Below are 68246 nucleotides of genomic sequence, written 5' to 3' on the forward strand. Positions count from 1 at the left end.
GAATCATATAGCTACCCTCCATTTTTTACTGGTTACCCCAATATCTGTTTACAAAGGATTATTACAACCCGAATTTAGTAAATTACATCAATGAGAAGTTAACTTATACTATAGAGAGCCTAAAGCAGGCCCAAAATAAACTTGGGAGTACCAGGCCTTCCGAGTAGTCTCAAATGCCCAGAAATCTCATAGCCAACAAGTGTCCAGGTGTGTCAGAGTTCCCTAAGGACCTCAAGGATCCCGGGCAGTGCTCACACCAAGACCTTTCTCAAATAGGGACTGGTTATGTGCAGTATGGAAGGGCCAGCTCTAGTATGCCAGAGTTCAGAGAGATCTCAAGGATCCCTAAGCAGTACATATACCTGAGGGGTAGAACTTAATAATCTAAGAGTAAAGTAAGAGTGCTTGACATAGTTTGAAAGATTTAGTGAAAACAGTATAGAGATGGCTCTAATAGTGAAAAGATTTTCTGAAATAGAAACTAGTTTGGTAGTAAAAAAACAGTTTGAGAAGAGTACCAAAACACTTTTGAAAACAGCAAACAATCAATTGGTCATAAAACATCCAGATTAAGAAACACTTAACAAACAGATCTCACATCAGGGTAAAGGAATTGGGGACACATAGAATTTACATTTTTAAAGAGAACACATGACAGGGCTCAGGGAGGCATATAGGCAACAAAATGCATAGAACACTTAGAAGCTTACAGAATTAACAGGTTAGTCATGATGGTAGGTAATAGAGCCATGTTGAAAGCAAAGAAACACTGGACAGAATCAAACACACAACTAGAGTCAGTCGAATGCCTTAAAGATTAGGTAACTAACATGATTTCCTCAGGGAAGGAGAATAGACAAGGGCGAATAGACATGCTGGACAAACATCAAATGGACAACAATAGTTTGTACATGCTAATTACATATTGAACAAAGCAGGATGAGACATGCTAAGTAAGGCAATAAACAAGAACTGGAATTAAATCTATAACTAATGAACTAGCACTGAGATGAAACACATAGAGTTTAGGTTTCAAAATTTAACTGAGACATACTAGCCAAATAAGAGAAATGCAGAATATGAAAGAAAAAGGTGCAATTCCACTATCTAGCCTTGGCTTTCAGCCAGCTAGACCCACAATAGCACAAGTAGCAAAGAAGGAGAAGAGTTTTAATGTATGTGTGTGTTATGAACTGATGTTCGTGTGTTAAGAAGATAAATAAGAGAGTTTATATAGTAGTTCAAGAGTAGAGCAAATAAGGTAACAGAATCAACTTCAGTTAATCAAGGGAAGATCACAGAATCAATTACAAAAAAAATCAGCATAGTCTTCCCTTAAGTAAGGGTAATTAACCAATGGTAAGGGCAGGAAATATTTAAGGAAAGAAATTCAAATCAGACTTAGGCAAAGAGTGAATAACTAGGAATCTAATTAAGGAAATAATCGTGCAAGGAATCAGTAGATACTACAGGAAATTTAAATAAGGCAAGAAGACTAACTAAAGTCATAAACAAGGAAATAATCAAGAATCATGCACATGAAATTTTAACAGATCAAATCACTCAACAATTCTGGAAAGAATATATGAATTTCCATAAACAAAACAGGTTGATTAGAACTTTAGGGACACAGAGAAATTAGGCGGAAAACAATTCAAAAACCCTAATAGAGATTAATTAGGATAAAAATTGCAAAACAAGGAATTTGACTAATGGGAAAGCGTGTAAATCAAAATACAGAATGAACCAATACGACTAGTAACTTTGAAAAGCTCAAAATCGGAGCAAAACACCAGACAGTGAGAGTTTTAATCATGAATCAACTAGGGCTTATGCAACTTTAGCATAAATCAGTCAAGAACACTTAAGAACAAACGATTAAGCATTCGAAAATCAGAAAACCCTTTAAGAAGATGACTTAGGGTAAACCCTAGTTTAGAAAAAACGGGAAATCAGTCGAAAACCAGAAAATTTTCAAGGAAAACATGTGAGATATGTTCGATTCGTCTCAGATCTATACAGATTTGAGAAGATCGGAGATAAAAAATTAGGGTTCTTTAGAAAGCATGACAGAGACGAGAACATGGGCCTAGGAAATCATGGATCCATAGCAAAATAAGAGAGGTTTCCTTACTCATGGTCAAGCAAACGGCCTGAAACAGGCAAAGAAATCGAAGGTGAAAACCAGACCGCCTAGGTCCCTTGAGATCTTCTCAAGGATCTAAGAAACTGATGAACCATAGCAAGTAGGAGGCTAGTATAGGCCTGAGACGACAAAGAAACATCATAGAACGGAGGGCTAAGCCGGTGACGGCGCCTGGATTAGGGTTTCGATAGAGAGCATTTGAGAGAGAGGGAAAGGATGACTGCGGGGTATGGTGGAAATGAATTAGGTTAGGAGGGGGGCGTTAGGTTAATTATGGTAAGAACAAATACGGGCCGTTGATCTCAGAGATCAACAGCCAGGATTTAGGGAGGCCTGGGTCAGGTTTTAGATTAATTGGGGTTGGGTTTGACCGATTTGGGCTTGGTCTTAGTGGGTTAGGGGTTGAAATTGGGCTGTTCAATTAGGCTAAATCCGAAATAAGGGGGCTATTTGTTAAATACCCAGGTATTTGAATAAAAATTATTTTATAAAATAATTAACAATGAGAAAAAATAATTTTCATGCACGGAGATGCTTTAAAAAAAATTATTCAATATTTTAAAAATATAATGGGCTATAATTGCAAAATTATTGCAATTGTAACCAAAAGATGTAAATCTGGCTATTTGTGAGATAATTGGAACTTAATAGGACCATAAATGGTAATATTAAATCAAGAGATGTTTTAAAATCATCTATAATGCAATTTTGTATTTATTTATATAAATAAATTATTGAGATAAATTAATTTAAAAATATAAAAAATTACGGAAAAATACCAACTGATGCTAATGCATAGCTTTAAAGGTATATATGCATTTCAAAAATATTGTAGGGAAAATTGGGTATCAACAACATATATACATGTATACGAGTGACGCTTTTCCCGAGGGCTTGTTTTATGAAATCATTGTGTTCACTCATCTTTATACTGAGCCTCTATTGAAAATGTTAAACAGATGTTTTGACAACTTTCATTGAAACTGGAATTTTAACGAGATATTTGGAACTAAATTACTGATTCGGTTTTGTTATTTACACTGAGATTTTCATGTTAGGTGATGTAAATGAATGATCAAAGGGTCTGCCAGAAGGGCTGTTTATGATTTATTCTGCCCGAGGTGCCGATTACGATTCTCATCACTTTCACTATAAACTACATCGAACCTCTGTTGAAACCGTTAGAAAGTTATTTTTCAAAGGATTTTACTGAAATTAGAGTTAAACGAGATGATTTGATTTGTATCCTGTTTTGGAGACCTAATGTGCCCGATGTTGTGCTATGACGTGGATTACGTGATTTCTTACTGCTCAGTCTTTATTTATTTTTATTACTTACTGAGTTGGCGTACTCACATTACTCCCTGCACCTTGTGTGCAGATTCAGGTATTTCTGAGCTTTCAGTAGCTTCTATGTATTTTCCGGAGTTAGCAAAGTAGTCGCACGGCGTTCGCGGCCCTGCCCTTCTCCTTCCTATCCTTATACTTTATATTTTATAACTAATTTGTATTAAGCAGACAGTGTTGAGTTGTACTTAGTGGCTCATGACTAGTGACACTAGATTCGGGCTGTGTTGATTGTATTTTTGTATTTGTTTCTGCGTATTTCTCTTGATATTTTAAGAATGAAAGAATTGAGACTTAATCCGTTTAGAAAAAGAGTAAATTTTACAAAAGATCTTCCATATGGTTCGTGTTGTTTCGGCTGGCCAAGTATTGTGATAGGCGCCATCACGACCGGGGTATTCGGGGTCATGACAAGTTGGTATCAGAGCCTAGGTCACATAGGTCTCACGAGTCATGAGCAGGTTTAGTAGAGTCTCGCGGATCGGTATGGAGATGTCTATACTTATCCTCGGGAGGCTGCAGAACCTTTAGGAAACCCCATATTCTTGAATTCTTATCGTGCGTCATTGATTCAGCCTGAAATGTAACTCTTTGAATTCCTTCCACGCATTCGTATGCGCACATGAGTGCTCGGTATCAGTTTTGCATTGACGGCTTGTGATTTCCCTGATTGAGAGGCGAGATGTGATTTCTATGTGTTGATGTTGGCCCGTCTGGAGGACTTGAGGCCGGGCTCTGCTTGTAGCTCGAGCACTGAGGTGTTGATTGTGTGAGCACGTGCTTCTGGAGTTATACGTTTAGTAGTGTCCCTATTAGTGGAAGTGATGACTGAAGGGCTATGTGATGAGTATGATGTGACTGCGAGATGTGTTCATATGATTTGAATGTGATGAGAAGGGGTCTGCTTGAGGGTAGAGAGAGCTATTTGGTGCTTTATTTCCATCTTAATCTGATGTGTAGCCCCGAGTTATGGGCGTATTGAAGGGTCTGTTCATGTTGTCTAGTTGGGCAGTGAAGTAAATTTCATGTTGTGATATGAGTTCAGACTCAGGAAGATTAAGTGATCGCGTGATGTTTATGACGGTGGAAGGGTATAAAGAGTTGTTAGTTTGAGGCTAAGCAGGTGGGCTATCTCCTGCAGGGTGTCTTGAGGGTGTGTGATCCCTATGTGGTTGGTTGGAAGTCCTCCTTTACCAGTGAATTATATGTGTTGCGGATTGAGTTTGGGTCGCTTATGAGAGTGGGTATGACTGTTACCAGGGTGAACGCGAGAATTTGCAGAAAATTTGAAGTACTAGATGGTCTGTGTTGCACGAGCTTATGAGGGATTGAGTTTAATCTCACTATGGTATCATGGCAGTAATAGAGTATATGCATTATGAGTTATTGTGTGTTTTGACCTATGGCTTTGAGCCAAGTGGGGGAGTCTACTATTGATCAGTTGACCGCACAGTTATGTGTTGTGTTGGTTCCAATTTGAGGTATACTAGTGAATCAGCTAGAACTTACAGAGGTTGAGAACGAGGATGACTTGAGTACAGGAAATATCAGATAAAGGTTGGGTTATGTTGTATGGGTATATGAGAAATATTGAATGATCTAGTTGTTGTTTGTATGGCTTAGAAGAATGGGATTACTTCCTGGGGTGTTGGAGTTCTAATGGAGCACAGGTCGTTCGGTTCATTTGATCGGTCTAATTGAAATCGGAGTAGAGTAGATGACTCCCGAGAATGTTTTAGAAGTTTTTAAGATTTACATGTAGTAATTGGGAATCTTCAGGATGTGTGTTGGCTAGAAACTGAGATTTATATGGGAGGATGTCAGGACTTGTGGCATTTCTGTATCATTATGAATTCTATATACCAGTAACAGGAAGGCGAAGGTAATGGCTTTATTCGTAGAAGGTCTTCTCAGAGCGGGTATCTCGACTATGGTATTTTTGGGGGTGCTTTTGAAGAATATGATGGTTTATGAGCCTTAGGGCATTGTAGTTTTATGTTAAATTTTGTGGGGCAAGTTTTAGTTAAGGATAGTGGTGTACTAGCAAGGAAACGTATCAATTTGAAGGTAATTCGGAAGGAACTCAGAGAATTAGGACAGCTTGATAGTAGGTTGGATCGGCATGGTAATGGATATGATTGGTTCTTGGGTGCTTATGATGCAGTGGGTTTCTACAGGCGTTTCGTGGCAATGCTCTTAGGTTTTGATGGCCTGCGTAGCTTGGTTGAGTTAGAGGAATTCAGTTCTGACTGTTTGGTCTTGTCAAATGGAATTCGGAGAGTTCTTGATGGTTTCTACAATGGTTAGAGATGTATATTTTCTACTGGCATGAGGAGCATGATATGTATAGTGATTTTCTCCTAGATGGGATCAAATGGAAAGTTCTTGGCTAGTTGAGTACATGGTAGCTTGTGGCTCGGAATGGATTATGAAGTCCTCATATTTGACATAAGATGGCATGGTATATACGGTATGTTGTGTAGGGTTGAGATTGCATATGTAAGGTTACGGTTCAGTTTTGGAGGGAAGGTTATAAACTCTTAGGCGGCATGGACAGTTTCAGATGACTAGACAAATGAGATCACTGATCGGTGTGGCTTGATGAGGGTATACATTTCAAAAAGGGCGATGTGTTTGAGTTATGGATACTTCATTGGTATGGCGGCACTCTCTCGTTAGATCGACTGCTGATATTCAAGTTTGCTTAGTAGCACAAAAGAATTATGGGAGTATCCTCGTGGAATGATCGAGTATCAGATGTGTGTTAGATGTTCGGGCAGTGTAGCTGGGATCGGATATGGTGATTTGTGCGCCTTATGGACTGGGAGGCTGAGAGTTTTCGTGAGTAGATGGTTTTGTGGTTATGGACTGTGAGAAAATAGCTAAGGTTAGTTAGAGGGTGGTATGTGCTATGATTCAGTCATTGTCAACCTTCAAAGAGTTATTTACCGGTTGTGGGTGACCAGAGTTGATTTAGGGTCATTGGTAGGCCCAACATGGATGTGTGTTCTGCACCGGGTTGGATTTGTTGATTCCGAGTTGCAATTGCTAAGGGATGTGCCATTCGATTGTCATTGAGCTTATTCGTGTTCTGGAGTGATCTATGAGTTACCCTTCTGTGTTACGAGGAGTTGTGAGTCATTGATTATATACACATATGGTGCGGTTCAATTTGAGCGAGACGGGTGTTTGGGTGTTGCATGATTTGTTGCGCATTGGATATGTTCTTTCGGACTGGTATGTCATTGCATCATTTGCTTCTCCATGGTTATGGTGATTCACTTTTGGGTGCTAGGCATCAAATTGCACTTGGTTGATGATTTTGAGCATGGTGACTTGGGGTGACTCATGTGAACCAGTGTTTGGATAGGGTCGCGCATTGCGGCGAAGTTATGTCGAGCTATGATCCTGCGGGTTAGATTCGTGTGTTCTGGTTCTACGATGTGTGATGGGTTCTCAGCATTGTGTTGTGGTGGTACTGGTGAGCCTGCGGTACAGCTCTCTCATTTGATTCACTTTCCATGATTTGAGTACACTTGGGTTGTTGCTTATTGGTGCACGGGTTGCACGGGGTTCGGCTTTATATTATATCGATATGTCATGTCACTAGAGTGGTCGTGTTGGATGAGATGAGGTCATTGGGATCTAGAATAAATACTATCGGATTCGATTTAGCATGTTGGAAGGATAATATTGGGATTCGGCTTAGAAATTACTAAAGTCCTTGCCAAAGGAGAGGGAGCTTCATGAATGGTTGATCTGAGGAATGGTTGTGACTTTCTGCGTGTTTCATTCATCATTGGCAGTATACGGAAGTGTTGGAATGAGGCTTTATTTGATAAGAGGTTTATTATCGATATTCGGTTGTTTTGAGCAACTGCTGTGATTAGAATTATCGTTACGAGTGTTTGACTTATGTGGTATATCATGTAATTGCATCTGAGGTTGCAGGTATGGTTTGTTACAGCTGGTTCGAACTTATTCAGTGTATAGATGTGAGATTCTGATATTATAGATAAGTACGGAACTGGAAATTTGGTTCTAAGGTTCATGGGCTTGGTTGGATTGCGAAATTTCAGTTATGTTACGTTATCAGACCTATATGGGATAGGGTGATGTGGGATCACCCCCAGGTACCTGCATCGAAAGGTTATACAGCGATTTGTTGGCGTTTGGAACAACTCTGGGCACATTCGAGGACGAACGTATGTTTAAGTGGGGGAGGATGTAACGACCCAAACGGCCGTTTTGAGCATTTGCACTTCGCTCGCTAGTTCTCGGGCATGACTAGCCCTGTATGGTGTATTATGACTTATGTGAATCGTCGGTTTTGATTTTCAGGATAACCGAAACAGATTTGGAATAACAATTCTCAGTTTGAAGCTATAAATTTGAGAGGTTTGACCGAGTTTTGACTTGTTAGTATATGATCTCGGATTTGGATTTTTATGATTTGGTTATCTCCGTTAGGTGATTTGGGACTTAGGAGCGTGATCGGAATGTATTTTGGAGGTCCGTGGAAGGTTTAGGCTTGAATTGGCGAATTGAAAATTTGGCATTTTCCGGTTGGTAGTGGAAATTTTGATATCGGGGTCGGAATGGAATTTCAGAAATTGGAGTAGGTCCGTTGTGTCATATGTGACGTGTGTGCAAAATTTCAGGTCATTCGGACGAGGTTTGATGTTTTGATGTTGTTTCGAGCGTTCCGAAGGTTGGAACGAGTTTGAACGATGTTATGGGACTTGTCGGTATGTTTGGACGGGGTCCCGAGGGGCTCGGGCGTGTTTCATATTGATTTCGGGCTATTTTTCCCTATGATTTCAGTGCTGGTATGATTCTGCATCTGGTGTCTTTTCTCTTCATCGCAATCGCATAGAGATGAATGCGGTCGCGTAAGGGAAAGACCTGAGGCTGTTTATTTCTTCATCGCATTCGCGAACATGGGTCCGCGTTCGCGTAGCTTGTGGCAGATGGAGCATTGCGTTCGCAATGGTGAGCACGCATTCGCGTAGTATTGGGTCTGAGCTGAGGCAGCATGGTTACCTCTTCGCATTCACGAAGTCAGTTCCGTGAAAGCGTAGTTCAGTCAGTGGAGCTTAACGCGATCGCGAAGTGTATTATGCGATCGCGTAGGGTTATTTTTTGAGCCAGCAAAGTTTGTTCTTCGCGATCGCGATGGTCTTCCCGCGATCGCGATTAAGGAAGATTACCTAGGCAAAATATTTAAATTGAGGTCTTCGCGAATTTTAGCCATTTTCCTCCATTATTGAGCGGTTTTGAAGTTTTTTGAGAGGGATTGAAGAGGGATTCGAAGGGAAACACTTGGAGGTAAGGTTTTTGAACCTAAAAACTCAATTCTATGTTGATTTTCAATTGTTTAAGCATGAAATTTATGGGATTAAAGGTGAGAAATTGGGAAATTAGGGCTTGGAATTGGAGAGTTTAAATTAGGGATTTGAGGGGCCATTTGAGGTCCGATTTTGATGTTCTTGGTATGTATGGACTCGTGGGAGGATGAGGATTTTATTGATGCAATTTTTATCGGATTCCAAGACGTGGGCCCGGGGGTCGGGTTTGACCAATTTCGGGATTTTTGATGTAATTTGATAATTTTTGCATGGGCTTTGTCCCTTTGGCATGTATTGATGATATGATTCTGATTTTTGGAAAGATTCGAGGTGATTTGAGGCCCAGTCGAGAGGCAAGGTCATCGCGGTGTAGAATTTTGTCTGGTATTTGAGGTACGTAATGATTGTAAATGTTGTCCTCAGGGTATGAAACCTCGGATTTCGCATCGTTGTGCTACGTTGAGGTGACACACACGCTAGATGACGAGCGTAGGGTCGTGCACTGTTGGGGATTGTAACTTGGTCCGTCCCGTGCGACTGTTAAGTCGCGTATTTGATTGAAAATTGTATGATATCATTGTATTTTGGAAAATATTTCTATGTTTTGGGCTGAATGTAATATTTGGTCCTTGTGCCAACTGTTTGGACCCATAGGGGCTTTTTACTACTGTTTCCTCACTGTTTTGGTTTAATATCTACACTTAGTCATGCTACGTTTTACTTATTTCATAACTCAGTCTCTATTACTCTATTTTTTTTATGCATAAAATGAGATTTTGGGCTGAGCACCCTGTTTTATAGATAGCCCGAGTGGCTTGTGAGGCTGATGACTGAGAGGGACCGAGTGTCTGATTGTGAGGTTGATGACTAATAGAGGCCGAGGGCCTGATGGTGAGGATTATATATATATTTATGGACCAGGCTGCACACCGCAGCGATATTATATATATTTAGGGACCGAGCTGCACGCCGTAACGATATTATATAGATATACGGATCGGAGTGCACGCCACAGCAATATTGGATCGGGCTGCACACTGCAGTGATATAGCGCTTGGGCTGTAGGAGCCCCTTCGGATTCTGCACACCCCCAGTGAGCCCAGTCGACTATATATATGGATCGGGCTGCACGCCACAGCGATATATGGATCGGCTGCACGCCGCAGCGGTTATTATATGGTACCTATTGAGCGTGAGTGTCGAGTGTGAGCGCTGACTGATGAGAGTTGAGTCATGAGTGACTGAGAGGCTTGCCCGAGGGGCTACATATATTCATGTATACGAGTGATCCTTTGCCTGAGGGGCTTGTTTTATGAAATCATTGTTTTCACTCATCTTTATACTGAGCCTCTATAGAAAATGTTAAACAGATGTTTTGAACAACTTTCATTGAAACTGGAATTTTTACGAGATATTTGGAATTAAATTACTATTTCGGTTTTGTTATTTACACTGAGATTTTCAAGTTATGTGATGTATATGAATGACCGAGGGGTCTGCCATAAGGGCTGTTTATGATTTATTCTGCCCGAGGGGCCGATTACGATTTTCGTCACTTTTACTATAAACTACATCGAACCTCTGTTGAAACCGTTAGAAAGTTATTTTTCGAAGGATTTTACTGAAATTGGAGTTAAACAAGATGATTTGATTTGTATCCTGTTTTGGAGACCTACTGTGCCCGTTGTGGTTCTATGACGTGGATTACGTAATTTCTTACTGCTCAGTCTTTATTTACTTTTATTACTTACTGAGTTTGCGTACTCACATTACTCCCTGCACCTTGTGCGCGGATTCAGGTATTTCTGAGCTTTCAGCAGCTTATGTGTATTTTCCGGAGTTAGCAAGGTAGCTGCACGGCGTTTGCGGCCCTGCCCTTCTCCTTCATATCCTAATACTTTATATTTCAGACCTAATTTGTATTAAGCAGACAGTGTTGAGTTGTACTTAGTGGTTCATGACTAGTGACACCAGATTCGGGCTGTGTTGATTGTATTTTCGTACTTGTTTCCGCGTATTTCTCTTGATATTTTAAAAATGAAAGAATTGAGACTTAATTTGTTTAGAAAAAGAGTAAATTTTACAAAAGATCTTCCATGTGGTTCGTGTTGTTTCGGCTGGCCTAGTACTGTGATAGGCGCCATCACGACCGGGGTATTTGGGGTCGTGACATTCATATAACTAAAACCAAAAGCACCAACTTGCGGTGAAATGAGCAAGTTTTAATTTCTCTCTTTCTCTCTCTTCTTTTTTCTTCTAATGGCTTCGTCTTTATATTCCTATAATCTGATTAAGTGTCATATTTTGCTTTGTAAGGTCAAGTTAGACCATATTGAATCAGTCTCCTGTTTTATGGATAAAAATTAAAAGATATAAAATACCCTTTAAATATTCATCAGTGAGATACCCAGTTTTTCATATTACGAATAATGAGTTCCTTAAATTTACTAACACTTACAATTAGTAGAAAGAAATTTATGCTTGTTTAATAAAAACTAAAAAATAGCAAAAAAGTTAAATTAATAAAAAACTTATTAGAGTAACATGAGTCTTGTGAGTTGTGATTCAATAGAATTACTTTAATCTTTTTGTGAGGCGGACCTATTATTTTTGTTCATTACCGTTCTTTGATTTTTGTTTTAATAGAAATGTCAGCAGCTTCTTAATTATAAATTTTTATACAAAATAGTCTATACACGTTGGATAGATAAGATTAAGGTAAAGAATAATATGTGTACACTTTTATACATCATACAACTATCTATACATGTTGGATAGATAAAAGTGCTCGGGATACAAAATAGACTGTCACTATACAAAATAGACTGTCACTATATAAAAAAATATACAATAGACTGTCACTATACAAATATATACAATAGACTATCACTAAATATATATAAAATAGACTGTCACTATACAATTTATATACAAAATAGACTGTCACTACACAAAATACATACAAAATAGACTGTCACTATACAAAATATATACAAAATAGAATGTCACTATACAAACAATATAGTCACTATACAAAAAATCTACAAAATAGATATTTCGGGCTATTAAATGTAATATGTTTGGGCCGGAGGGACATTGTCACAACCCAAAATCCAACAAAGGTCGTGATAGCGCCGGTTACCGCTGTCAGGCAAGCCAACAATAAATAATTAACTTGGTTCTCATTTTAGTATTCTTGAAATCATAATTTCCTTAAGTTGAATAATAATTGATGAACTTCACATAGAAAATAATAATGTTTTTTGCAAATTTCAGTACTGAATAATCTCATAATCATCCCAGAACCCGGTGTCACAAGTGCATGAGCATTTACTAGGAATTAAAATAAAAATACAATATATGTCCAGAATATAAATTTGGATAGAAAAGAAAATACAAGTACTCTGAAGGAAACACTGGTGGCAGCGGATCGTCTCACAAGATGCAGCTCACCTAAGTCCCCATATCAACCATGTCGTTGTGCCCACAAGACTACTAGACGTACATGTGCCTGTACAACAAAATGTACAAAAAGTGTAGTATGAGTACGAAAACAATGCATACCCAGTAAGTATCCAGTCTAATCTCGAAGAAGTAGTGACGAGAGGTTGACCCCAACACTTACTATGGCCATTTTTAATATTTTTAGTCGTGGATTTTATTAAAAACGGCAGTAAACTCAAGGAAATCATGAAGCAAGTAAACAATCCTCTTGGTAATAAGAGATTTCCAAATTTATTTTTCATCATTTATCAATTTATCTCAGATCAGGGAGGCAATTTCATTATTTATAAATTTTCAAGCAAGCAATACAAGCATGTGCAAATCGTACCGAGGTCGTACGGCCCGATCCAACATAATATTTAAATGGTGCACTGCCAAAGAGTCGAACGGCGCGAACCATAGATGCATATATTTAATCTACCGAGGCGTTCGGCCCGTTGCACAAAAGATAAACACCAAACAGTCAATCAAGAATTCATCAAGGGGCAGTTATCCAAGGAAAAGGCAATTTCTCCTTTAAAAGTCAAGAAAATGATGTTTAGCCTTTTAGAAATTTATTTACCAATTTCGATATGGTTTAAGCATTTTAAATTGACAATAAGGCTGCAAATATTGCAAGTAAAGCATGTTTTTGGGTCCTAGACTACCCGGACTTAAGCATAATAGTAGCTACGCACGGACTCTCGTCACCTCTTGCGTACGTAGTCCCCGCAAATAGGAGCCTATATTGATTTAGTTCACCTATGGGGAAAATTCCCACTTACAAGATAAGAAAGGAGACTTACCTCGTCTCAAGGCCTACTTTTCGGTCCAAGAATGATCTCAAACCCCCAAATCGGTGCCGAAAAATTCAAAACTATTCAAATGGTGTATAAACAAATCAATATACGCTCAAAAATTCATATTCCAACTATTAAGGTGATTACCTAACCCTAAATGCATGATTCCTAAAATTTACTCCAGGGCCCACGTGCCCGGATTCCGAAAATTTTCGAAGAAAGTAGTTACCGATAACCTTATGAAGTCAAATATATGATTTTTACCAAATTTCGTAACCATTTTCGTGGTCAAATCTCATTTTTATCCAAAAGCTAGGTTTTCATCTAAACCCTTGATTTTACTAATTTTTACATGTTAATCTATCCATAATCCATGTATTAAACTCATGTTGTGTAGAAATTATTTACCTCAATGTGCTAGGTGAAAATCCTCTTCCAAAAGCTCCAAAAATCGCCCAAGAGATGAAAGGAAATGAGCTAAATGGTCTAAGTCTCGAAATTAATAGCTGTGCACGGGCCTCAGATGTTGCATTTGCGACACTTGGTAAGCAAATGCGAAGGTCGCAAATGCGACACAATCATCGCAAATGTGAACCCTGGGCTTTTACTGCCTAGGTCGCAAATGCGACCCAGAACTCGCAAAACTGAACCCTGTGAGGCTTGCAAATGCGACTGCCTTTCTCGCAAATGCGATCCAAGCCCAGGCTAGGCTTCTTCGCAATTGCGAAGTTTACTCGCAAATGCGAACCAATACTCGCATTTGCGATACCTGCAATACCATCAAAAGAACACCAGAAAACTGAAGCTTCCAAACACCCAAACTTGGTCCGAAACCATCCTGAAACACACACGAGGCCCTCGGAACCTCAACTAATTATATCAGCGCATCCCAAAACACGTTACTAACTTAGTTGAGCCTTCAAATCACCTTAAACAATGCCGAAATCATGAATCATACCCCAATTCGCACTTTATGAACTCTAAAACTACAAACTTCTACATTCGATGCCGAAACCTATCAAATCACGTCCGATTGACCTCAAATTTTGCACACAAGTCACATTTGAAATTACGGACCTACTCCAACTTCAAATCGGATTCCGATCCCGATATCAAAAAGTTCACTTCCGGTAAAACTTCTGAAAAACCTTCAAATTCCTAACTTTAGCCAAATGACTCCAAAATGACCTACGGACCTCCGAATCCACTTTCGGAAGCGCTCCCAATACCAGAATCACCATACGGAGCTATTCCAGGCTCGAAGTCCCAAACGGATATCGATAACATAAAAATACACCTCCGCCCCAAGTTTATGAAATTCTTCAAAAATGCTAACTTCCACTATAGGCGTCGAAACGCTTGGCACACCTCCTTTTTCTACCCCGGAAGGGGTATAAGTGAGTTTTTTCCAATTAAAGTGACAATTGAAACGGGATTATTTATTTAAGATCAGAGTCCCCACTTGGGATAATTTATGGTGTCCCAAGTCACCGATTTTAAATCCCGAATCGAGGAAAGATTGACTCTGTTTACAGTCCGCGAACACAGAAATCCGGGTAAGGAATTCTGTTAACACGGGAGAAGGTGTTAGGCATTCCTGGGTTCCGTGGTTTTAGCACGGTCGCTTAACTGTTACTATTGGCCTATTTATTTGATTTTAAAACATATTTGAAATCTATGTGCATTTTATTCTTTTTAAACCGCCTTTAATAAATTAGTGTTACATATTGCGAATCATGTCACGGGAACCGTACCCACGATCTACAACATGTTTATTTTATTAACAAGATTAAATTGTGGTCGGGTGACATAAATGTACCCCCGGATTTAGAAATTAGGCATCACAACTACGTCACAGGAACCGTACCCGTAGCCATGACAATTATTCAATTAACGCGCCTAAAGCAAAGCTACGAGAGTTCAAGGCATTTTCTACACTAGTTATGAATGTTCCGAGCGGACAAAATAAAGCTAGAACTAACATAAGAACATATACAACAATACTTAGATCCATTTAATTATATCTAAAGCCTAAATCACAGTCTTGTTTCAAGATAATGTCTGTTTTAATTCTAATTTGTATAACCAAACCCAACAACTCAAAACCAATTCATATTCCATGTTCCAAATTAAAGAATCAGTAATTCTAACATAGCAACTACTCTACTAAGAATACACTAACACACAAACGATAATTTCAATCATGGGAACGCTTCATGAAGTCCTTCGTTAAACGACAAATTTAGGAGTCATATAATTTATATAATTATAGCACTACAAAAAAACAAAACCAAAATAAAAAGACACTAATCACATACTTTACTGCATGCAATGTAACTATAGAATCCAAGCAATTATTTATGAATGACAACACACACGATTTCAAAAACGTAAATGAAAAGAAAAAAAAAAAGAGATTCCGAGAATAAAACTTTAACCGAAAACAATGTTTATACAGCAACAACGTTAATCAAAGATGAACTAGAAACCGAATCTGATAATAGCACCTCGATTGCGTATCAAATCTGGACCGAAATCGGCGACCCGAACTGATTCAACTCGACTGGATTTGGGTAGCGATTTCGAGCTGATTTCCACGCGGATTTGGTGTAGTTTCAGGGAGTTTTGGAGCTGAGTTTACCGCTGGGTTCGAACTCAGTTTCCCCGGACTCAATGGAGGGTCATCGGAGTTACAAGATGAAGAAACCGTTGGAAATTTTCGATCCCTCCCGTTTCTAGCTGCTCAGGTCTTTTGCTTTTGGATAAGAGGAAGATGATGTAGCCCTAGGGAGTTCTATTGTTTTGGCTGCAGAAGAAGATCCAATCCGCTGGGTGGGGGAACTTGTGTGTCTATTGCAGCTGATTTTTCAGCCCTTTGGTCCCTATCGGCGCTAGCTCTAGGCTTTTTCTGAAGAAGATGAAAAATGGTGTGGGTCGGTTCTTTTCCTTGGTGTAACGGCGGATTTGGTCTATTAGGCGCCTAGGTCTCTAAGTCTATTTTTTGTTCTTGTGTATTTTCAGCTCTTTTGCCTGAGGTCCCTTTTCAGATTTTAGGCGTTAGGTGTTAGCCTCTTTTTTATAGGTTTAGGGTTTTAGGGTTATATTTAGGTTAAGGGGTATGGGCCTAGGAATTATGGGCTTGGGAATTATGGGCTAGGTCCAAAAATTAGGCCTAAAAATGGGTTGCTTGAGCCCAAATTTTATTCTTTCTCCGTGAACAAGACTAAAAATACGATCTCATTTATTAATTAATCCTACTTAAGTAAAATAACTATTAAAATAAGACTGACCGTTAAAACAAAACTATTTTTGGTATTTTTCAAGATTGAAAATGGCTACAAAACATTAATGAAACTATTGTTTTTGTAATTTTTATTTTCTTGTAATAAAATAAAGTAAAAGAGTCTAAATTAGTTGAAATAACGATATTAGGCCTAAATTAAATATTTACATGCGAAAATACAAAAGATCTTGGGGAGGGTCAAAAATCACATGTCTACAGCTGCCCCTCTTTGACTGGAAACGCGAAGAGTTTTCAGACAAAGAACGACTAGACAGGTTTTTTGACCCGACCATTATTTAAGGAGACCAAAAACTAAGAGGAAGGAGAATGTGACCGAGCCCTGGTATCTGAGCTGCATACATATCCTTGGCTATAAAGGAATTAGGTCACGTGTAGTTCAGAAGTGAATGAGGGGATGGAGTATACCGAGGTGGAGAGCCGATCGAGGTGCCGTTCTGTCGAGGTCCCGATCCGCGGTCCTGTTATTACATCAAAAATCAAAAAAATGAAAAAGACTAGCTAAGCCTGTCAACTACGAGTTACAAGATTCCTTTCTATAAGTCTTCTGAAGCTTGATTTTGAGTCTTGAATGGTTCTTCATGCCGACTTTGGATTTGAACCTTGACGCTTGCTAGTTGCAGGTGCTAGTTCATTCTTCTTCAGCTTTTCGGATCAGAACCGGACATACCATGCTTGTGACTTCAGTCATGTCTTCAGCAGCCCACATCTTTCATCGACTTTTGCATTTGGATTCACTTCTTGCCTTTCTTTTTTTTTATTTTAGATTGTGACTAACTTTCGTTGATCATCTCGGACTGTTGACTCGCATTCTTGCTGCGAGTTTCTTTTGTTGCTGACTTGAATTCCATTCTGAAGTGAATTCCCTTATTCTCCAGGTAGGTGCCTGATTGCCAATACTCGAACTGTCTTCCTTCGAAACTTGGACTGCCTTCTCCTTGTTCTCCAGGTGGGCGCCTGATTGCCAATACTTGCACTATTTATCCTCAAAACTTGAACTGTCTTCCCTTGTTCTCCAGGTGGGCGCCTGATTGCTGAACTTGAACTGTCTTCCTTTGAAACTACTTTCCTTTGAAACTTGAACTGTTCTCCCTTGTTCTCCAGGTGGGCGCCTAATTGCTTGAACTTCGAACTGTCTTCCTTTGAACATTGCTGCTTTCCCTTTGTTCTCCAGGTGGGCGCCTGATTACCAACATTTGAATTGTCTTCCTTTCCTTTGAAACTTGAATTGTTTTCCCTTTATTTTCCAGGTGGGTGCCTGATTGCAACAAAACAGACAAAACAAAAGAAATTTTTTTGCCCCAGTTTGATATTGGGAACATCTGTGAGTGTTAATCGAATCATGGTACCCAAAAGCTCTAAGAATTGAAAGGCTAAATCTCATTATCCAGGAGGGTCCTGAAAATTTAAAATTAAATCTCATACTTCCTAAAGGTAAAACTTACGCTAAATCTTATTACCTATGAAGGTCTTAAAAACTTAAAACTAGATCCTATTATCCAGGAGGGTGTTGAGAACCCCTTCTTTCTTTTTAAATTAAATCCCATTATCCAGGAGGGCCCTGAAAATTTTAAATTAAGTCGCATTATCCAAGAGGGTCCTGAGATTTTTTAAATTAAATTCCATTATCCAGGAGGGTCCTGAAAAGCCGAGAATGAACTTACCTGAGCCATGCTTTCTTCCTGGAGGATCTCTGCAGAACGAACGAAATTCCTTGCCCCTGAACCATGCTTTTCCTCATGGAGGGTTCCTGCAGATCGAACAAATTTTCCTTTCCCTTTCTCAAACCGCCTTTGTGCTGACAAAATTTAGGCACGACACTTGAAAAAATTCAAACTCCCAAGCTTTGATTTGGACACAATTTTCGTCCCTGTTTCAAATAAAGAAAACTTGTGAGTTTATAAATATGGTGGTTGGTTTGTGGCCTTGACTTTGAGGGCGATTACTCCTTCACTTCCCATGATAACTTCGATTTCAACTCGAAAGTCCTTGCCTGTTTATTGACTGACCACTTTCTCTATCACCCTTATCACGGAGAATACCTCTGATCCGTTCAAACCCAATACCATTCATCTGTTGCATTGTGCTCATGCATTGACATATACTGAACCTTTGTGTTTCACATAAATCCCAAAGCACGTCAATTGCCACCCACTCAGTGCGCATGCTGTTCTTTCCTGGCTTAAACCACTGGCCTTGGCCTTGAGGTCTATTGCTCTTTCACTTGCCATGATAACTTTGATTTCCGCTTGGAAGACCTTGCTTGTCACTGGTTAACCACTTTCTTTGTCAATCTTATCACAGAAAATACCTTTGATCCGTTCACCCACCACCCTCCATCTGTTGCATTGTTCATGAATTGACATATACCAAACCTTTGTATTTCACATGAATCCCAAAGCACGTTGATTGTTACCAACTCAGTGCGCACGCTGTTCTTTCCTGACTTATGCCACTCTGATGTGCTAACCAGATCCCGTTTTGTGCAATTGGAAGGTTGGTGGAAAATTTTGAAGTCATTTCTCACTTGTTTTGCCCAAACAGACTCAGGAAGAGGAAGTAAACAGGACAAAAGGAACGGAGTAAGGGACAATGGAAAGAGATGATTCCTAACAAGAAAACTACAAAGTAGAAACTTATCAGATGAGGATACCAACTCTAATGACCATGACATGCACCTTTGGATTAAGTGGCCTAATCTGTCAAGCAAGTCTGATGTTCAACTCTTGTTATACCCCTAAATCGTGAAACTGGGCTTCAATGCTTCGAGTATCCAATCTGATTGACAATCCTTATTTGACTTGTAGTGCCCGAAGGGTTTTCACCATCAAGCCTCTCTCATTTTGTTCTTTTTCTCAACTCACCATCGCCTTATGGTGCCTGTGAAGGTTTTCATCAATAAGACTCTCTCATTTTGTTCTTTTCTTCTTATTTCCTCTGATTCTGCAGATGACAAGGCATTAACCATGGTAAAAATATTATATGCCCCTGGCATGTCTAACTCGGCACTCTCAAAGATTATCCGGGAGGTCTTTTTTTGGACTGTGATGTNATAAAGGCTCAAAGTAACTATGACAACGAGGTTAATTTATTTACAACTTTTGGAATCCATTCTAAAAACTTTGCCCCAATTTCTAAAGCAAGGGAATTTGATTCTTTTCTTTTTGAGATGGAATTTCTGCTCACTCTCAACTTCGTGGATCATGAAATATTTTATTTGGTGCGACCGAACCGTGAGGCTGCCTACTTATCTTGTGGTGACAAGAATCAGGTCGAACGTAGTTCACAACGATACGTTTTGTTGTTGCTATTTTTCTTTTCTTTTGTTTCTTTTTTTTCTTTTCCTCTTGTTTTTTTTTTTTTTTTGCTTTTTTTTCTTCTTTTTTCTTATTTTTTTCTTTATCTCTATTTTCTCTCTCTCTTTTTTTTTTTGAATTTTCCTTTTGGAATGAACTTTCTAAAACAAACCTATGAAGACATGAACTCTTCTTTTTATTTCGTATGACTCTAACTTGATTCCAAAAGAGGGGAGGTCAAAGAAATCAGTACAGACTCAAAGGGGTATCAAATGGTATAAGTGTTTGGGTAGCTGAAAGAGGGCCTCCCAATCCCTGAAAATGCCAAGTACAACACATGCAGCTTGAAATGAAAATTGAAGATCATGCACAATATTTCTTTTGCGGCTTCGGCATTGGTATCACTGATATGCCTTCCACTTTTCTTTAGCGCCTACAGAATCCTCGTTGGGTGATTCTCTCTTCACAATGGATATCCTTCGTTAATTCGGAGAAAACTTCCTTGACTTTATCTTGTAACTTGAGATGCACTTGAACTCAAAGTCGCTTGCTTCAAATCGTCCGGGGTGCACTTTCCCTTAACGAATTCTTGTCACCCTATTAACTTTCCAGATTATCTGCCCCAGTTTCACACAATTCAGGATTTAAGTGGTCTCAAAATCCCTTTACTTACTTCCCACAAATGTCCCAATCATCTTCAAAATTGTTTCATTGCTTCATGACTAGGCTAACTTTTAAGACCAGGCCTAGAATTATGCGTGCATGTCATGTCACTGGAGCCAACATGAAAAGAACTATAAAAGGAGAAGAGAACTAAACAAAAAATGACTAGAGATAACAGAAAGCAGAAAATTGTATTAGACAGACGGTGAAAGGGTTTGAACAACGAGACAAACAAAACAAACTGGGGTTACGACCCTGGAAAAACCTAAATAACACTAAAAGGGGTACTACGACTAAATGAACTAGGAAGAATAAAAGGATAGAAGGGTTTGAGTCACAAGACAATATCCGGATTACAACCCTGAAAATAACCCGGACAACAGAAATTACAACAAAATAAACAACCAAGACTCCTCCCCGGCTAGCCAAGAGATGGAGCGTCTTTCCAATTACCAAGCTCGACATCTTAGCCACTGAGTTCCACATCAATATCACTGGGACCTTCACCAACTTCAATCACATTGTCTTCACCAAGTGGCTCATTGACTCCTTTGACCAACCCTTCGTCATTGCCAACCACCCCAACAATCTGTGTGTTGTCGTGTGACACATGGGGTATTACTGCCTTGGACCACAATTATTCCTTCTTGAATCATTCTTTCTATTTCCCTTTTCAAAGCACGACAATCTTCAATGATATGCCCTTGGACATTAGAGTGGTACATGCACCGTACAGTAGGATCAAATCCTTTTGCATATGGGTCCGGAGTATAGCCGAGGAGTGTCTTAATCAGGCCAGAATGTTTTAACTTCTCAAACAAGCTTGTGTAGGACCCCCCCGATTAGCGTGAAACTATTTCTTTGCCTTTGTTCCCCTGTCTGCCCATGTTTTCTAGGGTTGTTGGATGCTCAAAAATGCTGTGAAGGCACACGAGAATTTTGGGATACTGGTGCTCGCCCTAGGGAGTGACCTAGTGGTTGGACAGATGGTCGGACTTTGTTCGGAGGATAATACTGGGGTGGATTATGTGGAGCTCGGGGAGGTTCATGGGATCGGTATTGAGGCTGAAAGCATTTAGCAAGAATGCCCACTGGATCCTGTCGTTGGCGGTGCTCAGCAACATCTTTTCTATCAATGGGAGGACTGTCCCTAGCAACTTGTTCGTTCCATCTGAACCAAAATTCCCTAAAACTTTCTTTGGGTTTCTTTTCCATCTGAGATAGGGAGGAGCGGTCTGGGACAATGTCTATATTATACTGAAAGTTTCGCACAAAATCTTGAGCCATATCATCCCATGTATGTCACCTACCGACACCTTGACGAGTATGCCATTCCAAAGCTGCCCCACTCAGGCTCTCACTGAAATATGCCATCAGCAACTCATCTTTCCCGCCAACACTTATCATTTCACTGTAATAACCCCTCAGATGGGCTACCGGATCTCCACGCCCATCATACAAGTTAAACTTTGGCATTCTAAACCCCGCGGGCAGGCGAACGTCAGGGAACATACACAATTCATTGTAAGACATGTTAACCTGGTCTCCCATCCCTTGCATGTTCTTTAAGGACTATTCTATGCTTTTCACCTTCCTGGATATCTCATCTCGCCCTTCTTTTCCTGTGGCCTTTTCATTTTCAGCATGAGGCTCATTCCGAGGGCTTTGCTTGTATGAGTCAGGAACCTTATGGGCAACCTCTGAGGGGTAATATTGGGCATCATGAGCTTTGAGTGGGTATTCATTGTTGGGGATAGTGGATATGATAGGAGGGCAATTTTGGGGAAAGGTAATTGGAGGACGAGTGATGGAGCTACTAGGGTGGTTGGGAAAGCTGTGATAAGCGGGTGGATCTGGAGAGTATGGGGGGTCATCTGGCACTATGACCGGAGTTTGGGTAAGGGTAGCATCTAAGAAGCTAGGTGGTGGCGGGGGTGGTGCCTTCCCATTCATCCAAGCCTGGTACATGTCCGCCATGTGTTGTCTTAACATCCTTACCTCTTCAACCAACCCATTGCCATGTTCAACCAATTGCTTTTGGGTTGTCATACTTTGTGCCCCAGGATCTCCATAACCCAATTTCTTTGCCCAATCACTGACCTTGTTCGGTCTGCGGTGGCCTGAAGGGTTTTCACCGATAGACCTCTCTCATTTGTTCATCTCTCAACTCACCGTCACCTTACGGTGCCCGTGAGGGTTTTCACCAATAAGACTCTCTCATTTTTTCATTTTTCCTACTTAAACCGGAGTGTTGCCCCTGATATGAATCACCTCTACTTGCTTGACTTGGCATCTCTCGAAGACTGATCGGAAGGTCTTTCTTTGGACCGTAATGTGGGCTTTTGGATAAGGTTACAAAGAAATGATATCAAAAGGCTCAAAACAACTCAAATGGGTTCAAAATTACAACTCTTGGAATCAGATTTCTTACAACAACCACAACTTCCTGCCCCAGTTTCTTTGCTTGGGGGCTTTTGGATTTTTATTTTGATGGGATCGAACCATGAGGTTGCGTACGTATCCTTAAAAGGAATCAGGTCGAACGTAGTTCATGCTATAGGAATTGCTTTGTTCTTGTTACTATTCTCTTTTCTCTTTCTTTTTGTTTTTTTTCTTTTTTTTTTCTTTTAAATAAAAAAATGATTCGATCGAACTCTATGTGGGTTGCCTATGTATCACGACGCCGCATGAATCAGATCTTTGCGTAGTTCTGGAAAATCGAAATTAAAGTAAACAAACTAACGTTCTCTTTTTCTTTTCTTTTTCTTTTTACTTTAATGACTACTCTGATGAGAAAAGAGAAACAAAAGAAGCAAATCTCTTTTTTTTTTAGCTTAACGAGCATGTATTTTTTTTTTCTTTTCGAAACAAATACTCTGTGAGAAATTATTAAGGAAAAACCCCTAAAAGAGAAAAATATTTTTTGTTCTTTATTTTTTAGAAAGGAAATCTAAAGATTTAACCAAAGAAAATTATTTTGAATTTTCGTGTGATATCCTGAAAGAAAGATTTCGAACTAAAAAATGTTTTTGGATTTCAGTTTGATTACCTAAGGGAGAAACTCTGAAAATAACCCAAAGATAAAGTATGTTGCTTTTTCTCTTTTATGTACAATGTCCTAAAGTTCTAGTGAAAATAAGAAGAATATAATTTTTTTTCATTTTTCATTAATTTCCCAAAGAAAAACCTCAAAAGAAAATCTTTTTTGAATTTTGGAATTAACATCGTAAAAGAAAACTTTTAAAGAGGTACATATAAAAAGAATTCTTTTTTTTTTTGGATTTTTGAGTTACACCACACTTTTTCAAATACAAATTAGAATATATAATAACAAAAAACTCGACGTTACTGTACAAAACTAGAAAGTAAAAGACGACAAAAAAACATATTCAAAACAGAAAAAATAAATAATAAAAAAAATCTCCTAAAGCAACTCCTGAACGAGCGATCTTGACTGGATGGTCCTAAGGCGTCTGCCATGCCCAAACTCTGGTAAGTAGATCCACACCTGTATGAAAAAAAAAATTAAGACCAAATAAAGTTAAAGACCTAGAACGCTACGTGAGACAATAACCCTTCCTGTTGGACACATGCAAGACATGATTGAGGCTATTTTTGCAAAATGGCTTATTTGGCCAAAAGGTGGCTAGAAGTGCCAAATTTGACTAAGACCCCGCAAAGCCAAGAACCTAAGATTTACTCGGAAGACCGGACCATATGTGGGTTGCCTACGTATCACGCCCCGAAAGACAAGAATCAGGTATGCGTAGTTCGGGCAGATTGGATACGGGCGAGAATTTAAAAAAAATAACTAATTTAGAGAAAAAATGTTTTTTTTTTAATCTTTTCTGAAAAATGATGAAACATGTAAACTCTTTTTGGATTTTCTTTTCTCTTTTTTTTTGAATTTTTTTTTTAAAAAATGACGGGGAAAATGCAAACACTTTTTTTGGATTTTTCATTTTCATTTTTTTTTGTTTTTTTTTTTAAAAAAGTGTGAAAGAAAATTATAACTGGGCCCACTTGCTTCATTTTCACACTTCACCCTCTCTTTTTTTCTTTTTTTTCCTTTTTTTTTATTTTCCCTCAACTATTATTGGTCGGCCAAATGACCCTTTTACCCTTGAAGATTGCAACATGTAGTACATAGGATGCATCAGGATGGTCTTTTATTTTGGGTACACCCTGTCCTAGACGGACCCAACCCCTGTGTTGAGTCCCCTATGTCAAATGCACGTGATGCAACAAACGTTCCTATTAGGGATCCGGCATGAGGCTGAGTTATTCTAAGTTCAAAACCTAGGTATGTTGTTTAGACTTGTGCACCCGAGCGGACAACTCGAGCCGAGGGGGGGCTACGTACCGGGAACCGAAAGGCCATCCGGCTTTGTAACTTGTCCGAGCCTCTTCCTAATTTAAGGTATGACACTAACAGAAGAGGAGTCACACCAGCGTGCACATCCCCGAAGGTGAGAAGAGAAGGGTTTCGTAGCAGTTTATATATAGTTCAGATAATATCAAAGCGGTAAAAAGCGGTATTTAGCACATCAGGCTCAAACATGTAATAAAGACAGATAATAAATAAAGCAAAATATAACAATTATTCTAAGCTCGAATTCTTGAACCCTGAACCAGAGATTATGGATTTTTCTCCCCAACAGAATCGCCAGAGCTGTCACACCTCCTTTTTCTACCCCCGGAAGGGTTATAAGGGAGTTTTTTCCAATTAAAGTGACAATCGAAACGGGATTAATTATTTAAGATCAGAGTCGCCACTTGGGATAATTTATGGTGTCCCAAGTCACCGATTTTAAATCCCGAATCGAGGAAAGATTGACTCTGTTTATAGTCCGCGAACACAGAAATCCGGGTAAGGAATTCTGTTAACCCGGGAGAAGGTGTTAGGCATTCCCGGGTTCCGTGATTTTAGCACGGTCGCTTAACTGTTATTATTGGCCTATTTATTTGATTTTAAAACATATTTGAAATCTATGTGCATTTTATTCTTTTTAAACCGCTTTTAATAAATTAGTGTTACATATTGCGAATCATGTCACGGGAACCGTACCCACGATCTACAACATGTTTATTTTATTAAGAAGATTAAATTGTAGCCGGGTGACATAAATGTACCCCCGGATTTAGAAATTAGGCATCATAGCTACGTCACAGGAATCGTAACCGTAGCCATGACAATTATTCAATTAACGCGCCTAAAGCAAAGCTACGAGAGTTCAAGGCATTTTCTACACTAGTTATCATTGTTCCGAGCGGACAAAATAAAGCTAGAACTAACATAAGAACATATACAGCAATACTTAGATCCATTTAATTATATCTAAAGCCTAAATCACAGTTTTGTTTCAAGATAATGTCCGTTTTAATTCCAATTTGTATAACCAAACCCAACAACTCAAAACCAATTCATATTCCATGTTCTAAATTAAAGAATCGGTAATTCTAACATAGCAACTACTCTACTAAGAATACACTAACACACAAACGATAATTTCAATCACGGGAACGCTTCATGAAGTCCTTCGTTAAACGACAAATTTAGGAGTCATATAATTTATATAATTACAGCACTACAAAAAAACAAAACCAAAATAAAAAGACACTAATCACATACTTTACTGCATGCAATGTAACTATAGAATCCAAGCAATTATTTATGAATGACAACACATACGATTTCAGAAACGTAAATGAAAAGAAAAAAAGAGATTCCGAGAATCAAACGTTAACCGAAAACAGTGTTTATACAGCAACGACGTTAATCAAAGATGAACTAGAAACCGAATCTGATAATAGCACCTCGATTGCGTATCAAATCTGGACCGGAATCGGCGACCCGAACTGATTCAACTCGACTGGATTTGGGTAGCGATTTCGAGCTGATTTCCACGCGGATTTGGTATAGTTTCAGGGAGTTTTGGAGCTGAGTTTACCGCTGGGTTCGAACTCGATTTCGCCGGACTCAATGGAGGGTCGTCGGAGTTACGAGATGAAGAAACCGTTGGAAATTTTCGATCCCTCCCGTTTCTAGCTGCTCAGGTCTTTTGCTTTTGGATAAGAGGAAGATGATGCAGCCTTGGGGAGTTCTATTGTTTTGGCTGCAGAAGAAGATCCAATCCGCTGGGTGGGGGGTCTTGTGTGTCTATTGCAGCTGATTTTTTCATCCCTTTGGTCCCTATCGGCGCTAGCTCTAGGCTTTTTCTGAAGAAGATGAAGAATGGTGTGGGTCGGTTCTTTTCCTTGGTGTAACGGCGGATTTGGTCTATTAGGGGTCTAGGTCTCTAAGTCTATTTTTTGTTCTTGTGTATTTTCAGCTCTTTTGCCTCAGGTCCCTTTTCAGATTTTAGGCGTTAGGTGTTAGCCTCTTTTTATAGGTTTAGGGTTTTAGGGTTATATTTAGGTTAAGTGGTATGGGCCTAGGAATTATGGGCTTGGGAATTATGGGCTAGGTCCAAAAATTAGACCTAAAAATGGGTTGCTTAAGCCCAAATTTTATTCTTTCTCCGTGAACAAGACTAAAAATACGATCTCGTTTATTAATTAATCCTACTTAAGTAAAATAACCTTTAAAATAAGACTGGACGTTAAAACAAAACTATTTTTGGTATTTTCAAGATTAAAAATGGCTACAAAACATTAATGAAACTACCTTTTTTGTAATTTTCATTTTCTTGTAATAAAATAAAGTAAAAGAGTCCAAATTAGTTGAAATAACGATATTAGGCCTAAATTAAATATTTACATGCTAAAATGTAAAAAATCTTGGGGAGGGTCAAAAATCACATGTCTACAACGCTCTCGGGTCATCCAAAACCCGATTACGCACAAGTCCGAAATCATCATACGAACCTGTTGGAACCTTCAAATCCTGATTCCGAGGTCGTTTACTCAAAAATCCAACCTTAGTCAATTCTTCCAACGTAAAGCTTCCGAAATGAGAATTCTCTTTCCAAATCAACTCTGAAATTTTGAAACTCCAGTTCTGACCACGCGTACAAGTCATAATACCTGAAGTGAAGCTGCTCAAGGCCTCAAACCGCCGAACGACGCGCTAGAGCTCAAAACGACCGATCGGGTCGTTATATTCTCTCCCACTTAAATATACGTTCGTCTCGAACGTGCTAAGAACTGCTCTAGGGTTGTCCGAAATCACTGCTTAACACCTGGTGCACATACCCGTGCCACCACAACTCAGTTGAGCACACTAGATCGAACCAGTTTGAAGATTCCTCTTTTACTTAGTCAAATTAGCCTTAAGGCTAAATTCCAACATCCAGAATTCTCTGCCAGGCTTGTTTCCATCATACGAACACCGCATCAATCACTACACGATGCACCAATCCATGATTGCATACCTTTGCTAAATCCGCTCTATGCACTGCATAACTTACATGACCAATAACATCCTTTGATAACAATAGCCGAAATCTCACGAATCCGATGCTCACAATACACCTCGTGATATATATAAGTCTTGTTTCAACTCTGGCAATACCGCCACGACGGAAGAGACGTGTAGAAATTCATAACCAACTGCCAAGTCAACAAATCATTGAATCTCTCCTCTTGACTAGAATCATCACCCCGTTATGAACCAAACAATGGAATTTGCTCTTTAATATGCTTCATATAATCCGATCGCACTGATCCCATGTCCAATAATCTTGTCTCACCCAGTATAAGTTGCCCAGGCAATAAGCCACCCCGGACATGACCAAAAGTCTCATATGATGCCACAATGTGCCAATAAGGTATAAACTTGAACGTGATACATAAGGAAAACAAACTCTGGAAGGGACTACTCAGCCCACGTAACTATTTAACCCAACGAAAAGATGTTATGAACCTTTCACAGAAAACGGGAAGAAAAACACACAATAATAGGACATAGGGGAAACTATACTCAACATCACACTGTTGCGGCGTGCAACCCGATCCAAACAACATACCCGTGGCGGCGTGCCATCCGATCCACACATAAAATTTATATAAGGAGATACTTACCGAGGTAGAATTCTCCTTACTACAAAATACCCGAATATCAGCCACGAGCACACTAAGTGCATAATACCATCTCTGAGGAGACAGATAGCGCCGTGCGCTACAAAACTCAAGCACAACTAAGGTGTGATATATGACCTGAATCTCGAGAGCTATCCTGCTCACATAATACCATCGCTACTCGGAACCTCAACACATATGAAATTAGTCAAGCTGTTTCACAACCCACACGGCATAATATAGTATTACATGATATAGCCGACGATGAAATAACATCCAACGTCCGAATACTCCTCCATAAGGAGCGCTATGCTGTAATGAACACATCCGGCCTGATATAGAGCCCATATTCATTTTTAAATCTATCCACGGACCTCAAGCCGATTCTGATCGCACCGAACTAGGAAAAAAAACCTTTCAAGGGTCCATAATAACCCCTTTTCCCATAACACACGAGAACATCCATCATAACCAGAACAAACTTCCACAGTCCACAATCAAATGAATCGGGCGCCCTCCAGGCATAAATTCTCGAATCAGCGATTTTACCACAATACTCATACTTGGTTTCAATCTTAACTCAATCAGAAATCTCAGCCTCCAATCAACACCAGAGAGATTCAGTACAATCAACACCACAAAGTTGAATTAATACAGAGAAACAGAGTGTGTTTGCTAGAAAACCACAAAAGAATCACGAAATTCCAACGAAGATGAATCCTGATGAAAAATGAATGAAATCAAACAGGGGTAACACCGCTCGACGTAGATGAACAAGATCTAACGGATTCCTTGCTCTGATACCATGTCAAACCGGTGAAAATAGGCTAGAAAGGGGAAGATCGTTAATGGAGGTTAGGGCTTTCTAGAGAGTTCTTCATCAGAGAAAACAAATGAAAAGAGATTAATGAAAATGACCGGCCAAATATTAACAGTCGTGGCCTCTTCTATTTATATCTTACTTACATTGTAAAGTTGGATAACTACTAAATAAATGACTACTATTCTATATTAAACAAAGAATCGCCAACTAGTACAAAAAAGCTAAGTATAAAATAAATAGTCGGGTCAGCTTAAGTGTGTTGCTCTGGGCCTAAAGTGGTGCAAGCCGGTGGCCTAACAATGTGATTATAAGTCATTCAATTGCTTCATTTAGACTATCCAATCTTTGTTGACATGTTGGATAGATGTTCATAGTAGAAGAATAACAATATTTAGTCAATGTAACACAACCTAAAAATAGGTGCTACACTAAGCGTTTGGACATAAGAATGGTGAAATTCCGAAAAAAGTGTAAAAAAATTTCAAGTGAAAATGGTATTTGAAGATTAGAATTGTGTTTGGACATGAATACAACTTGGAGCTGTTTTTGAATTTTGTGAGTGAATTGAAGTGAATTTTGAAAAACAGTTTTTTGGTATTTTTCAAATTGTCAAAAAAATTTGAAATTCATCTTCAAGTGAAATTCGAAATTTTTATGGACTGACACTGATTCCGGAAAAAAATGAACTTTTTTTATTGCCAAACGGACCCTAAATTTTGCATTTCAAAGCATGTAAAAGTAAGAATAAAAGTAAAATCTTACGTACGGGTTATAATGCCAAATAGTAAAAGAATAATCTCAGGGAAAAACCACAAAAAATTATTTATTTTGAAGCCAAAAAGATAGAGAGGTCAATGAAATATCGTAAGCACCCATTAAACAAACAAAATATCAACTAAGAAAGCGAAGAATTGGCCACATTGCAAAACTACAGAAGATTCATTTGACACATGAACATGCTATGAAGGTTGTTTATCTTGGTAAGGGACTGGTGCTGTCCAATAATGCTTAGTTGCAATTATAAGCTTTTCCCTAACATGAAGACTACCTTCGTGATCAACTATACTGCTATCCGATTGCATATATCTCCTATTTCACATAGACGTAAATCTACAAGTCACCTTCGAAAAATATGCCTTTTTCGATGACAATTTGAGGAATATGTAACGCCCAATGGCGAATTACCTGTTCTGGTACGCAGAGGCGGAGCTAGAATTTGAAGTTTATGGGTTCTAAACATGTCGTCGAACCCATAGCTCGTTATAGTTACTGGTTTCACAATTGAATATTTACACATATTTAATGAATTTACTAATTCAAATATAGGATTTAAGCAAAAGCTATTGGGTTCTTCCGAACCCGTAACTCATACTCTCCCTCCGCCCCTGCCTGGTGGTTGGCAGAGGTTGAAAATTGAGTCAGCATGTATGAAGTCATAAGTTCTTGGACATGTAGACATAGCTTCTCACCTGGCTGAAAGAGCATCATCATTAACAAGCAGGACATAGCAAAAATGCTTCTCTCCTTGTTGTAAGTATATTTTCCTTTGACAAATAGGAACCAAGAGAATATCCAGGCTATTTACTACTTACCATTTCAAGCCAAATTTAGGAACCATAACAGTTAATTGTAACATACTTCACGTAAATGCAACAGGCTAAATTTTCTATAGAGTAACCAAGCATTCCTCACCCAGGGGCGGATTTACCTTATTGGAAGCGTTGGAAATTTTGTTAAATATATAATACAAAATAAAACAACGAATAAGATAAATAAAATGACACAGCTTTTTGCAAATTCCATCTTGGCTCGCTGGTTAGGCTCCTGACATCTTATACAGAGTTCGGCGGTTCGAACATTTGCATCGTTTTCCCTGGGAGTAACTTTTTTGAGTACTAAATCCTTACTGATGAAGTAGTAGTTGATATGCCACCTTCTTTCTTGATAAATTAAACCACACTCACTTTTTTTGTATAGAAAAAGGACAATAAACAGTATAAAATCGGGATTGAATTATTACAAACCATAATTTTGACAATGTTATTCATTGCATTTTACTGAAAGACACGGCCTATAGCTTGTTGCTTAGTTTCATTTGTAAGTTGTTCTGGTCTTTCGAGTTGGATTTTTTTTTAAACATGCATTATTATTTGGGAAAATGCATAAGTACCCCCCTGACCTATACCCGGATTTCCAACTACACACTTTTTCTTTGCGGGAATCCTATTACCCTCCTAAACTTTTTTGAAATGGAATTATTTGCACCCTTAACGCTGACAACCAAACTCTTGGCAAGTGGTGAGCTACACGCGTCCCCACATGTATTTTTAGTACTTTTTTAATTCTTTCTTCTTTTTCTTATCGTTTTTTCTTATTTCTTATTATTCTCATTTTTTTTGGTTATTTCATTCTCTTTTTTTTTTGTTTTGTTCACCGGCGGCATAAAATGGTGGTCGTCGGAATTTCACAAACACCATTTTTCCGACGAATTTTTTTTTTTCCGGCAATAGATTTTTTGTCCCGATCTAAGTGTGTTTTTTTTTTTATATATATATATATATATATATATATATATATATATATATATATATACATACATAAATTTATCTTGAAAGTATAATTTATGTGTGGGAGGAAGAGCAAAAGAAATAAAAATAAATATAAGCTGATGAGAAAACTTTTTCCAGTTAAAATTTCAATACATCATATTTTTTTCGGCGTGGGAAGGTTTTCCGATGATGAATTTTTTTCCCCCAAATCTGAGTGTAATTTGCTTTGCTTATGAATAGATCTTTTTGAGAGTTTAATCTGTGTGTGAAAAGAAAAAATGGAAGAAAAACGGTTAGACACAGTCGCCGGTGAATGAATATCCGCCGGAATAGAGAAGAAAAGAAAAAAAAATAAAAGAAAAAAGACAAAGAAAAAGGAAAAGGAAAAGGAAAAAGAAAAGGAAAAGGAAAAGGAAAAAAGAAAGTAAGAAAAAATGGTAAAAAAGAATAAAAAATAATCTGAAAATCGTTTTTTTTTTTTTTTTGCTTCTCACTCTCCTTTGGGAGAGTGAAATACACACACTCTGCCACGTCAGCGCTAAGGGTGCAAATAATTCCATTTAAAAAAAGTTTAGGGGGGTAATAGGATTGCCGCAAAGAAAAAGTGTGTAGTTGGGAATCCGGGTATAGGTCAGGGGGGTACTTATGCATTTTCCCTTATTATTTTTATGGGTTGAATTTGATGGAATTATTTAGAGGTTATCAGATTGATGTTAATTTGTATTTTAGATTAACTAGATTCTCTGCACGTGCATTGCACGTGTATTCTATGACATTTTTTAACAGAATATGTATAGTAATAATAGTAAGAGCATACGTGCTTGAAAAATATTTGATTTTGTTATAAATTACAAATTTAACTATACCAAAAGCTTAGGATTTCACGTAACTTTAAGACTTTTAGGAATAAAATTGGGCATACTCTCCGATCAACTCTATCCATCATACTGTCAGCCATGGTCATTGACATGAATAGAGTTTAAGAAAACGTAATAAATAAGCACTCTACATATGTCATTACAAAATGCAAAATTTGAACTTAGCACGTCTTAATTAATAATGTGAATACTATTCAGGCAATACAAATCATGAAAAATTATTCACAGTTTAATAATGTATATAAAAACTGCATAAGTTATCACTTACAATCCAAATAATGATCCTTTCTGCCTCATGGAGCAACCTCCACTTTCGAAAACCCGTGCAATCAAAATTTTGCGACCATTATATTCTAAATAAATGGATTAAAAATTATCTGATATTGTGATATATTATTCCATCCGTTCCAATTTATGCGAACCTGTTTGACTGGGCACTGAGTTTAAGAAAAAAAAATTAAAACGGACTAAAAAGGAAATAGGTTCACATAAACTGGAATTGAGGGAGTAATATATTATAATCCTTTGCATTATAAAAACTGGTTAATAAAGAGATGTAGTGTGCATTTTAATATTTGAATCGTACAATAAAGTGTAAAGAATTTAGGATTGATTTACACCCTAAAAGTATTGTGAGTAGTGCAGGTATTTACCCTCATTTGTGAGGAATTCAGTTTTCATATGCATGAACTAACGTACAGCAGATAATAAAAACGCAAAAAAGCAAGAAGTACTTCGAAAAGAAATTAAGATCTATAGTTTTTTCCTTTTTCTTTTAAATTTACTTTCATTTTTGTCTATTAAAAATATAAGAATGGTAAATGATAATATTTAGATAGGAATACAGGCTACAGAACAGAAAACAACCCATAGGAGCTGCTCATTTACTTCTAATCTCATTAAATTCAACACATAGAAGTTCTTTTTTGTTTTTAATTTTACCTTTGAATTTAATTTATTTTAATTAACTTAGTTAGGGACATTATGTAGGATCCCTATTATTTCGAGATTAAATGTCTCAATTTGAAATACTTAAGTTGTATTTGTTGCAAAATTATATTATGAAAATATCTAAATTAATTTCCTCCTTTTATTGGTTTTTTATTTTTGCTTGTTTCATTAATGTTGTTGTGTCACAAGACCCAAATCAGCATAAGACTCAACCCAATAAACCATTTCTTCTTTACTTTTTTAAAGATCTTAAATACAACAACCAAGTCTCATGCATCTATACTAATAATACTTGAACAAATATATTGCAATATTTACTATGAGTGCATGACTACCGGGGTAGAAAATCAAAGACTACATAAGCAATAACCAACAAGGTGGAGTTAATATCGCGACAACCATCCTCAATATTTGATTTATCTTATAAAATACATGAGCAATAATTCTACACAATGCGATATTAGTAGGGTATCATGAATAGAGAGAACAAATGCTTCAGTAGTTTCCTTTCCTCATTTCTTAAAATTTAATGATGACCGAACTCAAAAACATAAAGAAAAGTTTTGTTAATATTTTATTCATTCATTTTTCGAACATTAACACCGTTTGTGAATTAAACATTCGAGACTTGATGCGTGCACAATTTAATGACAGAAAAGACACATTGTAAGAGAAGAATACCTGTTGCGGCCAAACGCACACGCAAATATACGCGGTCGTCAAGTAATAAAGTGACTAAAACTCGGATGTCGATCCCACGAGGACTTGTGATTAACTATTAACTAAATTAGACTATCCTAATTATCTAAACAAGAATTAAACCTAGAAATATTTGATTCTAAACTAATTAAATAAAGAAATATAAATAATGAACTTTGAACAGAGAAAGAGCAGATTTTTATGATATCAATGTGATGAAAACGATCTAGGGTTATGGGCTATCTAACATTCCTATTGTATTCTTCAATTGAATTGACTAACTAATTTATCTAGTTTATTGGTTAACAGGATTAATATTGCTCATAAGAATCTGTCGAGTTCTTACTCGCCTATTCAAGCTAACCTAACTCCTATATGTCTATGGAATTAGAACTAACAAGACCGCATTTATAATTCCTGTAAATCAACCAAGCAAGGCAATTAAGTATATGTTTATCCTAACCGCGAATCCGTTCCCCGATGCCCAGGTTCAAGAACTTGCTCTACTCAATCCTATATGCAATCTAAAATTCCCACTTTCGAGTTCAATTCAAGATTCGTAGAAAGTATTCAATTGGTGATCAAGCAATCAAATAATTAAGTGCAGGATTAAGTAAATAAATCAATATGATAAACTAAGAAATCAAAATCAATATTCGAATAACTATAGTCATGAAAGAACCACAACCATAGAACATGAAGTTTAGCTCCACATAGACATGGTAGCAAAACAACAAATCATACAAAGAAACATAAAAAGACTAAGTTTGGTGGGAGAAAAGATGAAACCCGGCCTCCACGGCGGCTCTGTGCTCTTCCTTGGTCAAAAATTATGTAAAAATTGTGTTTAAGGACTATTTATAGGTGTAGGATAAAAGCCTAGGTGAAATAACCAAATCCAAAACCAAAATGGAGACAAAATAACTTCAGAACTAGACCCGGGCATCGCAGCGTGAAACGCCTAAACTTTCTCGCGTCGCTGCCTTTAACGCAAGGAAATAATCTCGCCTCGCCTGCTTCTTTGCCTCTTCACGTTATTCCTTAGGTGTTTGCAGTCAAGTATAAATATTTGTGTTTCATGTCTTCTGTTTCCTCCACGTACCCTCTTCCCAAGGTATAATGAGTTACTTTCCTTTCTTTATTTTTGTTTTACTTTATCCTATAATTGTCCCATAATGTCCAGTCATTAGATACTCATGATCTAATCATTAGTGTATCAAATACACTGCACAATCTTTACTTTGCTCCAATTTTATCTCCAAAGTACCTACACATAAAATAAACTCAATTAAGCACATATGTAATACAATTTAGCATTAAAGTGTTGGGCTTAAACTGCCCAATGACACTCTTAACATGGTGTGATATTGTCCGCTTTGGGCCAAGCCCGGACGATTTTTTCCAAAAGGCCTCACACCATTAAGAGATCCCTACACCTTATATGTAGACTCCCAATCTTTTCAGCTACCAATGTGGTACTTTGTTCGCACACCTAACAATCTCCCCCTCGAACTAAGTTCCACGTGGCCCATTACCACGATCCACGGGTCAATTTTCTAGATTACTGTGTGTCACCCACATTGTTAGAGTATTATGGCAACCGAAGCCCGCAACTAGCTTATTCTTGTGTGCGTGCCGCCCCGCACCATCACTCCGCCATCTCCATACTCGTCCCACTGAACCTAGGCTCTGATACCAGTTGTTGGGCTTAAACGGCCCAATGACACTTTTAACATGGTGTGATATTATCCGCTTTGGGTCAAGCCCATACGGTTTTCCCCAAATGGCCTCACACCATTAAGAGATCCCTACACCTTATATGTAGACTCCCAATCTTTTCAGCTACCAATGTGGTACTTTGTTCTCACACCCAACAAATGGTGGCCCATGCAGGTCTCTGAAAGTAATATTGTCCGCTTTGGGCCAAGCCCGCACGGTTTTCCCCAAAAGGCCTCTGAAAGTAAGCATCTAACTCTCTCAACTAGAGTTCTATTCATCCTCTCTGCCAAACCATTCAATTGAGGCGTCTTGGGCGGAGTTTTCTGATGACGAATTCCTTGTTCCTTGCAATAGTTATCAAAGGGACCACAATATTCACCACCATTGTCAGTGCGAATACATTTTAATTTCTTCCCNTGTTTCCTTAAGGAATTTAATCCCCTCCTAGTACCCAAGGTTGTGGATTATTTCCTCCCAGGATAGAACGAATACACACTGGTGTAGTAGTACTTCAAACCCCAGTGTTTCAGCGAACACAAAGTTCGGTAGCAAATCACACTTACTGCTGCTTTGTTTGATGTTAAAAGTATGCAGAAGAAGAAGGAGAAACTCAGAAAATCGTATGGAAATTCTAAGCAGAATAGTCTTGTAATTATAGCCAAAGTTGGGCTGAAATCTGAAGAGGTGCAACTCTTCAGAATGACTGTTTATGCAAAACGGCCACAGCATAAATGCCATAACATAAATGACTATTTACTCAACAATAAAGAGGGAAAATAAAGGGGGAAAATTGAAGAGAGTAGTTTAATTTCCAGTTACACAACTGAAAAACGGATTGGATTTAATATTAATATTTATTAATATTAAAACAAATATTTAATAACATTTCTGTTAATATTTTACTATTAACGAATAAATTTGGTCCAAAAAATTAATCAATCAATTGACCAAAGCCGAAGTCGAAGCCGAGCGACAACGACGGCGCGAGGCTTGCCTTCTTCTCAACTCTTTAAGAGCTAGAAGAAGAGCAATTGCTTATATACCCATAAAAAACCTCTTCCTCTTCCAATATGGGACAATGTCCTTTTGCCAAGGGGGGAAACTTAAAATTTCACTAAAAGAATTCATTTCCCTCTATTTCCCATTCACCCTATTTTAAGCGTATCATATACTTAAAATCCCAACAAGTGCAACATCAAAATTATTGGCATCACAAGCCAAAGTAATAAGCATAGTAAACGTTGCATAATCTGGAAGGCATCCATTTTGCATCATCTTCTCATACCACATTTTAGCCTCCTTTAGATTCCTCTGAGCAACATACATTTTTATCATAGCATTGTAACTGAATGTGTCCGGTTTGAAACCCTTGTTAACAATCTCCTTGAAGAACTGAATCGCTTCAGAAACCTCATTAGCTTTAACCAAACCATTTAATTTAATATTATACTGTAAAGGTCAGGGACTATATGTCTCTTTTCCATCACAACCCACAAATTTTCAGTTTCAGAAAACCTTTTACTTATATGAAATGCGTTTAATAACGTACTACAAGTCACAATATTCGGCTTGATCTCATGCTTTTCCATCTCATCCATAAAATACACGGCTGAATCCAATGAACCCTCCTTATATAATGCCTTAATGGCAGTGTTATTCGACACTAAATCAGGCTCAATTGACAATTTCTGGGGCAATTTGTTAAATAACCCGCCAATTTTATCATATCTCTCTGACTTAAGACATGCCTCCAAAAGGGCATTGAAGGAAAAGACAGAGCGCGGACAATTTAGCTGAGGCATTTCGTCGAACAACTTACGGGCATTATCATACATTTTGGCTTTGCCAAAAAGAAGAATAAGACGGGCGACAAAGTACTCATTACGAATATCTGGGTAGTGTTTTTGATGCTCAATAATATCTTCAACGCCGGAGAAATGGTTGGCGTGGGCAAGTTGGCGAACGGTGATTTCACAATGGAAGCGTTGGCGTTGGAATTGGGGCATTCCGATGATCTTTCAAAATAATCTACAATTGCTTGGTGTGTGCGACAGCTGGGTCTTGAAGAAGTAATGGTGGCTTTTGTTGTTGTGATATCTATAATTTTGGTGGGTGCATTGTGGTTTCCGGCGAGAAGACGGCGGAGAGTTGAAGAAGTAGACATCTGATTGGCTTATTTTGGCACTGAGTACCAGCTCGCCAAATTGATCTACAATGTTACCATTTCTTACCTTACATCCTGTAGTATTTTTATGTAATTTTTGCATAAGCGGATTTTTACTTTGCATGTGATTCTTTGTTTTTGTGATGTGAATAGATTTTTGAAATGAATTTAATTTCAATAATAGTTTGAAAAATATTTGTATATCAGTGTAATTTAACTTGTCTAATATTTACCTGTCTAATTTTCACATTACTAATTCTTTTTATTTTAAATTTGAACAGGGTTTGTCTTTAGACTTGCTAATAAATGCAAGGTGAAAAGAATGAAAGCGGCAAAAATAGGATTTAGTATTTGGAACAAATTAAGCTGAAGTTTTTAAAGAAAAAGAGTAACAATTAGGGCTAAAAATCCCTCATTTGCTTGGTTAACCCACAAAATTGCGATATTGTGTTTTGTGATAAACCTTGATTACCAAGTGGAACATGTCATGTAAATATTTGAAAATGGAAAAAGTTCAAATATATACCGGTTAAAGTACAGACTACATGCTTGGAATAACATAAACTCTTTCTAATGCTTTACAAAATCAGGTTGTACTTAAGATATTATTCTTGTCAGTAGTGAAAAAGTGAAATGAGAATAAAAATTCCTGCTTAAAGCAGCTCTGGTCACTCATTTGTACTTTCTAGTGCCAGTAATACAGTAACAACCACAAAACAGTCACAAACATAACTAACATTCCCACCCTTCCATTCTTCTTTCTCTTTTAGTTTCCACTCTTTAACCCATTTATGTAAGGATCTAAAAAGTTATACTTACTCCATTTTAATTTATGTCAACCTATTTGTCTTGACACGTAGTTTATGAAAAACAACAAGATATTTAAATTTGTAGTGTAAAATAAGGCACATATATTTTATTTGATTATACATAAAGGTAAATTGTTTTCAAATAAGGAAAGTGGTCATTCTTTTTGGCACGGACTAAAAAGAAAATAGGGTCACATAAATTGAAAGAGAGGGAGTAGTAGCTAATTATATAAGTCCTTATAAAGGAAAAAGATTGTGATAAGTTGACAATTAGCGCGTAAATATAGTGAAAATGTGTCCGGATACGTGTCGGATCCTCCAAAAGTAGTGCATTTTTGAAGGATCCGACACGAGTGCGGCTACATTTTGAAAACATAGGCTAACCCCAACTTTTTGGGATTGAGACATAGTTGTTTGGCAGTATGTGGACTTTCCATTCAGTCATTATTATATCCTCACTAGTTAATTATGGAGTCGTATATGAGTTTTCTCCAATAGTTCATCAATATTGAAAAGTATAAGGCCAAAAAAGCAATATTGTAGTGCCTGAACCTCTATTTAGACACTCTCTTTCTCGTGCCAAAAATGAGTCCTTTCAAACCACCCCAAGTACATTATGATCAATTAGGAAATGCCCAACAAACTGCAACAAGAAGATTCCCACCACCAAGAAATGTTTCTGTTGTGAGGAGCACCTATATAAACCTATTGCCTGCCTACAACAAAAACCAGTGCAGTGCCTCTATTTTGTGCTGCACTCAACATTAATCATTAGCACCTGCTCTCCCTCTTTAGATTTCCTTTCTAATTTTAGGAATCCATTTTTAACATACTGTATCAATTCTCTTTTTGACTTGCATTAAATGATAATTAAGTGTGATAAAATGGAATTTCCCAACGCTCCATATGATGATTCAAACATATCTGAAGGAAGTAAAATAGGAGGGAAAATGGATAAAAGGAATCAAATTGAGGGAGAAGTTAAAGAATACAAATCCAAGAACCTTGATGCTGAGAGAAGGAGGCGTCAAAAACTTAGTGAAAGGCTTCTTGAATTGCGCTCTTTGGTCCCAAACATTACAAATGCAATGAATCAAAACCCTTTATTTTAATATACAAATCCTAGTGACATTTTTCTAAAGAATGTATCTAAACCATTTTCTAAAATCTTAAATTCTTTTTTGATTTCAGATGACAAAAGAAACCATAATTACTGATGCCATCACTTACATTAGGGAACTACAGACAAATGTGAACAACCTAAGTGAGCAGCTTCTAGAAATGGAGGCAACTCATGGAGAGGAATTGGAGACAAAAAGTGAAGAGAACATTGATACTGCCGAGGAGATGGCTAACTGGGGCATAGAGGTAGGTAAATTTATGTATAAACCAAAGTTACAATCTTTAATTCTTCAATTACTAAAATTTAATTTCCTAATCTACTACTACTAGACATTTAAACAAATTATTTTTTCCTAAAATAGCCTGAAGTTCAAGTGGCTCACATTGGTACAAGTAAACTTTGGATAAAGATAGTCTGCCAGAAGAAAAGAGGTGGATTTACTAAACTGATGGAGGCAATGAATATTCTTGGATTTGATCTCAATGACACCAGTGTCACTGCCTCTAAAGGAGTTTTTCTTGTTACTTCATCTGTGGAGGTAGGCAAACATATTATATTGTTAAAAAAGTAAGATTTTTAGTGTAGCAATTTCCAACCATTACATGAGGATATATCAAGATTTTGTAATAGCACAGATAAGATATCTTGCTTACCATTTTGTACTCTGTGTCCTGCAATATAAGAACATGAACAATTTGTTTATCTTTCTATGTATTTCAGGTGGTTCGCGGGGGACTAATTGATGCTCATCAAATCAGAGAGATATTGCTGGAAATCATCCGCGGCATATAGAGAAACTAGCAGCAGCATGAGTCCCTAATTATTCTAGTAATATTAGTCTCATTTTAGTGCTCTTTTACCATATATTCTAACAGGAATTAGATTTTTTGGAGAAATGCCAGAGTACCTTTAACTTTTGGTTATGAATGTCAAAAGGATTTAATCATGTTTTCCATCATTAAAAGATGAAAATCCTTTGTATCCAAATTGTCTGAAAAGAGCTTGTGTGAATTCCTTTTTTTTACACCTTCTTCCAAATATTTCTGAAGCAACATATCATATATTTCTAATCACTTTCTCCTATCTAAAGTCTATAGCTTTTCATGCAGTCAAGTTTGACTTAATTCATCTTTGAATATAATATGCTTTAACACCCCAAACTTTAGACAGAGTCCCACATCGTCAAAACACAAGAGGGATGCTGGGTATATAAGTTAACAAGCCTTAAACCTTAGTGATGCGTTTTAAACCTGCCTAAGTCTAGAGCGGACAATATCACTAGCGGGCTGGGTTGTTAGAGCTTTTGACTTGAATCTTCAATGGTGGGATCCAGACTCCACACTTTTTGGCTTCTAGATATGAAAATATGTTTACTAATTTTGGTCACTTCCAGCTCAAGAAACAGGTTAAATAAGACCAGTGAAGTATGCTCTGGGTTGGAATAAAATATTGAACGAACACCAATATTAGACGTGTGAAGAGTAGAGAAGACTGTTGTTTCACTGTCTGTCTTATCTTCTTCTCTATTCCCGTCCTAAAAAAACTGTGAAAAATAAACCTGCCCTTGTTAAAACTATCTCCAAACAGGTCAAGAATCCAACAAAGAACACTAGGAAAACCAAATTGGACGTCAAATTTTCAAAATTTATGACCATGGAAAGTGTACCTACCCTTGTAATAATATTAACACGAAAAAGACTCAACCAAGTCTGTCTTCCTCTATTAATAGGATTCAAGGCTTGCACAACTAGGACTTAGCAAAACTCTTCTACGTCCGAGCTTCATATTTCCTATGGCTAGGCTCAGGTTTCTCCACATTTGCCTAGTTTTAGCTCAGTTAGTCTTGCTTATGCAAAATGCTTACGCGCTTAGTAGATTAGAGGCCTTGATATTAGTCCCAACACCTGCGCCATTTGAAGGAGGAACAGGCAGAGGAAAAGGTGATCAGACTCCGGCAATCATACATATAAGGACTCATCACTCTTTTGATAAGTCCATGGCTGGTGGAGACTTGATCCTTGGAGGCTTTGCCATTGCCCTTATTGCTTCCATTTTTTGTTATATTCGAGTCACACGAAGAAGAACTGAACATAGTCAGGGCTGAGACATACCATTCTGATTTTGTTACTCCTTTTGGTTTCCAATTCAGATATTTACAGGGTTCAATGTTAAGTTACTCACATATATGACAAGCTTTTGCTCATTTTAGATGGCTAAGTAATCTAATTACATATATCTAGCTAATAGAGTAGTATTTAAGTTTGGTAAAACTGTTGAAGATATTCTAAAAAGGGTTATATTTGTCTATGACCAAATATTTTCATTTTTCCATCAGGGCACATGCCTAAGCCCAAGTGGCAACATGAGGGGGACCTACGGCTCTCGTGAATTATACTTCCTACTCGTATATATATGGAACAAATTTAGTTTTATGACTTTGATGCAATAAATACATAAGTGACTATATATTAAATTTAACCCGAATTTTTCATTTTGAGGAATGAAAAAAATAACAAAACAAAAAGAGTCTTTGATCCGCGAAGGATTCATCTCAAAAAGACATTTTACATAAAATCCAAGACTTCAATATTGGAAATTGTAGATACATAAGATCCAAATTGAAGTTCAATAATGCAAATAAACAAAGCAAACGACTCTTAACCAGCAAAGCTTCAGCTCTAGACAAAGTCATTTTAGACAAGATCCAAAACTACAATAATGTAAATTGTATATTTGTAGATATAGAGGACAAACATAGGAAGATGAAAAAAGATTGCACAACAAACTTGACACCATTCTAACCACCTATATCATTTTCACGAATCAATAGCATAAACCTGATTTAGGAGGATCTTTCTCTTTTTTCTTCAAGAAGCTTAATAATCAACTTGAAATCCATCATGATAATTACAATCTTCCTTAACAATTTTTCTTATTCAATCAAAATTAATAATCTGACCAAACCTGTGGACCCAAGGCTAGTAGCTGGTCAGCAAAAAGTTTAGTATAAAGTCTAATATTGATACTATTAACACATGGATCTACAGGCCACCCTGGTCTTTTCAAGCTTAAAGATTACAAATTATTTCTGTGGCCCACATTGCCCCTCATAATTGATATAATAGGTCATGCAATTACAGGAATGCAAATAAACCTTTTCATGCATATTGCTGCAGAAATGGATACAAATTAAATTGGTGCTACATATTTTCTTTCATTTCTTCCAAAGCATTAGTGTGACCCTCCTAGCTACAAGTTATATAATGTCTAACTCACGGGTAATTCGACCTGTAAAACTCTAGCTATATATGCACAATAACCATGAGTTACCACATAATTAACATGCAATTCTATCTTTGACTATAGCTTGGACTATGCATCAATTTAGTCACTCCTTTTTTTTTTTACTATGAGACTTCTTACTGGAGAGTCAAAGAAGGGTCTCCTTGATCACAATTTTTTTGAAACTGTATTATATTTTTAATTATTTATTGTGATTTATAGTACTATTATATAGTTTTTATATATGTAAAATTTATTTAACAAAGACATGAAAAATTTATATCGGAATTTACACAGAAAATTTGTTTAAGCGAGCTTAATTCTGTCATATACACTGGAACGGAAGGAGAATATCTGTAACATGATCAATGACTGATTCAGAATTCTAAACCAAGGTATGTTTAGGATTCGGAATTATAAGATACTATACCCGGTACTTTTTGGGTTAGTGCGAATTTATAATACAAATATATTGTTTTCGGATTTTTCAACCATATATGCATACAGTTGGAGTATAATGCGATTGGCTGACGTACCCCCTCCGGCCGCCGAAAGCTATATCCGCCCCTGTCACATGTGTTATTTTATATTTGACTATGACCAAATTTAATTGAAGTCTGGTCATTCTCGAAATTAACTGTCATAAATGTCATTACCTTGATTATTCCTGTTATATTTGTCTTCATTTTGAGTCAGAGTAGGCCAAGATTTAATGGTTGTAGCAGCCAAAGCAGATAATAATGATTTGAATAGGAAGTTACTCCTATTATTTTAGGACAGAAGAAAAAATAGAAGTACACCATAGATGCTCACACGATATATTTCTGCTTTGGGTATTTCATGACTCATGATATATCAATTTCAACAGGCAAGGATTATTTAAAAGAAGATTTCAAAATTTTCTCAGTTTCTTTCCAAAACTTTATACTGTTAGTTTCCACTTTATACAACCCTACAAGCACCTAAATGAGAACCTCAATGCACTTTTTCTTTATCAAGCTTCAAGTCTTCAACCATCCTCAAATTGAGACAAAGCCAAAGCCAAAATTTAAAAACAGAACCAAAATTGGAAATATATCAGATTCCACTGACTGCAAGATCTTTATATCTTTCAATCTGAAATCCAGCCTCTTTCCTTCCTTCCTTCTTCATTAACACACCTGCATTTCCTGCAATGAAATTTAAGCTTAGATGTTAGAAAGAACACATATTTTCCATCTTCTATTAGGTTCAGAACAAACAAATTTCAGATCCAATTATACTAGTACCACTCCAGAGGCGGATGTTGTGTAGTTCCGAGGGATTCAACTGAACTCACTATTTTTTTCATGGAACATATATATAAATGCAGTGAATTCAGTGGTGGTAACATAAACATTAAACTCGCCAAATTTAAATTCTGGATGCTCCAGCCACTTCTATAACCAAACATAATAAAAGGTGTTGACCGATAAAAATTGAGATGACAAACTAGTCAAGAATATGAATCTTTACCAAGTTATATAAAGAATTAAGAAAGAGGTTACCTTGAGGACTGCAAATAGGGGGCTCTTCAAAGAGGGAAAGAGACATCTGTTTATGAGCCAAACCAATGTCAAACAAGATCAAACCAGAAGAAGGATCATAAACTATGATGTCTTTCACTGGCAACCAAAGAAACAGCTCTTCTTGAGAAAGACCTTCCACTCCAATTAATCCACCATAGCTAAGGTTAGCTCTCACAACACTGTCAAAGAACACCCTTGTCTCAAATTTTGCAACACATGGACTGTCCAAGTAGACTTGAAGATGACCATGTTGATCAAGATCATATGATTTTACAGCATTCTTTGGGAATAGCCCAGCTGGGAGGCCCTTGCTTCTGAGAAGATCATGGATTGAAGCTGAGGAAATGGTGAAAGAGAAGAGAAAGATGGATAGAAAAAGTGTATATATCTTGAGGAGGCTGTGGAAGTTGGCCATGGATTAGCTAGTGGTGTAAAAATGGTTCAAAGGGAGGAAGAAAAAAGGGTCGATTTTAACAAGGTTTATGGTGTGAGAAGGTGGGCCATATCCTCAATTATGTCTGACTAATTTACCATATTGCCCTTTTTAATAATTCAAGATTTTGTCCTTACAAATGTGGTGTTTTATTTTATAAAAGAATTTAACTCAATCATTTCCCAAAGTACCTTGTTCATCACTATGCTTTGGGCATTCGTTAGCAACATATACTTACTAGGATAAATTGAACTTCAAGGTGCTTAGTCTATACTTTTTTTTTATTGCATTGATAAATAGACAACTAAGATTCATTATCAATGTTTTCGTAACAATGCATATATTCATAAATAGACAATTGAGTGCTATTTTACGTATTGCAATAGTCTAATATAAAAACAAAGAATTCCTCGTCAACCAGTTTAAGCAAGTAAAAAGTTAATGAACCAGTATAATAAGATCTCAGTTTTATCTAAAAAAGAGGTTCAATAAATCTCTTGACTTGTGCATACCATTTTTGTGATAATTTTCTGTCCACCATTTTAATATTCTTCAGCTTTCACAAGAGTCATGTATTCGAGGGAAAAGAATATAAGTATGAAGCACTAAATCAGAATTCACAATCTTCTGAGGTTGCGGCTATGGTCAATTTGGTCAATAACTCAAGTGGGGTAACCATTTAATTAGTGAAAAGGGAAAACAAAAATGAGATGGGGCCATGACAAGAGGGCATAATAAGAGAAATGTATATATGGGTAGGGACATGAAAAGGGCAGAAAAGGTAACATAATAAAATAAGAAGTATAGGAGACACCAGACAATTGTCTTAGGGTTAAAGGTTAGTAATGCATAGTGTGATAGCCAATCATGCCAGAAAGAAGCAGTTGCAGCTGCCACTGGCACAAGTAGAAATGCACAAATTAGAACTTAGATGTTATTTTCATCAAAATCTCTTTTGACGGAAACTACGAGGTTCCACCTACTTTGAATCTTTCTCCTCATTTATTCTCTCTAAAGTTTCATTTCATATTTGATGTATTAAAAATGAAAGAAAACTAAATCCATATTGAAGTTGATTCGCTCGAAAAATGTTCAAATTTCACGGTGAATCAACCTTACATGACTAATTACATGTTGTTTGTGTAAAAGTTATGTAAATTATCTGTCTAGATTTGCATATTTAATGACATCATATTTGTAAATTATCAAATTATTATTGGCAATTACTTATAACAAAAAAATTAAATAGAAGATAAATTCATAGACGGTCAAGGTCGTAAGAATGCGTTTCCCTCCCTCCCCCCCCCCGTTTTTGGGTCGGGGGGTGGGTTGGGTGGGGAGGGGGTATTAAGGGGTGAAATGTTTTTGCCACAAAGTGCCCAAAATCGCGGGCATTAAGACAAAGCATGGGACGGAGAAAAAATGCCATGGTATAAAAAATAGCTTTTTCAAGGGGCTGGTAATCTTAATTAACAAAAGATATGATTCGTAATGATATTCTAGGCAACCACTTTCTTTCTCTTTATGACTTTTTATGCCCCGCCGAATTATTTTTCGTGCATGTAGTGATTGGAATGTCTTGTGCTTGTCTTAAACCTGACTTTGCTTTCCACTCATTCCATTCTTTATTAATTAAAAATATAATTAGCAATTCTTAATGTTTCATCCTTGTGACATTGCTCTAACTTTTCCAAACCTCTAAACTTGTTATACAATATATTTATGTTCACCATGGTTTTATTTAGAACCTTATAAGTCTCTTCGTCTCCAATAAGGTTGTCGAAGAGCTTAATATTGAATCATGACAAATATGTCCAGTTTTATTAAATCAATGAATGTGTGAAGAAAAAGAAGGCTTGGTGAATTATTATTGTTCATTTATTTTTTCCGGAGATAACCACTGCTTCGTAGTACAAATTAGTTATTCCATCAAATTTCCCTTATAATCTTTTTCCTAAGAACGTTAAGTGGTAGTATAATCAGCAAACGATGCTATTATTAAAGGAAGACAAAGAGGACATGTCAAAGAAAATGCAACAGCTTGTCAAAGAAAATAAATAAAAAAAGAAAGTTTAACAGCTCTTGAGTTTGAAAGAAGAGAAAGCTTGATCATTGCATTTTCAGGTAAATCATTAGATTTTCTTTTAATCTGTAGCAGGGCAATAAATAATACTCCAGTAATTCTTTTATGCCAACTTTGTCTTGGGAGAAATAATTAGGTAGGGCATGGCGTATCTTATCTTACCGAGGACATAATTTTTTATAGGAGGGTGTGATGGTTGGGGATTAAGGTAGAAGGTTAATACATAGGCGTGTGTGAGACCTTTTCATGCCGGTTATATTAATATTAGTCTTGTATGTTTTATCTTCTTATCCGCAAATCTCTTTTACTATATGTTGGCTCGTTTGCTTCGGTTATTCTGTCTCAGTATCATCTTATCACATACTTACTTGTTTACCTTGAAAAATATGAGTAATAATTAAAGATGATTTGTGGTTTTAAAGATATGTGATTTATTCCAATACTAGTGAATTTACAAGTAATTTTAGGTTTAAGTAAGAAGAATTGATGAACCAAACCAATGTAGTTAAAGCAATGGGGACCTCGAGTTCGGTTATCTCGGGGGCCTCGAGGTGAGCTAAGAGTGAGCAAAGTATGAAACAATAAAGCTGAAGATGTGATTATGGAGCACAACAAACGAGAAAAATAGAGTAGAATATTCTATTGCAGTGAATCAGATGATTTAGTACAAAGATTGGGGTCCCCTTAATATAGAAGGGGAAAACCCTAATATGGTATATTTCCAATTATGACAAAGAATTCTATTGGTATGGCTATATAACAACATAGTACGGACTCGTACCATTTCCAAATGTGGGTACCTGAATTCAGCATCTCTTGGGGTCCGACTCACATAATAGACAGGAAATTGCGTACCTTGCTCTTCTCGAACCAGCACGCCACTTACCGCCACCTCGGACACGGCTAAATACAAGTAGAGTGTTTTATCCTCCTTCGGAGTATGGGGCTAGAGAGATACCGTCTTAACTCTTCCAAGGCTTGTTGGCACTCCAGAGTCCATGCGAAGTTGTTCTTCTTCTTGAGTAAGGAAAAGAAATGATGGCTCCAATCTGATGACCTCGAGATAAATCGGCATAGGGCAGCTATTCGCCCGGTATTCACTATGGTGATTTCCTCGATGGCTTTGATTTTGTCGGGGTTGATCTCGATACCCCTGTTCGACACCATGAAGCCTAATAACTTGCCCGAGCCGAATCCAAAAACGCATTTCTCGGGGTTGAGCTTCATGTTGTACTTTCTCAGGATATCGAACGTCACCAGCAAATGGGTCAAATGGTCCTCTGCATGCAGGGACTTAACTAGCATGTCATCAATATAAACTTCCATGGATTTGCCTATCTAATGTTCGAACATCTTATTAACTAGGCGTTGATATGTGGCTCCTGCATTTTTTAGCCCGAAGGGCATTACATTATAACAATGCATACCATACTTCGTGATGAACGAAGTCTTTTCTTGGTCCTCTAGGTTCATTTGAATTTGGTTGTACCCGGAGTAGGCATCAAGAAAAGTAAGGATCTCGTGGCCGGCCATAGCATCGGTCAAACGATCAATGTTGGGCAATGGGAAGGAATCTATAGGGCATGTCTTACTCAAGTCTTTGTAGTCTACACACATTCTAAGTTTATTCCCCTTTTTAGGGACTACCACTACGTTTGCTAGCCATTCGGGATATTTTACTTCCCTATCTTGAGAAGTTTGGTTACCTCCTCTTTGACGAATGCATGCTTTACCTCGGACTAAGGTCTCCTCTTTTGCTTTACTGGTTTAAATCTGGGATCAATACTTAGTCAATGCGTAGTTATCTCCGGTGGGATCACTATCATATCTAAGTGGGACCAGGCGAAGCAATCAATGTTATTGATAAGAAATTGAATGAGTTTTTTCCTGAGTTCGGGGATTAACCCCGTCCCCAAGTATACCTTTCGTTCTGGAAGATACTCGATCAATACGGCCTGCTCGAGTTCTTCGACAGTGGACTTCTTCGCATCCGATTCCTCAGGGGCAATGAAGGCTCGGGGGGTGAGGAAATCTTCTTCTTTGTCCTCGATCACCTATCCCTCGGGCTCAACCGAGGGTATGGTTTGTGATTGCTATTTGGCCACCTGTTTGTCCTTTGACTTTTCTGATGCGGATGGTGTCGATACCGGTATCAAGTCGTGTACTGCAAACATCTCCTTAGCTGCATGATGTTCTCCATATGCTGTTTTCACGCCATCCTTTGTTGGGAACTTCATCATTTGATAAAGGGTCGATGGTACCGCCCTCATGCTATGGATCCACGACCTTCCAAAAAAAGCATTATACCTCATGTCACCTTCGATAACATGGAATTTGGTATCTTGTATGGTTTCGGCCACGTTGATTGGGAGGATGATTTCCCCCTTTGTCGTTTCGCTTGGCATGTTGAAGCCATTCAAGACTCGAGATGCTGGTATGATTTGACCAAGCAACCCGAGCTGCTCTACGACCCTTGACCTAATTATATTTGCCGAACTACCTGGATCCACGAGAACATGTTTAACTTGAACTTTATTTAAAAGGATAGAAATTACCAGAGCATCGTTGTGAGGCTGAGATAAGGCTTCGATGTCTTCTTCGCTGAATGTGGGGGTGTCCTCGGGCAAGTAGTCCCGAGTCCATTTCTCCTTTGTGATGGATACTTTGGTACATTTGAATATCGGTTCTTGTGGGACGTCGACTCTACCGATGATCATGTGAATGACATGTTGAGGTTCTTCAGATTCATTCTTCCTATTTGCATCACTTTCTCGGAAATGGTTCTTGGCCCGGTCGCTGAGAAATTCATGAAGATGCCCCTCGTTAAACAACCGGGCTACCTCCTCCCTAAGCTGCCTGCAATCCTCGGTCCGATGCCCATGAGTACCATGATATTTGCACATCAAGTTGGGGTTCCTCTGGGAAGGATCAGTCTGTATAGGCTTGGGCCATCTGGTATCTCCAATTTTGCCAATGGCTGAGACGATACCCGAAGCATCGACACTGAAGTTGTACTCTTATAATCGGGGCACCTCTGCCGGTCCCGAGTGCCTATCAAACCCGATTTTGCTCATGAGTCCCCGGGAACTTTGACCTCGATCTGCTCTTCGATCATTCCGAGGTATGTTACGCCTTGGAATGATCCTTCGATCTTCGACGTATGGCTGATATCTTTCCTTGTTCGACCTTGACCCCCTGTATGTGTTTCCTGGCTCCTTTGTTAGTAACCTGCTTGGGTAAACTGAGCCCGAGGGGGCTCCCAACTGGTCATCCTCGACCCTAATTTTTGACTGGTATCTGTTATGCACATCCGCCTAAGTCACGGCGGGATATTCGATCAAGTTCTGCTTCAGCTGCTTCGAAGCTATCGAACTTCGTTCATTTAGCCCCTGTGTGAAGGCTTGTACGGCCCAGTCATCGAAGACTGGTCGTAACCCTATTCGTTCTGACTGGAAGCGGGATACAAACTCCCTCGGCATCTCGTTCTCCTTTTGCTTTATCTGGAATACATCGGACTTCCTTGTTGCGACTTTTATGGCACCAGCATATGCCTTTATAAATGAATCTGTCGACATGGCAAACGAATAAAGTTCGGGGGTAAGTTATGGTACCAAATCATGGCGCCCTTAGACAAGGTTTCTCCAAACTTCTTTAGCAAAACTGACTCAATCTCATCGTCTTTCAAATCATTTCCTTTTATGCCACAAGCATATGTGGTGATATGCTCGTTGGGATCAGTGCTCCCGTTGTATTTTGGGATATCTGGCATCCGAAACTTCTTCAAGATGGGCTTCGGAGCCGCACTTTCTGGGAATGGTTTCTGCACGAACTTCTTTGAGTCTAGTCCTTTCAAAATCGGAGGTGCTCCCGGTATCTGGTCGACCCTTGAGTTGTATGTCTCCACCTTTTTGTCATTTTCTTCAATTTTCTTTTCTCCAGACTCGATCCTCTTGGCTAGTTCTTCGATCATTTTCACAATCGCGGGGTCCGTCCCCGAGCCACTTTCATCGGGCCTCTCCGGTGTTAGTTCAGCACGCCAAGTGTTCACTAGTTCGGTTGTGCTTGGAGTCTTATTCTGACTCTGAAGTTGAGCGATGGCGACTTGCTGAGCTTGCAGCATCTCGAGTATCACTTGGAGGCTGACTCCCCCTTCTTCCATTCCTGGTGTTCCTTGGTCCCCTGGCCGGGCTTCCCTAAGTACATTCCTTATGGGGTCTGTGCCCGAATCCGTGTTTAGAGCGTTATGCGAACTGATATCAACTGGCTCTATATTTGGTACTCCTCAGGGTTTATGGGTGGTACACCGACCCCTATACCGCTGTTTTCTCCGAGTCCCTCACTGTCATGAGCAGGTGCGTTTGCTAAGCTAGACATATCTTAGCCTGAAATCAAAGAATCTTTGACAAGAAAAAGTGTGAAGAATAACGTGTGTTATCAGAAAACTAGCACTAAAATAATCATTATTATCTTTAGCCCCACGGTGGGCGCCAAACTGTTTACCTCGAAAAATCTGAGTAATAATTAAAGATGATTTGTGGTTTTAAAGATATGTGATTTATTCCAATACTAGTGAATCTACAAGTAATTTTAGGTTAGTAAGAAGAATTGATGAACCAAATCAATGTACTTAGAGCAATGGGGACCTCGAGTTTGATTATCTCAGGGGCCTCGAGGTGAGCTAAGAGTGAGCAAAGTATGAAACGATAAAGTAAAACAGTAAAGCTGAAGATGTGATTATGGAGCACAGCAAACGAGAAAAACAGAGTAGAATATTCTATTGCAGTGAATCAGATGATTTTTACAAAGATTGGGGTCCCCTTTATATAGAAGGGGAAAACCCTAATATGGTACATTTCCAATTATGACAAAGAATTCTATTGGTATAGCTATATAACAACCTAGTACGGACTTGTACCATTTCGTACAAATCTTATCCCTTAATTTATACCCTGATCCACATGTCCTTGAGAAATTCCCGCTCTTTCTTGAGTGTCATCGAAAATGTACTTCCCTCGAGGCAGATCATGGCGGGTCTTCGATTTGCTCCCCCGAGGTATGCAATTTCCAGTCAGATCTGGTCTTTACTTCGTGCTACCCCGAACTCGAGCCCGGGGTTCCATTCAGACCTCGAAATCGAGCTCTCCGATTTCGGCCGTATACATTATTGTTGTTACTACTTGTTATTTTTGCTTCTTTTTCATTTTTTCTTGAGTCGGGGTCTATCGGAAACAACCTCTCAAGCTTCACAAGGTAGGGATAAAGTCTGTTCACGCTCTATCCTCCCCAGATCCTACTATGTGGGATCACACTGAATTTGTTGTTGTTGCTTCTATGCCAATTTTATTTGCCTAGATGGCTAGATTTTTTTTTTATAAAAAAAAATTGCTAACCTACACATAGGTCCACCAAAGTGGAATTGTGTGAAGCTCGTGTGAGCTTATGAGCTCCAGCTCTCAACCACAAGATTTAAACTACTATTATATGTTTTTGCTTTTTATTTGTCCTGCTAATGTCTCATAATTAGTTAATCTCATGTCTGCTTAGAGGTTTCACCTAAGGAATATCTCCTTTTAGTTAAACGTACCTTATATCTAGATAAATAAAATTGAACCAAGATAACAGACTAAAAGAGTAACTAAATTGTATGGGGTCGAATTTGACCAACTACGTTCTTCAAGACAGCACGATCGACCAAGTGTGCGTAAGCCCGGTTAGAAGAGCGACCTATGAGCAACAAGAGGGACGACTCCACGATCACGCCGGCCGCTCCACAATATGTACTTTATTCTTTGCCTTTTTGTATTCGAGTAAGGATCCTCTATTATATAAAGAGGATCTAAGCCTTGTAAAAAGGGGATTCGGATTATTGAAAATACAATCTCTCTCTTCTCTCTCTCTAACATTGTCTCTCTTATCTAAGAGAAGTTTATCATTTTCTCTCATCAACTTTGTTTATCTCATTGTTATCTGATTCTATATTCAAGATCATCCTAGAGTTTATTATCTTCCACTACGATTTACCCCTTCATCTACATTGATTGAATTGCTTAAAAAGTATTAATCCACTTTTGAGTCAAACAAAAATGATAATAACAGCATAACAAAATAAATAAATAAATAAATAAACTACAGAGACTAGATTACAGCAAGATTCACACAAGAAAGCAATTTGTAAAATATCTTATTATTTGGAGAGAGAATGGAATTTTTCTTATCCTGTGGGCTTAAATACCAGCCTCTGTTTGATACAGGGTTAGAACACTTGACCTTACACATACGTGCTGCATTATTAGCCCTGAACAAATGCTCTGGGGGCGAGGAAAAAGGAAATTACTGGATACTTTGTTTTTGTAAACTGGCCCTTGAGTCACATTAACTTCAGCCTTATGTTTCAAACAGCACAGAACTGTCAAAGGAACCAGTACAAAATTGTAAATTAAGTATGACCATTTACTAGAGTTATTCTTGAACAAATTGGATAAGGTATTTCTCAACAATCACTCATAAAATAAGGTTGTTGCTGATAGTAGTAATTTTGATTGCTATAAGCTGAATTCCCATATCTTTCATCTCTTCCATTACCACCATATCCAAAGGGATTCCCAAAAAGATAATCTGCAGTACTTTGCCATTGTTCATTACTGCTATCTTCAGCACTGTTTATATAGTTCAAGTTTCTTCTTTGGTTTTGTTTGGCTAAGCAGGGCCAGTAACCAAATAGGCTTTCACATAAATCCATAGATTCCAAGCCTGAACCATAAGGAATTTGCTGCAATTGCCTCCCATAATCATATCCATATTCCTCTATAGTTCCATTTCCAGCAACAAAATCTTGATCTTGTTGAAGAGGTACTATAGGGTTTTCAAGAATATCATCCCCAAGAATGGGTTTTTCTTTGACACCAGATACGGACTTTGGCTCATCTTTCTCTTTGCTTTGATCCTGAGGTTCTTCTAGCTGATTGGCGTGGCTTACATAGGGTGAAGGAATTGATCCATAGTCGAAAGACTCGGACCCATTAAGTCCATTAGATTTAGGAACGGAACGAGGATAACAAATTTCATTGGAGGGGCTAAGGGGTTTGCCATAGGTTTGAGCCATGTTATAGCCACCACCATAAGGGGTTGGATCATATTCTTTAAAAAGAGTGTCATCATGTTCTTTAGCTGAATTAGAGATTACGTATGGCGTCTCCAAAGAATTAGCAGCCTTTTCATATTGGATAAGTTGTGGCTCAGTAGAATTATGCACAGAGTAACTTAACTGTGGATGCATTTGAGTAGTGTAGTAGTAATTGTAATTAGTACTCTGTTCAATTTGCTCTGAGGTGCTATATCCATAGGAAGAATATGATATTGAAGACTGAATTGGAAAAGCATTATAATCATAAGGGACACTGAAATAAGGAGTCAAGTGGCACTCACCAGCATCACCATTGTAGCCATAGAAAGCCATCTATTGGACCCTTCAAATTTCTGAGAACAATTGCTAGGGAGACTGCAAATTTTGATAGTTTTATCTGCTTCGTATTTGATCAATATGCATATTATTAAGGTAATATAATTTCAGCCATATCACATATGCTAAATGGATACTGATAGAGAAAGGAAGAACATGGGCACTGGATAATGGTTGGTTGGGATGATGCTATAATAATGCAAGCAGATAAGAATATAGAAAAAGGAAGTGTGTGACTGTTTTGCACTTGTAGCCTGTTTGGTCAAGCCACTTTTGGCCAAAAATTGAGGTGTTTGGTCAAGCTTTTGGAAGGGAAAAAAGTACTTTTGAGGAGAAGCAGAAGCAGTTTTGGAGAAGCAGAAAAAAGTAGTTTCTCTCCAAAAGCACTTTTTTGAGAAGCACTTTTGAAAAAAATACACTTAGAAGCAGTTTTTTAAAGCTTGACCAAACACTAATTGCTGCTCAGAAGTGCTTTTCAAACTAATTAGCCAAACACAAACTGCTTCTCACCAAAAGTACTTTTTAGAAAAGCACTTTTAAAAAAAAGCACTTCTCAAAATAAGCTGATTTTTGCAGCTTGGCCAAACGGGCTATTAGTCTATGAACAAAGACAAGCACGTCAAATTCACATGATTGATACTGGACTAATATTTAGTGCCCACGAAAGTGGGTGAAAGGGAGAGGGTGTTTGGCTAAGCTTATAAGCCGGTCAAATTAATTTATAAGCACTTTTCCGCTTATCTACGCGTTTGGTAAAGTTAAAAGTGCTTATAAGTCAAAAATAAGCCAAAAGCCATAAACTGGTCATCCCCAGCTTATGAATTTTTAGCTTATAAGCAGTTTAAGTTTGACCAAGATTTTTACTATTCCCCTCCCCCCCCCCCCCCCCTTCAAGTTTGCAATTCTCATTGACTATATAAGATAAGCAAATTCTCTATTCCTTTGTATTTTTGTATCTATGTGATCGTGTATTAATCTTTGAATTGTATGTAATAAATGAGGACATATCAAAACTTTGGTGTATTGCTTTTTTAAGTGTTGTGGTGACGAAGACAGTGTTTGTTTCTCTTCAATATTTTGTCCTATTTAGGTTTATTTTTTATTGAGAAAATTTTGTCAATTTATTAATTATTACTATAACTTATTGTTATATGCTTATCATAAAATAAATTATATTTATCATAAACATTATCTTATCTAAGCACAGTTGTATTTAAAATAAAATGACAAATAGGATATTTTATATTTGAATCGATCTGGAATCTAAAATTTTAAAGAAATTACGCTCTTATAAGTGTAAACAGTTCTAAGGTTATTTAAGTCATTTTAACAGAAAAAGAGCTTATCAGCACTTTTTAATTAAATACTGCAGCAACTTATTATCAATTTCAGCACTTATATCCAAACATGTAACTGTTTATTTATTAAATCAGTTTCAGCACTATATCAGCCACTTCAAATCAGCTAATCCAAGCGGCCTCATAGTCCTTGAGGGAAAATAATAGGACAGTTTAAGATATATATGTTGATAGTGTAAAGATTTTTAACAGTATCAAGTGTAATTCGACCTGCTATTGCAAGTTATTTACTCTTACTTTTCAGGTTGTACGATCATGCTTGTTTTAAACAGTTACCTATTTGTTACATGTAACTTAACATAATGGTGTAACAATTTATATTTTTATAAAGCATAATGGTGTAACAAAATTATATATTGTCAAAGAAAAAATTTGAACTTCTAAGAAATTCATGTACTGAGGATGTTCAGTAAATTTCGAACTACTCAGCTCGGTGGTATGCAACAGTTGAGACATTTCTGCAGTGGAAGGCATGGGTGGACCTTATGAAATCTCAGTCATGGAAATAGACGGATCAAGACTCTATACAAACTCTCTTTTCCTGACAAGAATATATGTAACTAATTTAAGTATTTCATAAGAATATGCAGTCTTTTGCTAATTTTAGATATTTCAAAGAATTTTATAACGTATGAACACCTATATCACACATGTTCAACAGTGAATACGTCAAGACAAATGAGTCCACGGAATTTTATACGTCAAGATTAGAGTCCAAGTTCTAGTCACAGGCAAATAATTCTTTTGATCATCATTTGTCAATTTATCGGACTTCTAACTTATCTCATGTATTTCTCCGTATGTGAGTAGCATGTAATTGTCTTTTGATTTTATTAAATCAGAAATTATTTCATTTGATTTGTTATATCCCTAAAATTGTGTTCTCTTTTATGTACACTCCACGGATTTTTTTTTGAAAGGAAATCCCAACTGAAATTAGTATTCAGGTTTTCTGTTTTCAACTTGACCAGGTTTTATTACCATTTGAATCAAAAGAAAGCTCCACTACCTTATTCCTTTACCCCAGTACCAGGTTATTCCTAATTCCTCACCTCGTTAAGTTCCCCCAACAGGACATGCATAAGAAAATAGCAACAAACAAGTAATTTAGAAGGGGAATTCTGGAGAGACTGAAATTAAGTAGGGCACCCAAATTATAAGCTAGTTTGTGTTCAAAGCAACAAAAATGACTTGTTTTTAAAAAAGGTGTTGTTTGGGTCAACTTGCTCACTCAACTATATCACTGGATACCTGCTATCTCCTACCAGTATAAGTATCGAGTAATTCGGCCACCAGGCTTAGGCAGATAGGAAAACACCTAGCACTTCGTGTGTCTTCTAGGATTTAAAATCTGGTCTCCCGGGGATTATCATCCCACTTCATTGACCACTAGGCCACCTCCTTAGGTGCAGAAATGACATTTTCACTACTTTATCCCTCATGCGTCTAGGCAAGGTCTGATTTCGTCTGCTACGGGGTCATACTGCATTCACAAAGGCTGTGCGAGGCAATTAGTTCAACAGATGTAGGTCTAACCTTCAGCCTATCTGTTCCCTTCTGTATCATATTTTTACAACAAATATTGCACAGAAATGCACATTATAAGTCACACACACACACAAGATTTATTGCACAACCATAGTAGTTCCATCACTGGAATTCTATCATCAGTCAGTTAACCATCAACACTCTAGACTTCAGTATCAAAGATGGAACTTCCTACAATGCACCTTATCTGGTCTACCTTCGAAGGGAAGTGCACTGGGTGTTATAGCGTTTGCAAAATCAGCTTATATTGACAGAAAAAGAGCTTTAAAGCCAGTCCATTCAACGCATAGGCTACACCAACCCTTGCACCATGCCCAAAATAATTTAGTGAACCAAGCAATTTAAGGGGGCAATTCAAAGGATTAACATTATGCTGCTACTTTTTATCATTCCTGTGAAACATTGTGCAGTTCACTAGTAAGTGACAATGCAAATAAACAGAATTTCCTAGGTTTCTGCTGCATTTCCTTCCAGTTAAGTTTCTTTTCTTCAGTATTTAAATTAAATGAATACTATTACTCATCACATTAAGAAACAAATTTCCTTTTAAGAAAGTGCATCTCCATTGTCATGCATAATCTAAATTGTAAGCGTAGCAAATGTCAAGATATGAACGAACAGAAAGCATAATGAGTCATCACATATACATTCGATCTTTGAACATAGAATAACCTGGTCAGAATCAAAGTTACATACCGACACAGCTTCCGCTCTCATTCTTGATAATGAAAGCTAGTCTAAAGGAAAGATAAAACAATAGGTGCAGTCGACCAAACTCCTAGACTAGCAGTGTATTCCCATCTAACCTTTTCGCACCAACTTATCTTTGTGAAAATGCCCACCAATACGAGGCTATGAATGATATATTGGCAACTTCCTAATGGCAATTCGACTCCAAAATCAGATAACAACCTGCAAGAAAGAATAGAAGAATAGCAACATAATGAACTTATTTCCCTCAACTAAATAAACATACTTCTGACAGAAAATATAAGTTCAGTACTTTCAGCGCCTGAGAAGGGATTATAAGCCCAAATGTATGTCAACCATAACAAATGGGATAAAACTGTGAGTTCTCTGTTATCTCTAGTGGGTGTCAAGAATTAAGACACTTAAAACGCACCCATTACGGTTTTAGGAGGAAGATTCAGGAGCTGCTTCTTGTTTAGTTCGTTCAGGAGGAGGACCATCTCTTCTTCTTACATATGCTTTACTCTTGCTTCTAGTCCGGTTATTCTGCTTGGGTTGGTAAGTAGGATACTGGCAAGGAATTATCTCTCCATTGATGTACTTATCTCCTGAAAGATGAAAACATATACAACATATCTCAACGTAGATCACCAGTGAAAGTGAACATAAACGAAGAAAACCTCTTCAGAAACTAACCTCCATAGTCCTTGTTCTTCACATCTATGTAAGAATCAGGCAGGACCCAAAGAACTCCAGGTAGACCTACAAAATGAATTTCCATACAGAAAAAGTCAACGCCAGAACACTGGAATTTCAGATTCTCATATGGTGAAATAAGAAAAGTTTGCTCTCACCCTTAAACTTTTCTGATGTTTCTTCCGATACAGTGCATTGAAACCCAGTGTAAGTGGTAGTACTAAAGGCATACATGTTCTTCTTTGCCTCTTCCATACTGATAACAATATTTTCATTAATAAGATAAAACAGGAGGAAAAAAAAACTATTGGTTTTTAATTATATTCTGCTACACCAAAAAAGTCATAAACCATTAGCAAATTTTCATCAGTCCAACTTTGCCAATATCCACGAGTCTGACACACTCTTAATCAACAAAACTTTTATAGGAGTAATCCAAACTTCCATATACCAAGTAAAGTTGATTTATTTATTAGCATAAGATTAATATTATACCTCATAATCAAGTTGCTACTTAAACCCCCACAAAAAAAGGGAAAAAAGAGCAGGCTTCAAGCGCTTAGCGTGGGCTATGTTTGCAGTCCAAAATTCGGACAATCTATGCTTAAAAGATATCAGCTTTGTTCACAATTTACTACTACTAAATATAAGTAATTTTCTGTAACTGACTTACCCTACAAGAACAGTACACAGAATATTACTAACTAATATCAAAGCTAAAAGCTTACACTGCACTACTCCAATAACTGATGCAAGTATTCAACAAATTTAGCCAAAAGGCCATTAACCCATTCAAACAAATTATTCAAAACTCAATAAAGACAATACAAATTAGAGATATTATCTGAATAGTAAAGGAGTTTTTTTAAAAAATTACCTGCCAAGAACAGTGGCAAGGGTGTTGAGATAAGTGTCAATCATCTGTTCTCTAGTGGGAGCAGGATCCTTAGGGAACTCCATGACAATAAGCCAATGGTTATAGTCACAGCCAGGTAACATAATAGTCTCCCTTTCCTCACCGCTACTGCTCCTCTTAGAAGAGTATTCCCCATCAGAAATGGCTCTTACAACTGGGAGTCTTGAAATTTTTCCGAGTGGAATTGAAGAGAGAGAGGTGCTGACAAAAGGGCAGGAGGAAAGCGAGAGGAGAAAAGTAGGGGTTTTAGGGAGGTTTTGGAATTGAGAGTTAGGGTGTAGGGTTTTGGAGAAAGGAGGAATATTGAGAGATGCCATGGGAGTAGAGATAGGGGCACTCTCTGTGTTTGTGTTTGTGTTTGTGATAAGGAGGGGCTTGGATTTCAATACAAAATTGGAATTCAGAAAAAAATTCTCTTCTCAAAATATCTTTTCTTTGGAGGGTTCTTTTTTTTTTTTTTTTTTTTTTTTTTTTTTTTTTTTTTTACAGTTTGTTTGAATGGGTGTTAACCCTGTATCGTATTGTATTGTTATCCAAAAATAATTATTTATTTTGATTGATTCATTAAAATTGATTGTATTGACTTGTTAAATCCATTGTTCTGAAACAATAAAAAGTTCCATTTTTTGAAACAATTGAGTTGGTGTGGTGGGATTGTTTTCTATTTTTCTTTCCAAATATGCCTTAACTTATTACTCCATAATTTTATTTTACTCTTTAGCTTTTTTTATTTTAACTCCAAATCTCCAACCTATAACCTACTTTGTCTTAGTCCCTTCTCTTCCATAACTTCTACGGCTTCCAACTCCGATGTAAAAGATATAGGTTTTGCCTTCTTTTTATTTCTTTTTTTCTCCTAATGTGATTTTAGCTTCAATTCTAATTACTTTAACTCCAATTCTTTGTTCATTTGTTTTGCCAATTTTCATTCCTTTCTTTATCATAATTTATTATTTTTTTTCTAATGAAAGTTAAAGGATTTTCTTAAATTATTTTATGCGTAATTCTTGATAAATTTATTATTAAAATAATTAAGGTTATTTTAGTAAACTTATCAGTTACAGTACAGTACGATACAGTCAAACAAAATAGCAAAATATTAATTAACAATAACAAACAATATAGTCTATCGAAATACTATATTCATAAAACGATACAATATAATATATTATAAAACGATGGGTAACAACCATCCAAACAAGCTGTTAACGTTATATGTGTGAGGAGTGCAGAAGGGCTTCCCAAAATTTTAATTGAATGCTATTTTTTCGAGGTTTTTCTTAACAAGGTCAAATTTAAATGATAGTCCTAAGAAGTCCATCCAGTATAATGAGGCCATTGTTTATATTTTATCATGGTTTAAAGAATTTTTGAAATAAGGCCCTTTGCTCTGCACAATCAAAAGAATGAAAAAATTACATTTATTTAATTATTTATATGTTTTGTTGGGCGGCTACAATTTGGTACTATCCTTATTCTATTTACCTTGCTAAATTATTCACAGGTTTGATTGGATGGACGAATCTAACCTATGTTGTTTAATTATTCACAAGTTCTGCCAGACAGGCACAATTTGAGATTATATTCATTCTGCTTATTTTGTAAAACTGTTCGCAAGTTTAGCTAGATGAGAAAATCTTATTGTTTTGTTTAATTATTCACAAGTTTTACCTAACTGGCTAAATGTTACATGTGCTTTTTTATAATATTTTTATTTTCGGTCGTTGTCTTTATTTTTGAAAATATCGTTTAAAAATGGAACCAAATTTAAATGGAAAACTTACACAAATGTCCTAAATGAGTTTCAACTTACCAACCTCTAGTCATTAGTCATAGATTTGCCAAAACTAGCCAAGCACATATAAAAATTGAAAAACCAAATAAATAAGGTTCTTTCTCTCAAAGAATCACATGCAAAAATCTCCTTCCATATTTTTAAGCGTGATTAGCAACATTAGATGCAAGACGGAAAGGAAATTTCATGGATGATGCAGCAAATAAGGTGATGAAATACAATTATATATATATATATATATATATATATATATATATATATATATATATATATATATATATATATATATATATATATATATATATACAATATAACGAAGANATAATAATAATACAATATACTAAAAATCTAAGAAAAAAATAAACTTTTTCAATGGGTATAGTTGAAATTCACTAAAAACATATAGATAAGTCAATATAAAAAATTTGAGGAAGATTGGAAGTGATTGTTTTGTATTAAAAATCGTAATTAAATCGAGTTCAAAAAATTTTCTGTGACACATGTATCAAATTTCTATCACACATGTATCTCACACACAGGTATACATGGATATACATGTGATACACAATTGATACAAATATGATACATACATACATATATATATATATATATATATATATATATATATATATATATATATATATTATGATACACAGTGTGATACACATATCATTTTTTTTCATGTTCAGTTTTTACTTCGAATTTTCAATTCAAACCACCTCAAAACTTCATCAAATCATCCCAAACTAAGATTCAAGCTCCTTAAGATGTACCCAATCTATTCTAATAATAACACTCACTCAAAAGAAAGCAAAAATTTGACATTTTTTGTTACAAATAGCTAATTAGCTAATATTAGTAATATTTGGCTAATATTAATAATATTTTATGAATTGGTCAATTTTTGTAAAGAGCTACTTATAAATGGGTAGAAATAGCGTGGAATAGCCACTTTTTAACATGGAATTTAATTTTTATCCAGTATTTTTAACGTTGAGCAAAAATAGCAACTACTCTATTAAAATTAATACGAGTAGACATTTTTACCCTTTCTTCATGAGTGTTGTATAAATATTAAGGACATGGTGTCCTTAACATTTACACTGCACACATGAAGTAAAGGACGTTGTGATGACCCAAAAGTTCATCCCTTATTTTAGAAGTCAAATATGTGTTCCGAGGCCTTAAAACCCTCCTTTTGTTTCACCTCAATTCATGCGCAGTCCGGGCGTATATCCGAAAAGTCTTTATGTGAAAGTTTGAGAAAAATGCTAAATTTTGCCTTTAAAATTGAATTAAGTTGACTTCGGTCAACGTTTTGGGTAAACGGACCCGGACCCGTGATTTAACGGTTCCGGAGGGTCCGTAGAAAAATACGGGACTTGGACGTATGCCCGAAATTAAATTCCGAGGTCCCTAGCCCGAGAAATGAATTCTTGAAGATAATTGTTTAACTGAAAATATAATGGTTTTTTGGAAATTTAATGATGCTTGATTTCGATGGTATCGGGCCCGTATTTTGGTTTTGGAGTTCGGTACAGATTTAATATGGTATTTAAGTGGTGTCTATGAAATTTGGTAAGAAACGGAGTTTACATGACGTGATTCGGACCCTCGATTGTGAAAATAGAACTTTAAGAGTTCTTGAGATTTTCATTGATTTTGATGCTACATTCGTTGTATAAGATGTTATTTGGGCGATTTGATCGCATGAGCAAGTTCGTATAATGTTTTTAGACGTCTGTGCATGTTTGGTTTGGAGCCCCGAGGGCTCAGGTGAATTTCGGATAGGTTTCGGGATGTTTTGAACTTAGAAAATCTGTTGTTTTGTTGTTGCTGGTATGACTAATATTTTGTGCTTCGCATTCGCGAAGCAACGCTCGTGAACACGAAGTGCAAGCTGGGCTGGGGAGGGATTTCTTCTATGGGAAAGCGAGGCCTTGGTCGCGAACGCAGAGCACTGGAGGGATTGCTCTTCACGAACGCATAGTATAATGGAGGTGGCTGGGGAAAATCATCGAGTTGCTCTTCGCGAAAGCGGTCCCAGGCCCGCAAGCGCGATGGTCAGGGGGGACAGACTATCGCGAACGAGAGCAGCTCATCGCGAACGCGAAGGCCCTTCTGGCCGCAAAGCATCGCGAACGCGACAGACCTCTCGCGAACGCGAAGAAGGTCTGTCCAGTGTTTTGAAAACAGAATCAAAACGGGAGTCTTCCATAATTTCATATTTTCTTCCATAGAATCCGACCTTGGGCGATTTTTGAAGAGAGATTTCAACAGCAAACCATAGGTTTGTGTTCTTAAACTCATTTCTTCATTTTCCATCAACACCCATTAGATTTCTAGGCCTAAATCTTGTTCTTTAGGGTAAAAATTAGGGATTTTGGGGGAATTGGGGATTTTACAAAATTGGGAATTTAGACCTTGATTTGGGATCGGATTCCGAAATTAATTATATATTTGTGCTCGTGGGTGAATGGGTGAATGAGTTTTGGTCCGAACCTCAAGTTTTGACCAAGCGGACCCGGGGTCTATTTTTGACTTTTTATGGGAAATGTTAGGAAACCTATAATTAAGCATTGGAGTTGAATTCTTTAGCATTTATTGATGTTGTTAAGTTAATTAGGGCTAGATACAAGTGAATTAGAGGCGAAATTTAAGGGGAAAGCGGTATTTGAGGCTTGAGTTTGGCCGTGGAATCGAGGTAAGTGTTTGGCCTAACCTTAGCTTGAGGGAATATGCGTTGTCTTATTTTCTACGTGTTAGTGTTGAGTACGGCGTATAGGTGTGGTGACCAGTATCTATACGTTGGTATCGAGCATGCCCGTGAGTCTTATACTGTGTCTATTGTGGCTCTTATTATGTATTGTCCATGCTTAAATTGATGATTATCCATGTTGAACAAGACTTATGATAATTTCTTGGTAATTGACCATTGTTGAGTATTGGCTCAAGTTGAGATTTATTTTGTGAAGTTAACTGTTGGAACGAGATTGGTTATAGCTGATTCCCTTGCCGGGATGTATTTGTTTCTATTATTGATTCCCTTATCGGGATGTTATTGTTTCTACTGTTTGGGTGAGGAAAGAGTGATAAAGCACGAAGGGTGATGCCGTGCACATTCATACTTATGCATGGTGAGGAAGAGTGATAAAGCACGAAGGGTGATGCCGTGCACATTTACATTTATATTGATGCATATGGTGAGGAAGAGAGATAAAGCACGAAGGGTGATGCCGTGCACATTTCTATTATTGATTGCATGGTGAGGATTGAGAATAAAAGCACGAAGAGTGATGCCGTGCATTTTCTGTTTGCTGTGTTCATTGGCTGTTATCGGTTCAAGTGTTTTGTCTGTTTAAAATTCTTTACTGCTGTAGTTCTTTATGTTGAAACCCCCATTGCATGTTGCCCCTCCCCGTACATTTCTGCTTAGTTTTATTACTTGTTACTCTGTTATTATACTGATTAACTGCACATGTTTATGATGTTTGTCGTGTCCTAGCCTCGTCACTACTTCGCTGAGGTTAGGCTCGGCACTTACCAGTACATGGGGTCGGTTGTACTAATGCTGCACTCTGCACTTTTTATGCAGATCCCAGTACTGGAGCATACGGACCGTAGTTCGAGGTTGCTGCCTTCAGTCCAGTGGAGACCCGAGGTAGTCCTGCAGGCGTCCGCAGGCCTTGGCGTCCCCTTCTATCCTATTTCTTTTCTATTTTATCTATTTCTGAGACAGATGTGTATTTCTTTGTTCAGACCATTGGTTGTAGTATTCGTAGACTGTCTGTGAGTAGTGACACCAGTTCTGGGTGGAGTTTTATTCGGTCTCGTTATTTGTATTGAGATAATCTGTTAAATTCTGTTCTTCCACATTTATTCCGTTGATTTATTTTTATTAACTTGTAAGCTGTTAAAAGATAAAAGAAAAAGGCAAAGCAATCGGTAACGTTGGCTTGCCTAACGGGTTCAATATTAGGCGCCATCATGGTCCGACGGTGGTAAATTTGGATCGTGACAGACGCCATGTCCTTAACATTTACACTGCACATATGAAGTGATAGGGCACTTTGTCCTTAATATTTACACAGCATTCATGAAGTTAATGACACCGTGTCCTTAATATTTACACAATACTCATAAAGTTAAGGACACTATGTCCTTAACATGTACACTGCATATATGAAGTTAAGGACATGAGGCCCTAAAGTTTAACAACAAAATGTGCAAATACAAGTTAAGGACATTATGTCCTTAACATTTATACTGCACACATGAAGTTAAGGACGCAATGTCCTTAACATTTACACTGCACATATGAAGTTAAGTACATGACAAGACACTTTGTCCTTAATATTTACTCAGCATTCATGAAGTTAATGATACCATGTCCTTAATATTTACATAGCACCCATGTCTAGCACAGGGGTATTTTCATCCGGGCAGATAAAATTTATTAACCATTGTCTAAAGAGTAAATGCATTTTAAACAGTGACTAAAGAGTGAAGACATCTCTAATTAGTGACTAACTGTGCACTTCCCCCTATAAATGGACATAGCCGGTAGTTTCCCAATTTAAATAGTGGCTTCAATTGGGACATATTTTGAAATTTTCGCCTCAACTAGTGAGTTTACATGAGCAGCCCAACTTCTTAGTCCATCAAGCCTTGGACCATCTCCGTTGGGTTTGAGAAATAGGCCTAGTCTATATGGACCTGCAAAGTGCAAACCAGGCTTGGACATCACATATAGCCCGACAGGCGAATGATAAATTGCACATTTGCCCAGTTTTTTTCAGTTTTACTATTAAGTAATTAACAACTCTTTTTTTCCATACTAATTCATTAATAGAATACACAAAAGCAAATTAAAATTGAAAAGAAGGAATTAAACATGGTGGCAAAAGATGGAAACATTTTATTACATTAGGGGAGAAAGGAAAGAGAAAGAGACAGGGAATGTTAATTTACTGATAGGGTTTGAACCCTCCATTCAACTGCAAAAGCAGGGACCTCACTCAGTAAACTAACCCTCAACTTCCATTCATTTGAGTTTGGGGTTGGGGGGGGGGGGGGGTAGATCCTTAATGCAATCTTGACTTAATAAGGAAAATAAGTCCAAGGCTCGTTCACCACAAACACGTCATGCATTGACACTGCATTAATCGAGAAACTTGGGCCAACAATAAGATTAGGTGAAAATCCAGCTGAATCATATCTGGAAAAAGCCTAACGTGATTCCTCAACCCTTTATACCTCAATTGACTTGTACCAAGCTTTGCTAAGCACATTTTCCAGAAGGGATTTATGTTGGTATTATACTGTGTTCAAAATCAGAAAAGTAAACAAACGTTAGTTCAATAAACAAAACGTAAAATAATTCCGAGCCCACTGGATGCACAATGTGTCCTTAAGGAATTTAATCCCCTCACTGTTGCCCAATGTATACGGATTAATTCCTCCCAGGATAGAACGGAATAACTATTCTGTGATAGCGGCACTTCAAATCACAGAACTTCAGCGAACTCAACAAACGGAGCAAATCACACTTGACACTTATGTTTATTTAGAAAATAATGCAACAATATAGAAAAGAGGGGAGACGATTTCAGATTTTACATGTCTGATTTCATGTCTAAAAAATGAGGCCAAGCCTCTAAATTTATAGACAAAGGAAGGGTGGTGTGGAGAGGTGCAATCTAAAAGGTGCCTCTTCCATTTCCCATTCACACCCCTTAATAAAAACGCAACAATCCCCCACATGAATGGGGAATGGTCATATGAGAAAAAACATGCATGAAAATACTGTGATTCACAAATAAAGATTAATCGCATCTGGATAAGTAGGTTTCCCTTTGAACTTTCCGTAGTGAACTTATGTCGGATATACTCGGTCAATCGGTAGATTTGATATCTTTGAACCGTCGAACTTTGGTGTATACCTAGACAACCATAAGTCACACAATTAACCCTTAACCGTCTTTGGTTTTCACGGTTGTGTTCGTTTCAGCCATGAACACCGCCTGGTTTCATGAGTGCTTAGAGAATGGGCCTTTACTTTCATTCCCCTTAAAGCGGCTTACACTTAACACTCACATAGGTGATTTCTAAACGTGTAATCCTATAGACACACTATCTGGTCATATCCTGCCAGACTTAGAAAATCATTAAAAAGCTTTAAGCTTTATTGATTCATCAAAAAGCCTTAATGCTTTACCTTGATTTCTGAACATTGTCTTTATCACGAGAATGGGTTGAGTTATTTGACAATGTTGAACCGTCATTCATAACTTTGTTTGACCTCTTTGAACTTAGCTCTTG

General features: G+C 37.4%; 5 protein-coding genes across 5 annotated transcripts; 1 reads left to right on the forward strand and 4 right to left on the reverse strand.

Moving 5' to 3' along the window:
• Positions 1–15918: 15918 nt before the first annotated feature.
• LOC109205934 (pentatricopeptide repeat-containing protein At1g55890, mitochondrial-like) lies at positions 15919–38028 on the reverse strand. Its single transcript, XM_019368703.1, has 4 exons — positions 37572–38028; positions 37195–37440; positions 18090–18223; positions 15919–16032 (listed from the first exon to the last, which is right to left on the reverse strand). The coding sequence occupies exons 1-4, from the start codon at positions 38026–38028 to the stop codon at positions 15919–15921; spliced, it is 951 nt and encodes a 316-aa protein (XP_019224248.1).
• Positions 38029–39879: 1851 nt separating this feature from the next.
• Positions 39880–40484, forward strand: LOC109205935 (transcription factor DYT1). The gene is made up of 3 exons (XM_019368705.1): positions 39880–40062; positions 40187–40367; positions 40480–40484. The coding sequence occupies exons 1-3, from the start codon at positions 39880–39882 to the stop codon at positions 40482–40484; spliced, it is 369 nt and encodes a 122-aa protein (XP_019224250.1).
• A 3707-nt stretch (positions 40485–44191) lies between these two features.
• LOC109205940 lies at positions 44192–45408 on the reverse strand. Its single transcript, XM_019368708.1, has 2 exons — positions 44927–45408; positions 44192–44569 (listed from the first exon to the last, which is right to left on the reverse strand). Exons 1-2 carry the CDS (start codon positions 45360–45362, stop codon positions 44478–44480), a joined length of 528 nt encoding a protein of 175 aa, XP_019224253.1. The 5' UTR covers positions 45363–45408; the 3' UTR covers positions 44192–44477.
• An 8545-nt stretch (positions 45409–53953) lies between these two features.
• On the reverse strand, positions 53954–54919 carry LOC109205936. Its single transcript, XM_019368706.1, has one exon. The coding sequence runs from the start codon at positions 54917–54919 to the stop codon at positions 53954–53956; it is 966 nt and encodes a 321-aa protein (XP_019224251.1).
• Positions 54920–58436: 3517 nt separating this feature from the next.
• On the reverse strand, positions 58437–60525 carry LOC109205946 (DAG protein, chloroplastic). The gene is made up of 5 exons (XM_019368714.1): positions 60092–60525; positions 59373–59470; positions 59215–59280; positions 58952–59126; positions 58437–58740 (listed from the first exon to the last, which is right to left on the reverse strand). The coding sequence occupies exons 1-4, from the start codon at positions 60445–60447 to the stop codon at positions 58963–58965; spliced, it is 684 nt and encodes a 227-aa protein (XP_019224259.1). The 5' UTR covers positions 60448–60525; the 3' UTR covers positions 58437–58740; positions 58952–58962.
• Positions 60526–68246: the final 7721 nt, after the last annotated feature.

Source organism: Nicotiana attenuata, unplaced genomic scaffold (assembly GCF_001879085.1).
Source record: "Nicotiana attenuata strain UT unplaced genomic scaffold, NIATTr2, whole genome shotgun sequence".
In the NCBI taxonomy this organism is placed as follows: Eukaryota; Viridiplantae; Streptophyta; class Magnoliopsida; order Solanales; family Solanaceae; genus Nicotiana; species Nicotiana attenuata.

What these genes read in the sequence shown, in the direction of transcription:
- LOC109205934 (XM_019368703.1), bottom strand. Translation starts at nt 38,028, where the DNA reads ATGCCCCAATTCCAACGCCAACGCTTCCATTGTGAAATCACCGTTCGC. An exon ending in GCCGAATATTGTGACTTGTA is followed by an intron (nt 37,441 to 37,571) that starts GTACGTTATTAA and finishes GTTTGGTTAAAG; the next exon opens with CTAATGAGGTTTCTGAAGCG. An exon ending in TGCACTTGTTGGGATTTTAA is followed by an intron (nt 18,224 to 37,194) that starts GTATATGATACG and finishes AAATTTTGTCAG; the next exon opens with CACAAAGGCGGTTTGAGAAA.
- LOC109205935 (XM_019368705.1), top strand. Translation starts at nt 39,880, where the DNA reads ATGGAATTTCCCAACGCTCCATATGATGATTCAAACATATCTGAAGGA. An exon ending in TTCTTGAATTGCGCTCTTTG is followed by an intron (nt 40,063 to 40,186) that starts GTCCCAAACATT and finishes TTTTGATTTCAG; the next exon opens with ATGACAAAAGAAACCATAAT.
- LOC109205936 (XM_019368706.1), bottom strand. Translation starts at nt 54,919, where the DNA reads ATGGCTTTCTATGGCTACAATGGTGATGCTGGTGAGTGCCACTTGACT.
- LOC109205940 (XM_019368708.1), bottom strand. Translation starts at nt 45,362, where the DNA reads ATGGCCAACTTCCACAGCCTCCTCAAGATATATACACTTTTTCTATCC. An exon ending in CCCTATTTGCAGTCCTCAAG is followed by an intron (nt 44,570 to 44,926) that starts GTAACCTCTTTC and finishes ATTTCATTGCAG; the next exon opens with GAAATGCAGGTGTGTTAATG.
- LOC109205946 (XM_019368714.1), bottom strand. Translation starts at nt 60,447, where the DNA reads ATGGCATCTCTCAATATTCCTCCTTTCTCCAAAACCCTACACCCTAAC. An exon ending in CTTGCCACTGTTCTTGGCAG is followed by an intron (nt 59,471 to 60,091) that starts GTAATTTTTTAA and finishes TATTGTTATCAG; the next exon opens with TATGGAAGAGGCAAAGAAGA. An exon ending in GAAGAACAAGGACTATGGAG is followed by an intron (nt 59,127 to 59,214) that starts GTTAGTTTCTGA and finishes TTCATCTTTCAG; the next exon opens with GAGATAAGTACATCAATGGA.